Source organism: Pogona vitticeps, chromosome 6, assembly GCF_051106095.1.
Source record: "Pogona vitticeps strain Pit_001003342236 chromosome 6, PviZW2.1, whole genome shotgun sequence".
NCBI classification, from domain to species: Eukaryota; Metazoa; Chordata; class Lepidosauria; order Squamata; family Agamidae; genus Pogona; species Pogona vitticeps.
In genome coordinates, this window is record NC_135788.1 from 16,834,890 (window position 1) to 16,906,978 (window position 72,089).

The following is a 72,089-nucleotide window of genomic DNA, read 5'->3' on the forward strand; positions in this document are numbered from 1 at the left end:
CTATAACATTTGCTTAAAAAACATGCGATGTAGAATTCACAGATTCTCCATTCACAAATTCATCAATGGGGCTTGTAGTAAAGACATCCCTCAAGATTTGGGACCAAGATCATTCCATGCATGGCACAAAATAAGATTGATCCAACCACCCAGCATTTAGGGGGGGAAATGCAGCCTGAATCTCTCCATACATTGCATAAAGGAGATCTAATCCATCACTCCCTTTGAAATATACATTTATTTCTGTTCTGAGCAAGTGAAACTCTTGTCTGCTTTACATTGTATACATTTCAGAAACAATTAGTATTTACAGCTGCTTAGACCAATCTTGTCCTTCACGTGGAGGGTCTGTCCAAGCTGAAACACCAACATAAACAGTGTGCAATCCTGAAACAAGCCAGCAAACAAGGGGAAGGGGGTCCAGAGGCTCTCTGTCGCATTAGGCAGGAGCCCCAAATGTTTTATTAACATTATGTAGATGGGCAATCAGTTGACATTTTCCTTGTTTCTAAGTATATGTTGATAAAAGTGCTGTTGACTTTCAGAACGTATTATAAAATTCTGCAGTTCTGTTAAATGCAGCTTTTTATTACTTCTGTCTTTTGAACAAGGTGCTGCAGATTATGTTGCTGCAGATTACAGTGGACCCTCTACTTACAGAATTAATCCGTATTGGAACGGTGGCTGCAGGTCGAAAAGTCTGTAGGTCGAGTCTCCATTGACCTACAATGCATTGAAAACCGATTAATCCGTAACTGCCGTTTTTGCTCCATTTTTGTTCCATTTTGGTTTTTTTCTGGTCTGTAGGTCGATTCTCCGGCTGCAAGTCAAACCTAAATTTTGCAGCCAGAGAAGTCTGTAACTCTAAAAGCCTGTAAGTCGAGCTGTCTGTAAGTCGAGGGTCCACTGTACCTAGTAACTGTTCTTGCTGTTGTGTGCCACAAAGTCACTTCCAAGTTATGGTGAACTGAATAGCTCCGAGGTTTTGATATCTGGCTGCGGAGCCGGAGACCGAGAGTTCAATTCCCCAGCATGCCTTCAGTGAGTAAAGCCAGCCTGTGTGGCCTTGGGCAAACCGCACAGTCCCAAGATGCCACCAGAAGAAGGGAATGGTAGAACACTTCTGAGTATTCTCTACACGGAAAGCGTGGAAAAAGTTATCACAAATAATAATTGACTTGATGACTCATGATTATTATTAACAGGATTTTAAGGATATGTGAGATGTTGAGTAGTTTACCATTGCCACCACCGCAGAAGCTCCATGGTTGAGATTTGAACCCAGATCTCCTAAGTTCTAGTCCAACTGTCTTCCCCTACAACATTTTAGCTCTCAGATTAGTTAATAACAACAACATGTCATCAAACTGATTCCAACTTACCTGTATTTATCAGTACTGTATATTCATATTACAAGCTATCCTTGAGGATGATTTAGTCTTGAATAGGCAATTAAGAACCATGAGTTTTACAAAATAACTGCCTCCCATTTATTGTTATGGGCCAAACCAGCAGCCCATACTTCTAGACTCACCTTGCCGGAAGGGGCCTGATAACAGAGACTGTCATAATGAACTACTGAACCTTCAGATCTATCCCTACACCACTCCTGCTCTTCTGTAGCATGTTAAAGTGATTAGAGAGAGACCCGATGCCCATAGACTAGGAGTAACTAATCACAAGTGATATAGTTACTTCTAACTAGTGACGTTTTAGCTAATTTAAGGCAAAATGGAGTAACATTTCAAAAGTTACTTTTGCACAAAATTGGGTTTTAGGTATACCAAGTAATGTTCTCTAGCCAACAGTGGTTCGCCAGATGTATGTGAGCAGAATATAAAGGAAACAGCCCTTTTATGTAGCTTTTCTCCAGCATCCACTATTCAGAGGTATACTGCCTCTGATAAAGGAAGTTCAGTTTAACTAGCCACAGTGTAAGAATGGCTAGAATCGTGTGCTTTACACAATGGAGAAATTATGTTATTACTACCATCGTTTAACCATATGTAGCTGAGAATTCCACAGCCTTGGCTGAAACCTGTCAAGGCCCACATATCAGCACTGAGTGTGCCCAGAGCCAAAAGTAAGTTGAGCCACCACAAAATGACCTTTGTTTAGTATACAGTGTGATGAAAGACATTTGTATACAGGCATAGTCCTTTCCCAACTTGCAGAAAATTCTGTCCACCACTAGTTTTGAACCAAGGAAAAAGAGCAAGAAGGACAAAATAACATCAACAGCATTCTGAGCTGGAATTCAGGAAGTAGACAGGAAGGCTGCTGCCACTTCTCCTCCGTCATTCGTGGGAAGGTCTTCAGGGATGCAGAGGTGGTGGAAAACAGGCAGCTTGCCTGAGGCCAAGCGCACAGATTCTGGTTCACAGAGTGTGCCCGAACTGAGGGAGCCTCTCAGGAGAGAAAATCCAGGGGATGGTGAGGGTCATCCAGGACAGGCAATGTAGAGAAGCAGTGCCGTAGAAGCTCAGTAGCAGGGAGCACTGCTATTCCACTGTCTTTGTGACCAGATTCCCCTGCCGTCTCTGGTGGGAATTATGGTCCAATATATCTCAAGACTGTTTTCTTGGGGAAATCTGATCAAAGAGCAGCAATTTACAGGAATAAGTAGGTGACATTAATGATGATCAGAAGATGTTCGTTACCTCTGGAATCACACCATTCTTTTCAATAGGCTTACCTCCTTTCACTGGGATCTTTGTCTGGCCCTTTTTTTGCAGAAAGTAAGAAGGCATACTATAAGGGGTGAGGGAGATAAGGACAGGAACGCATGTAATGTAAATTCAACTGCCAATGTTTATGTTATGATTGCGAAGTACAAGACACTTGAGTGCTGGGTTATTTTATAATAACAGCAGCTTTCAAAGCAGGGAATACCCTCCGGTGACAGAACTTACACAGAAAGAGGATGCCTCACCAGCTATCTGAAGCATTAAAGAAGAATAGTTTTCCTGGCACCAATTCAAAAGATTATCCCATCTTGACAGGCAGTAAAATTGCACAAATATCAAACAATGCACAACAGGGAAAGGATACATATGATTGACAGAACTTTGTTCTTAAGTGTTTTGGTGGCTGTTTTCTTTTTCTCTTGAAAACCTGTACATCCTGTACTTGACAGAGACTCGGTTTCTGAATTTTAAAAAATGTCCTCTGTTTCCCTCCTCCTTCTCCTCTTAGCACTACGGAGCTGGAAGGGATTCTATGGATAACGGAATATGGCATTGCTTTAAATCTTCAGTTTCAGGTTTTTCCTGAGTGCCTGGGCCTTGAGGTTTAAATATTATAGCAAAACGTCTTCTTTTTTGAGCTTTGAGAAGTTACTTTTTTTGGCCTACTACTCCTTGGAGTTTGGGCAGTTGTAAAACAAAAATTAGCTTTCCAATTTTCTCTGGCTTCTTAAGAGTTTAAGTGCTCTGATTGTCCTCACAGCAAAACTTTGCACAACAGACTACTTGGAAGCAGTCTGATTCTCTTTTGCCCAAATAGATACTAGTTATTTCTAAATTTCCATTTATACAGTCAAATGGCTCTCTCTAAGCTGGCATCCTCATTGATGTTATGTAAATGCCAGATAACAAGCTTCCACCTCCCGTAAGCATTCACTCCCCAATTCTTATTTTATCCTTCAATTTAATGTTTCTGTCATATTAAGTTAAGACAGGCTGGTTTTTAACATTTTGACAGTTATTTGTTTCATTTTGTGAAATCCATGACTTTTTAAATGTTTCTTTTGTTTATGAGGTGATATAGAAGTCATCATCATCGTAATTGATATTGATAATATTATGAATAACAATATTTGTGGAGTGCACTGAGGACACTGTCCTAGTTCTGTAATAGCCAAACTTTTTCAGTCAGTCACTCAAAGAAGCAAGCAGCCAACCAACAAATCAGCAAGCAAGGACAAAGAAATTTGGAGGAAAACAAACTCTTCCTTCCTTCCTTCCTTCCTTCCTTCCTTCCTTCCTTCCTTCCTTCCTTCCTTCCTTCCTTCCTTCCTTCCTTCCTTCCTTCCTTCGTGGTGTTGCATCAATGGCTGTGCAACATTTAGGAAACCAAAGGATATTTTCACACAATATCAAAATAACATCAGGGAGGGAACACTTATAACTTCAGCAGGGGACACCCCCAAAATTCTGTCATTAGGCACACACACCCTTCCTGGCCCACAAGAGAGGAGCCAGGTGGAACTCTTGTGATAAGGAATTCCACATTGTTGCATACAGAAAAGGATGCAGTTTTTGAAAAATTCCTTTCTTAGAGCACAACTCAGACTCCACCTGACTCAGCCATCATGGCCAGTGCCCATGTTGAATGGGAGGGGTAATTCGGGAAGTTGGAGAGAAAAAACGGAGGGGCCAGCCACAGTTCTCACTTTTCTGGGAATCACATTAGACACAGTTCAACAATCTAGCAGGTTACCGGAAGACAAATTAGTGGACCTCAGGTTACGGTTAAGGGCCATGTTAGCTAGTCAAAAAGTTACGTTGAGGGATTTGCAAGTAGTGGTTGGCCATCTCAATTTCACGTGCAAAATAGTAGCATCAGGCAGGGCCTTCCTTAGACGACTTTGTGAGGCCATGGAAGGCCTTTCAAAGTCCCATCATTGGAGGCAACTTTCGGTTGGGATGAAGGAAGATTTGGTTGTATGGTTGCATTTTTTAGATAGCTTCAATGGAGTATCATTTTGAGGAGACACAGTTTGCCTTGGGGCAGACTTACAGGTGTATTCAGATGCGGCACGTTCCTTGGGCTGTGGAATTTATTTTAAAGGCAGGTGGTGTGCTGCATGGTCCCCAACCTTGGGCCTCCAGATGTTCTTGGATTTCAGCTCCCAGAAATCCTGGCCACCAGAGGTGGTGGTGAAGGCTTCTGGGAGTTGTGGTCCAAGAACATCTGGAGGCCCAAGGTTGGAGACCACTGTGCTGATGGAGCGGCATGATTTGGGAATTACAAGGGACCTTACTTTTTTTGGATTTTCTTCCGATAGTTGGGGCTCTTTGGTTTTGGGCAGACCTGTGGGCAAATTCCGTGGTAACCTTTTGGTGCAACAACATGGCAGTGATTCATATAGTAAATTATCTGTCCTCAGGATCTGGGAGGGTCATGGATTGGTTCAGGCCTTCATGTTGCGTTGTCTGCGTTATAATATAATTTTCCAGGCTTGACACGTGCCTGGTGTAGACAATATACTAGCTGCTGCCCTCTCTTGTCAACAGATCAACTGGTTCAGGGCGTTGGCTCCTGAGGTCCAGTCCTGGCCAGATGTCTTGCCAAAAGAGGTATGGAGCCTTGGTGAGTCGAGGCAAACAGGGCCATCCATTTAGCAGTGGCACCTCGCACCAGGCGCAGTGATGCTGTTGCTTGTAATGAGCTTTTCGTATTCTGCGAAAATGGGGTGGAGCACGATTTTGATTTAATCCCTCAGAAAGCAGCAGGAGTCTTGTGGAAGCCCTGAGACAATTTTCCACTCTGCCAGACTGAGGCTTGTAAAACGCACAGGCCATCACAAACAGCTTGGGTTTAATTTAAGGGGTGTGCTCCAGGACGAACTCTATCAGATCATAGATCATTTGCACCCGTTGGACTTCCCCTTCTGCTACATGGAAATACTCTGCTTTGTTAGACCATATTCATTTGTTGCTACAGTAGATGAATGTCTGCAGTGTCACCTGCAGAAGGCTGCTACCCTGTCAGGTCTCTTCTACCGCTCCCATTGTACTTAAGTTCCAACACCACCCCAATTTTATCCTGCCAGATGGGATCAGAGACGCAGTGCCTCTCCACACTCCCGTTACACCTTCCCCTCCCTGCAGGAGAAGGCTGTGCACCTCACACCTTTATGTTAAGCCATTGTGGTTATACACCTATCTCCCTGATCCAGATTTGCACACAGGCCTTTTGCTTTGCTGGCTTCAGATTGTGAGCCAGAATTTCTTGAAGGGAGTTGATGGTTTTTTCAGCAAGGGCCTTCCACTGACCTCCCGGTGACACTGGGCTCATGAATAACCAGGTCTGTTGCCGGCCCCCGTGCTTAATTTTCTCTGAGGAAATCTTCTGTTATGGGGCAACAGTTTTCCATTTCAGTCTGGCAGTACCAGCCAGCTGCTTGTTATTTCACTTGGCTGAGCCTGACAAGCTAATGGCATGTTTGCTTTGTGCTACAAGTTCCTAGTTGCTCCTGACACAGACGTCACAGCTTTTAGGGCAGACATGATTCTCCTGCCATTTATTAATTTAATATATTTGTACCTCTTCTTTTCTCAAACAAAAAGAACAAAAAAACCCAACCCAGATATCCTGAAGTGGCTTGCAGCAATTAATATGTGATGTATGATGTTGAATGTTAATGGAAAATGAGATAGAGGCCCTGCCTTCAATCGCACACACTGAAAAATGAGATGCATGAAACGATGGATGGGCAAGGCAGAATTTCAAAATGTTACCCTTTTTTAATGACATATCTCTGATCCAGGGGTGGGGCAATTAATTTCTATGGGGGGGCCACATGAAAAATCTGAACTGTGTTTGGGGACTGAACCAACTTTACTTAAAAATAAAATGAAACAGTGATGTTATGATTGTTTTTATTTTAAACTTGTTAATCTTCACAAATACTAAAGAGTTTTTTTTTTTTGCAGTATGTTAAAGATAAGCAACTGACCAACTTTAGACAAAAAGCTATAAATGGTTTTGATGTTCAAAACTGTCTGCAGGCCAGACAGGAGCAGCTCACGGGCCGTATGTGGCCCTCGGGCCGCACTTTGCCCAGGTCTGCTTTGACCCCTTTAGTCAGTTGTGACAGTGGCCATGCTAGCTGTGGGGATCTGGAAAAAAGTAACTTTGGGTGGTGGAAGAGGGAGGTTGATGGGGGAAACCCCAATTTCCTCTATTTTCAGTATTAAAAATTATTATTTATAATAATTTTATAGGAATCCAGGGTGGCTAATAGTCCACTAAAACAAATACATTAAAAACATAAACATGGTATTCTGTGGAAATCTAAAGTTAAACATTGCAAGCATTTAGAGTTATAAAGTCATAAATTATGTATGTCTGGCAAAATACAATAACGGCAAAGAAAACAGTAACAACAAATAGTTAAAATACTAGTTTCTGTCCTAAAGGTTTGTGCAAATAGTTTTCTAAATAGTACCTGAAAGATAAAAGTATAGCTGGAAGATAGCCGGATCTGTAATAGAAGTTGTTCTGCACTCAGGGTGTCACCCCCAGAAAGGCCCTGCCATCTATTATAATGGAGCCTCTACAAAAGAGTTGTCTGTATTTTATTTATTTATTTATTTATTTTATTTATATCCCGCCTATCTAGTCACGAAGGACTACTCTAGGCGGCTTACAACAGAGATAAAATACTATAAAAATAAAACAACAAATTACAAAACAATTAAAGGTAGAAAGACAATAAAAGATAAGAAAATCAAAAGTAATCTGGTGAGAAGGCCTGCCGAAACATCCAGGTCTTTAGTAGATTCTTAAAAGTGCCCAGCGAGGGAGCTCTGCGAATACCAGGAGGTAAATTATTCCACAGGCGAGGAGCCACCGCCGAGAAGGCCCTATTTCTTGTTTTCTCTTTTCGGGCCTCCCTCGGCGTTAGGCTCCTCAGCCTCACCTCCTGGCTCGCCCGTGTGACCCGGGTAGAACTTGGTGGGAGAAGGCGTTCCGCCAGGTATCGAGGCCCTAAACCGTTTTGCGGTTGGCAAAAAGGAGATGTAGAGCTGCGTGTCATCCGCATACTGGTGACACGAAGCACCACACCCCCTGATGACCCCACCCAGCGGCCTCATATAGATGTTAAATAGCATTGGGGAGATAATCGACCCCTGTGGAACCCCACAATTGAGGCTCCACGGGGCCGAGACTCTCTCCCCAAGCTGAACTCTCTGGGGACGGTCCTCCAAGAAGGAACGGAGCCAAGACAATGCCAGGCCACCTATTCCCAACTCGGAGAGCCTCCCCAGGAGGATACCGTGGTCAATGGTATCAAAGGCCGCTGAGATGTCGAGGAGGACCAACAGGGACACTTTGCCCCTATCGGCCTCCCTCAATAGGTCATCACACAGGGCGACCAAAGCCGTTTCTGTGCCGTGGCGCGGCCTGAAGCCCGACTGGAATGGATCCAGGGCATCTGTTTCTTCCAGGAGCGCCTGAAGCTGGTCGGCCACCACCCTCTCGACTACCTTGCTAAGGAAGGAAACATTGGCGACGGGCCTGTAGTTGCCAATTTCGTCCGCCGCCAAACTAGGTTTCTTCCTAATGGGCCTAATGAGTGTGTCCTTCAGGGCAGATGGAAATCTGCCCTCAAGGAGAGACCCATTTATAATAGCCATGGCCCACTCCGTTGTTAACGGCCTGGCTGCTTTGATTAGCCAGGCCGGGCAAGGGTCCAAAGAGGAGGTGGTGGCACGACAGCGATCAAGCGCCCTGGAGACAGTGTCAGGCGTAACAGGCTGAAAGGTGTCCAAAATCACCGGGCAAGACGGAGCGCTGGACATCTCAGCTCGACTCACTGTGCTCAAAAAAGGAGAGAGGTCCCGGCGGATGGCCTCCACTTTTGATTTAAAAAATGCTGCAAATTGGTCCGGCGAAAAACTAGGGGGAGGCCCGTCGCCCGGACCAACTCCGGAGAGGTCGCGTACCATACGGAATAACTCCGCCTGCTGGTTGGACGCCTAGCTTATCCGGTTAGCGAGGTATGATCTACTAGCAGCCTTTACCTTAGCTAGATAAAGGTTAGTAGCGACCCTGACAGCTATCCTATTAAAATCCGTCGGGGCCCTTCTCCATCTGCACTCTAGCCGTCTCCTGACCCGCTTCCTCGCCCGGAGGTCCTGGTTAAACCAGGGTGCCGGGCGGTCTCTGCGGCGGAGAGGGCGTTTAGGTGCGATCATGTCAACAGCCCTAGTCGCAGCAGCAAACCAGCCATCCACCAGAGCCTCGGCAGGAGCGCCAGCCAGGTCAGCCGTAACACCTCTCATGGCATCCTGGAATCCAACCGGATCCAGTAGCCTTCGAGGGCGGACCATAACAATAGATCCCTGCTCCCTGCGGGGGGGAGAGCCATTTTAATGATACACTTTATTAGGTGGTGATCCGACCATGACAAGGGTACCGACTCAAGGTCAGTCACCATCGGACCACTCTCACTCCCATTGGTAGAAAAAACCAGGTCAAGTGTATGACCCCCCACGTGAGGACTACAACACAAGGGAACTGCTTGTTGGTGATGGCCAAAGCCAAAGGACCACAGCATTAGAAACGATGGGAGCAAGATACAAGTACCCCTCTGCTTGGACCATGAATTCCTGGTGTTAATGGTAAGGCCAGTCCTGATGGAAGTTGAATGAGCAATCACAGTTCTGATAGTGGCCTTTGTTACCACAGTGATGAAAATTATGTAGCCTAACTGGCATTCATCTAATCTGAGATCCCTTAATTACATCTGTACCTATGAAAACACAATTATACTTTGTTCAATTATAGTCAATATTCTTTTATTTATTTCTTTGTTTTCTGTTGTTGTGAAACAATAAAGATTGACTAATTGATTAATCTATGAAAACAGCTGAGAGATTTATCAACTATATCTATCTAAGCCATTCTTAAAAGTTTTGAGAGATTTATTTTCAGGGCTGGTAAAAGGAACCCAATATCACTAAGCAAAAGACAGTTTTTGCTTATTTGTTCAGTAAGAGACACTTAATAAAATATTTAAAACATTTAACAAGTGTTAAGCCTTCAGAGTGTTTTTCCAACCTTCTAAACTTTCTAAAAAGAAAGGTTGAAAATATATTAGGAGAGCTAGTGCACTATTGTTAGAGTTAGCATCATTTTTTCCCCAGAAAGCAATTTATTGGCCATCTCCGTTATTCAGAAGTATCATTATTTGCTAGTACAGTGGTGCCTCGCAAGACGATTTTAATTCGTTCCGCGAAAATCGCTGTCTTGCGAAAAAGTCATCTTGTGAGGTTCCCCATGGGAACCTCGCAAGACGAATGAAATTTATTCATCTTGCAAAGCATCGGTCTTGGGAAAAAAAAGTCTTACGAAGCATGGTCATAGAAAAAAACATCTTGCGAGACACAATAGGAATTGCTAAAACCAATCGTCTTGCGGGTTTTTCATCCCCCAAGGCAATCGTCTTGCGAGGCACCACTGTAACACATTATTAATACATCCCTCTTGATCTTCACAAAGTAATACTTTGTAGTTATACGTAAACACTACTCATTATGAAAAAACATATTACTTTCATTTTACTTTGTTTACAGTGGACCCTCTACTTAAGGAATTAATCCGTATTGGAACGGTGGCTGTAAGTCGAAAAGTCTGTAGGTCGAATCTCCATTGACCTACAATGCATTGAAAACTGATTAATTCCACAACTGGCAGTTTTTATTCTATTTTTGTTCCATTCTGGTTTTTTTCTGGTCTGTAAGTCGATTCTCCGGCTGCAAGTCGAATCTAAATTTTGCAGCCAGAGAAGTCTGTAACGCGAAAAATCTGTAAGTCGAGCCGTCTGTAAGTCGAGGGTCCACTGTACCTTCTTTGCATTGGAACTTCTTAAAGAAGAGATGACTGGAAGATTTCCAACTCATTCCGTATCTGAACACAGAGCATATACATTGGGGCTGGCCCAGCCAATACCTTTTAGAAGAAACTCTAATCAACTCTGTCTTCTTGTCTGTGACATTATTTGTGTGCCTCTAGAGCACCATTAAAACAAATATACAGTCTTATGAATGGGAGGAAACACAAGTGGTTATCAGCTGGGGAAAGCTATACAGTGCCTAATTGGGTGGCCTTGCTGCTCAAAGCTTATTTAGCTATCATCCTTGCACAATCATGCACACACACAATCCTAATAGCGTAATAATATTTCAAAAAAGTTTGGTAAATTAAGTTGAGAGAGTGAGACAAAGAAAAATATTCAAAAGGCTATTTGAATGGTGATGCAAATATTTCTCATTGCCTAGTAGCTTCACAAAATGGCTGATTGCGTAGCTGCGGAGGATATATACCGTGTTTCCTGCAAAATAAGACAGGGTCTTATATTAATTTTTGCTCCAAAAAAGCATTCGGGCTTATTTTCAGGGAATGTTTTATTTTTTCTTCTACATGTATTCAAATAACGATCTACATTTATTCAAATACAGTCATGTTATCTTCTGGTTGCTGCACAGTGGTGGAGAGCGGAGTTTCACTTAACTGGGGTTTATTTTTGGGGTAGGGCTTATATTACAAGCATCCTGAAAAATCATACTAGGGCTTATTTTCAGGTTGGGTTTATTTTGGGGAAAAACAGGATATATTGTGTAACAATCTCGGTCTTAGTGCTCCATAATGCCTCAGTCAGCTTTATTGCCATGTTGAGCCGTCATTCCTTTTCTCCTTTGGCCTCAGAAGCAAAGTCTACAGAATAAATTTTCTCCATTCTCTTTTTCTCCATTCAGATTTTGAACCCTAGGAATGAAGCATGGGATATGAACAATCCATATTGATGATGCTTCATTGAGATGCTAATTTTGGCTCCTGGCTCCACCCTGTAGTGGCTCCGGAATTGCACAAACACCTCTGGCCTGGTCCTTTTTTGCACTTTTGTCCAAAGGCAGTGCACATGCCCATTTTAAAGTTATAATGTTGTTGTTGTTGTTGTTGTTGTTGTTGTTGTTGTTGTTGTTGTTGTTGTTGTTGTTGTTTATTGTATTTATACCCCGCCTATCTAGTCATTTCGGCCACTCTAGGCGGCTTACAACATAAAACATAACAAGTTCAAGAAAAATTTATAACAATTAATTAATTAAATGATTATGCAATGGGAAAAATACAAAATAAATCAAATAAAGAGAAAAAAATGTTGATTTTCATTACTCCAAAGCAATGAATATTCCATTTTATGCTTTATGAAAAGAGTGTATAAAAGCATAAGACTATCAGATACAATCATGGAAGAATTGTTCATGTCCAGAGAAGGGCACAAACTAAAAAAAAAAAAAAAAACAGGAAGTTTTTTTAAAAATTACTGGCTTGTTGGTTTGGATTCATCCAAGCTGAAGAACCTGATCGGAGCTGAAACAGGAACATTTTTTATGATTTAACTAACTCTCTGGTTCATGCCATCCCACCCACACAACCTGCCCCCATCCACTTCCTACTGTCCCCATCGCCTTCCTACCTGGCTCTGTTGCCTCCTCCTGCTCTTTGTTCTCTGCCTTCACTGCCATCATGAGACACTGTCTCTCAAGATGGAAGCGGTGGAGGAGGAGGAAGAGGCAACAAGACTAGATACGGAGGCAACAGGGGCAGTTGCAGGCTGTGGGGCTGCAACGCAGCACCATGGTACACTGGATCAGGGCCGCTTGGCACCGAATTGCCCATTTTCTACAATGCAGGAGGAAGAGGAGCTGGCAAGATCAAGCAGGGAGGTGATGGGGGACAATGGGAAAGGGACAGAGGAAGGTTGCAGGGTGGGTAGTTTTTCCTTACCCCCACAGGCACAAACTTTTAAATTAATGAACTGGTTTGTGGTTCGTTTTTTAAAACGTTTGGACGAACCACCATTTTTTGTGGTTGATGCCCATCTCTGTTTGTGTCTATGGGGTAAAGCAATGTGTCTTCATGCTCAGAAATCTTATCATTATTGAAAGCTCACAAGGCACTACTTCAGTCAAGTACAATGTTTTTGAAGAGGCTATGCGCATGATTGTGTCATATCCAGAGTGACTCAAAAAGATGCTTCTTTGGTTCACAGGCCGAAACCTACAGCCAATTCAGCAGGTAGAATTTATAGACATAAATTAAACACTGAGACTGTTTCAGTCCTGAAGACATCTGTTTTTGCAGATTTAATAAAATAGCTCGGTCCACTAAGATCGGTTGCTTTGAAGTCCTAAGGTTTCATAAAGGCTGAAGCCATTACTGTTCTTGTGATTGTTTTGTCTCAATATCTTTCTTGTTTACATTAGTGGCAGTCAGAAGAGGGCATTATTATTAGAGATCTGCTCCTGAGATCTGCCCCCCGCTTTGGAAGCTGGCCACCTTTATTTGCTCCCCGTGCTTTCAAGCAGAGAAGAAAGATTGTAAAAGGCTCACTCGCTCTTGTCCTGAGGGAATCACAGCTCACAAAAAGTCCTCGTAACTCTTTACGGCAGCTAGTTTACTTCTCAAAGAAGATGTTTACTGGGCTGCTTTCTTCCTGTAGCAGTTAACAGATGAAGTCCTCAGAGTTAATTTGGGTCTCGTGGTGAAGTTAAGAAACCAAGGAGAGTGGGACTGTGAGAACAAACTTCTGGCTCAGGTTTAGGGTCTCTGTGCACTTACTGGCACAGAGGATGAGCCACTGTTTGAAAAGCTATCTGGGGACAGTCTCCTTTTGTAAATTCCCATTGTTTCCATCTTGTCGACTGTGATGCCCTCTTAATGTCTGGGACGAAAACTCCTATCATTCTCCATCACTGGCCTAGAATTAAAGGACCAGTGCATCTGGATAATACTTGGGTCAGTTTGATGGGCAAAGCCGACATGGCAGCACTTTACCATGTATAGGACTAGAAATTACTGCTCAGCCCCAAAGCGGAGAAAGTTCTATTGGGCCAACGGTTAACATTTTTCCACTGCCTACTCTATATAGCGTTTAGTAAGAATAGGCAAAGCTGTGATACACCATGTATAGAGCTGTCCTTCACAGAGTCAGACCACCGTTAATGTCTGTAGTTTATACCATTCTTCTTCAATTTAATGTTTTCCATATGCACTGGAAGAATTACAATTCAGCTTCAGTTAGACAGACTTTCAAGTAAAGAGCTTTTTCCTAGTTTTTGTAAAGATACCAGGCAGGATGAATCCAATTTCTAAGCTTAGCTGGAGTAGACCCACTGGATGGATAGAGCTTGTTAAGTCAACATTGATTTTTCTGTTTGATCAGTTCCTACCCCACCCTTGTTCAGAAGAGTACAGGGCAGCTAGCAATACACTTTTTAAAAAGTTCATAAGCTCCAATCATATAAAATCACAAATAAGAAATATATAAACTCACCAGTCTAAAATCACACATTACACATTTTTAAACTTAGAAGTATTTAAAATCACAGATTAAAATGTCTGATTGGATGGATATAAGTCAAGGAGCAGTCAAAGTTAAATTGAACACCTGCTTCCTTCCTGTTTGTTTAAATGACTTCAATGTTTTTAACCAACATTTAAAAGACAACAGTATGGGAGACAAACAAATCTCTGATGGGAGGGAGTGGATACACCAAAAAAGCCCTGCCATGTGTGCTAGCTCTCTAGGCAACATTACCCTTGGATGTCGGAATGAGTGCTTCTCTAGTAAGTTGGCACTGGGCTATGTAAGCCCCTTTGATTAGGTGACTCTGCTGTAGTTGAAACTTTGATTAGGTGACTGTACTGTAGTTGAAACTAACAGTTGGATTTAAGCCCAACTGCACACCAAGGTAACATTAGATGATCTGCAAGCTCTGTCTTTGTGGCAATATATCTGTGATGGCAGCAAATCCCTCCATGCAAGCCATCACTTGATCCAGGCGTGACAATGTGCAAGCGTCAGCTGTCCCAGAGACCTGGCCTTCTCTTGTTCATGACTGGATGTCAACTCAGGCCAGCAATGAAACAACTAGCTTCCCATCTGGCCCTTCCTTGCCAAGCAGTATTTTTGCAGTTACGTTATAAATATTGTGCGATAGCATGGTAGTAGTTGAGCTGTCACGTTCAATTAATGCCATCTTAAGGATTTCCCAAGTTTTGCTATTAATTATTCTAATAGAGGAAATGCCAAGAAAAAGACTAAAACAAGTCTGAGCCCTTCTGTTGAAATAGTTCTCATTTTTAAAGTGAGATCAAGGAATTCCCTATTTTAAAAGGAGTGAGATCGGGGATTTTTCTTTAAAGTGACTCATGATGAACCTTCTTAACTACAATTTTATGTTTTTCTTTGACTTGCCCTCTGAATATTTTTATTACAACATTCAAAGTTTATGAGATCTGTAAGACTTGTAAAAGGGTTGAGTAACTGGAAGCCAAAAGCTAATACCTACCACAGAGACCGGGGAATTTTCCCTTGATTTAAGAATGAAACCAATTTATTCTATTAGTATTTGCAAAATAGGTTCTGCCGGCAGTCTCTAAAAAATTATAGTTTCCTCTCCACTTTTCATAATGTACCACTCAATGAATATTGAGGAGTGAAAACTATAAAACATGGATACAAACATATGTCAGAACAAAAACAAGTGGTCCAAATGCACAGGTAGATGTTGTCTTAGAACTCAGCACTCAAGCTGCAATTTAGTGGCCTTTGTCCGGGAGCAGAATTTCCAGAATTTAATTATTGTGGTGTCTAAGTATGAATCAGGTCCTTCGAACTGCCATGCCACTGAATCACAGAAATGAGTGATCCTAGTCAAGTTACTTGACTTGTATAGGTTTCAGTCAGCAATCAGAACTGTTTGATTTTTGGACTACAACTCACAGAATCCTGTAGAATTCTGGGAGTAGTAATCCAAAGCAAAAAGAAACAAACGACAACAACCCCAAACTCACATACGGTACTTCATTTTTGGTTTTCATCATCAGTTAGAATTTTTTGATTGGATCATCCATACATGAGATTGTTCATAGAGATCTGGACTCCCAACTAAACATCACAACAGAGCAGGGGATTGGAACCTGAATTGTGCCTTTGGTGTCACATGTAACATCAATAATAAGTAACAAATGATACAGAAAAGTTCCTTTTCAGACTAAAGGCTAAGTTTTATTTGGCACAAGGCTCTATGGCTTCAGTGCAGTTCATAAAAAATGTAGAGAATAACATGGAGGCTTCACTCATCTGATAAAGTAGGCTTCAGTCTACTATGGATTCTTTTGAAAAGGCATATGACTTGATGGCTTTGGTCCATTTATGGAGGAAAATTGGGCTGCAGGCCATGAAAGAAAATGTGTTGGTCCTTCAGGAGTGATGAAAGAAAATGTGTTGATTCTTTAGAAGCTCCAAGACTATTAGACTGTTGTAATTAAAGCAGCAAACACAGCTACCTTCTTCCACAAAAGATCACATAGTACCTGCGGCATAGAGCAGTGGGAATATCACATTCTAGGCAACTATCATTGTTTTCAGTAGACTTTCCTCTTTTTTAAAACATTGCCTTTTTAAAAAATTGAATATTATTGCATTTAATGAAAAGTGACATCTGGAGGGGTCAGACAGGTGTGAGTGAAAGCAAAGCTTTTCCCTGTGAATGTATGAATTCTCCGGTACCGTTCCAGATGTGAGATCAGTAACTTTTTTAATGCCAAACATAACAAGCTTAAGTGGACCTGATATTTTTTGTGTGCTTGTTGTACAGGAGCTATGGCACTGCTATGGGAAAATAATTCAACACAATGATACAGTTAAGATGGAAATATTGGCACTTCAAAACTCAGATTACTTGCCTGTCCAGCGAGCAAATTCTCAATGAAACACTCACGAAAGAAATCTGGGATCACTTCCTTGACCACAGACAAGATAACAAATGCTTTAAGAAATAAGAAAGCTACCGACTTTTAATCATCACTTGTCCTTTAACTAATACAATGGAGGTAATCTACCATTGTACACTAGGTTCAGTATACTAGAAAAGCAGCTGCATACATCCCAGAGAAGCATTATGATCTCAAACCTGAGGCCTAGTGTAGTCCAGTGGTTAGAACGTGAGAGGTCGCACTGAGCCATGAAATTCACTTTATTTTTGTCCCACCTTTCTTTTTAAAAAGGCCCCAAGAAAGCTTACAACAATGAAAGACAATATTTAAAAGTTGAAAACAATGAGTATACAATGGTGGTTAACAACATTAAAAGACAATGTTTTGAACAATGAACCATGAGTAAAGAGGCATCTTACAGGCAATATTAAGGCATAGATTAATAAGTAAACAATTTTTTTTTAAAAAAATGCCACTGAGAAATGGAAAACACAAAAATGGAAAACACGAGTAGTGCTAAAACTCCAATCAAAGCAGTAATGCATAGCAATCTATCTAAAAACCATACAGAGATAACTAGTTACTGAGGGAATGCTTGACTAAAGAGAAAGATCTTTGACTGTTTGAAGAAGGATAGCAAAGATGGGGCCACTCTGGCCTCCTGTGGGAGGGAATTCCAAAGTCTGGGAGCAGCCACAGAGAAGGCCCTCTCCGCTGTCCCCATCAGACACACCCATGAAGGCGGTGGGACAGAGAGAACAGCTCCCTGTTGATCTTAACACCAGAGCCGGCTCATGATGGGAGATATGGTCTTTGAGATAGCTTGGACTCAGGCCATTTATGGCTTAGGAGGTTAAAACAAGCACTTTGAATTGTGCCCGGTAACTCATTGTCAGCCAGTGGAGCTGCTGTTAACGGGTGGGTGGGTGGGTGTTATGTGATTCCTCTAACCAGCCCTAGCCAGCAATCTGGCTACTGCATTTTGGGACTCATTGAACTTTCCTGACACTTTCCATCGGCACTGCCGAGATCTGGGCTCAGGGACAAATCCAGGAGTATCCTGAAGCTACCCTCCTGTTTTTTTTTCAATGGGAGTGTAATCCCATCCAATATACAGCTTCATCCCTATTCCTTGATCTACCTTTCAACTGACCAGGAGCACCTCTGTCTTGTCTGGATTAAGTTTCAATTTATTCACCCTCATCCTGTCCCTTACAGATACCAAATACTTGGCTGGTCATTGTCTCTGAGCCTGACCTATCAGGCAAGGCTATTGTGAAGATAAAATGGAGAGAAGGAAAGCTGTATAAACCACTTTGGACCTACCAGAACAAAGGCAGGATATATATGCTAACAGCTCAATAAAATAAATAGTAATCATATTGTTTTACTGGGAAAGCTAGATCTCCTTTTTAAAAATTCCCTTCTACCTAAGCATTAAAAGGACAAGTGCACCATCCCACATCAGGTCCAGCATTCCTTAATGTAAATATATAGCGCAGACAAAAGTGAACTAAGTGTTGTTGACTTCTTGGCAACCTCTTTGATTGTTTGGCTTTTGTCTGATGTCAAATATCAAATGGCATAAGCTGCCAACCATCAAAATCTGTCAGATATTATTAGATATTTGACTATGATTGTCAAGCACCAAATACAATCACAAGTCAGCTATCAAATACTGTACTGTCACAAGATGTGTTTCCTGATTTATTGGAATAATCAACTCATGTGCAAGAATTCTTTTTTTAAAAAAATAATAAAACGTTTCAGGAGAAACTCTTTTACATTTAGCATAACCTCAGTGTGGGGCAATATCTTCATGTTGTATTTTTATTATGTAGGTAAAATTGTTAATTTTTTAAAAGGTCACATGACAGCTATCAAGTTTCCTTGAATGCTAAATATTATTGCATGTCAATTATTAACCTGCTGCATTTCAGCTATCAAATAAAAGCAGATCCTAACTAATATGTATGTCAACTGTCAAACATGGTCAAATGTTTCAAGAACAATCAACTTCAAAATTTGCAAAAAAAATTCAGAGGATAATGTTTAGAGAAATTTGCTTTGCTGTTCAAATACTCTTGGCTGTGCATCTCTCTCTCTCTCTCTCTCTCTCTCTCTCTCACACACACACACACACACACACACACACACACACACACACACACACACACACACACACACACACACACACGTTAAAAAAAGAAGTGCCCTAGTGCTACTGGCCACATCTCATCTTTGCTAACCTTTCTACTACTAAGGACTAGAAATGAATCTGAACCAATGGCAAATAAGCCTAGAGTTAAATACAGCTTGCCTGCCCATTGAAACAATCTCAGGTTTCAGCTTCAGAATCATCTTTGTTGTTCCACCTATTATAAGGAAACTTTTGTCTTTATAAGCCAGGATATCAAACGGTCTTTGAACATCTCTGAAAGCAGACTTCTGTTTTCTGTTGTCTTTGGGCGATAAGATCAGGCTCTGAACTTGGACACACTGGCGGATCAGGGAGCATGATGATTCTCTGCATAGGCTTTGTGGAGTGGTGGCAGAGGGAGAGGGAGCAAGAACAAGAGAGACAATAAGAAACCAGAGCAATAATTTGGTCTGCCTTGGCTTCCTCTGTGCCTCATTAGGCACTTAGCCAGGAAGGCACAAAGGAGCAAAGACCTTGAAATGGGCCTCAGAGGTCCCATATTCCATCTGTGGGGGCTAAGTGTGAACTGTAAGCCAAATTCATTTAGTTCCCTTTACATAATTGTCAGCTTCGCTCAAAGCAGTTTCTTCTCCTTGATTGCGAGGGGAGATAGTCCCATTGTTGCCTCTTGTTCACTTCATCACATGAAAACCCATTTGACGGGGGCTGACAGCAACTACTTGCTAATTACCGGGCCAAATCGGCAGTACAAGGTTTTGTTGTGTCAACGGCCCCTTCGAACACTCCGGTGATTGTTTTATGAGAAGATTGGGCAGTCGGGGGATTGAGCACTTTCACTTCAATTATCCCCATTTGCTGTCATGGTTTGGAGTCACTCTAGCGGAATGAGGAGAATGAAATAATGAGCTAGGCCGCACCCCCCTGGGAGCACCAGCTCAAGCCTGAAGAGTAGGCCTGCTGGCCTCTTTCCCCACTGGCTGCCACTCCAGTTTTTATGATCTGAAAGGTCCCCAGTAGCTGCTCTCAAAATTAAGGGCTCTCGCGAGGGCTTCCATGTTGTTTCCAAAGATTTATAGCTAAGCCACCAGAATTTGCTCTGTCATGAAATCTCTCAGATCTTGGCAAGCCATTTTGTTTGTTTGTTTTGTTTGTTTGTTCCACTCATTTTTCCAAAGGATCGGTTAATGCAGGAATACCCAAAGATGACCAGTTTCAGATGCTTTGCCAGCCCAGTAACTGTGTTTGTTTTTAACTTTCTGTGCCACTCCTTTCTTTAAGTAATTCTAGGGATCAATGAAGGTGAAATCTTAATTCAATGCTTAAAAAAAGAACTGAAATCCATCACACTGACTTTTCTTGATTTTATTCCATTGAAAATCTTTTTTTGCTACAGCACTATTTTCCTATGAACACAACCTTTGCTTTAAGGAAGAGATACGTATACAGGTTTGGGTGGGTGGGGGTAACCTTTTTTGGAGCTGTAGTCTGAAAACACAGATCTGCACATCTCTGCTTGATGGGATGTTAGAAAATAAATCTTCCTTTTGAAAATGCAAGCCTGTTAAATCTATTTCTATCACATTTATATGGAAAGCTGTTTTATTTTAAAAAATCCACTTTAAAAGCCAAACAAAATTCTCACCAATTCCTAGAGGTAAACCATCGCTGAGACATCTGGAGGTTGAATCATGGCAACTGGACTTCTTCCTTATTAAGTTGAAACATTTTGCTACTCATCCAGGTAGCTTCTTCAGTCTGAGGAGAGTGACTAAAGAAGCTACTTGTATGAGTAGTGAAATGTTTCAACTTAATAAGGAAGAAGTCCAGTTGCCATGATTCAACCTCCAGATAACCTCACCTGAGAATCTTCACAGATACATCACTGAGACAGTGACTGGATTCTCAGTTATTTTTGTCGACACACAATCCTATGCTTTGAGACATCTCACTGTAGTTGTCTGTTATGATACTACCCAATCTTGTGCACTCTGGTTGCACTTTTAATAAGCCTAGAAGATTAAATCTGCCATATGTTGGGACCCATTCTCAAGTTTGGGGTCCATGTGGATCATGATGACATAACATCTAAAAGTCCTATCAGAGTGGTAAAGAACCCAGAATGTGTGTTACTTGGAAAAGCATGCTACCTGCTGTATTCTGAGATGTACTCCTCAAAAGTAACTTTTCCAACCACTGTCTCTGTGCTTAGATGGGGTTATTTTGGATCACTATGACACAACTTCTAAAAGTCATGTTATACTACAGAATTATTGTTCTGTGCTGTCTAGTCAGAACCGACTTATAGCAACCCTAATAGGGCTTTCAAGGTAAGTGAGATATTTAAGGAGTGGTTTTACCCGTTTCACTCTCCTAGTGAGTTTCCATGGTCGAGTGGGGATTCGAACCCTGTTCTCCAGAGTTGTAGTCTGTCACTCTGTTCACTACACCAATACAGGTGTATTGGGAATCCAATACAGTATTAGGGCCAAAGTGACTTATTTTTGCTAGCTGGAAAATTCTGTGTTGTAGTTCAAAAAACGTAACCTGGCCAAGTTTTGGAAAAACTATGTGTGATTCCCAGTGGCTCAAGACAGTCTACTGAAGTAATAAGAGAGGATGCAAAATCAATCAGTTACTCCTTCTTCCCTATTTGCAGCTGTTGTCCAAAGGGGAGGCGAGGGATATATTGTGGTAAGACACATACTTATTACAGGAGACACATATACCTTCTGGCTTCTCCTCTTTACACTAGAAGTGGCAGCAAAAGCAACCTGAAAAAGCAACTAGAAAGCCCAAGTCATTCATCCTCAGGAAGGAAAGATGTGGGGACAAAAAGGCAATTTACATTCTACAACAGTACATGAAAAAGTGCTTCAGTTCAAAGCTCAAAAAAACAACAACTCTGAGCTGTTGTCCTTTATCAAAATATACCTTCACTTTACCTAAGAATGTTGACTAGAGACTGGAAAATGTGGTGTGCCTAATGGATATTATGATGGAGCATTTGGAAGTTGCACAACCGCCTACAAGTTGTATCATTAGTAGTTTCCTTTGTGGTCATTTTGAGGAAAAACAGATATTTTGCTTAAGCAACAAAAAAAAACCCTCCTTAAATAAATACATCATCCCCCAGTGGTCGAGGAGATCTCTGGGGAATTCCACAGGCTGCTTGCTACTTCCTCCCACTTAATTAAGAGGTCTTTTTGATTGGCTATGTGTAACTGTGGGCCAGCTGCTCAGGATTTCCACTCAGTCTACATACCTTCCTTTCTCCAATCAAGCTGAGAGGACAGATGTAGAGGGAACTGGATCTGAACCGGTATATATGCACGAGAAAAAGATAGAAAAGCATAAACATATTCGGGGTACAGTCCAGGCTTGGAAGAAAGATTATGTCAGCATTGGTAGTAGGGGTGAAAACGGTTAAGAGATATTGTGGCACCTTAAATATTGAGAAGTTTTATTTGACATAAGCTTTTGTGGACATGCTTCATCAGATGGTACGATGGGATGAGCATTAAATACGTTGCTGCAGCTAGAATATGCCTGTCGCAGCTTCCATAATTAAAAGACACTATTTAAAGCTAAAAACAATGCATATACAAAGGCAATTTACAGAATGAAGAGACGATATTTAAAGCTAAAAACAAGTATACAAATATTAAAAATGAACAAACAAATACCCCGTTTTCCCAAAAATAAGACTTAACCTGAAAATAAGCCCTAGTATGATTTTTCAGGATGCTCATAATATAAGCCCCACCCCAAAAAATAAGCCCTAGTTAAGTGAAACTCCGCCCTCCACCCTTGTGCAGCAACCAGAAGAGGACATGACTGCCTTTGAATGAATGTAGATGGTTGTACATGGGGAAAAAAATACGACATCCCCTGAAAATAATCCCTACTGCATTTTTGGAGCAAAAATTAATATAAGACCCTGTCTTATTTTCGTGGAAAAACACTGTACCACTCTGAGAAATTGTAAACAAAAGCAATACTGAAACACATTAAAAACAGCAATGCATAACAATCTATTTAAAAATCCCATTCAGCCATCTAGTCTCTAAGGGAAAGCTTGCTTGAAGCAAAAGGTCCTCGCCTGATTGTGAAAGAGCAACAAAGATGAGGCCTGTCTGGCCTCCTATGGGAAGGAGCTCCAAAGTCTGGGAGCAGTGACAGAGAAGGTCCTCTCTTGAGTCCCCACCAAATCCACCTGTGAAGTGGTGGGACCGAGGGGAAAGTATCTGAGATCTCTGATAGTCCAAGTTCTCAGCAGGTCTGATCCTGCTTAGTGTCTAAAATCAGGAACAATCATGCATTCAAGGGATGATGGTAGATATGGTAGATCATTCTCTCTCTCTTTTGCTCACACTTAATTTAAGCCTTCCTCCCCATTATCATCAGGTACTATATTTCATGGTAACTACTTGGTAGCTAAATTCCAATTTCAATAGAGGAGATGAAAAATAGAATGGATTTTCAAGTCTATTTCTGAAGTATGCAGGTGAACCTTTTTTTAAAAAAATTAGCCAATAAATCAAACAAACCACCATGGAGGTATGGCTGCATCCCACTCATGGTTAGGTGGGAGTTTCAAGACTAGTCTTTCCTAAGCAGCTCACAGTATAAAATTCCATATCAAATTATAAAAATTATTAGAAGTGGACTAATTTAAAATAAGCCACTAAAGAAGAGTAAAATACAAAAAAGAAAGGAAAGATGATACAATTAAAAATAGCTCTCTCTCTCTCGCTCTCTCTCTTTGTGTGTGTGTGTGTAGATCCAGAATATTGTGAGTCTTGGAAGTGACTGGGTGCAACCCACCTCACCCTTGAGAATATACCTGTCTATGCATGGGCATCTCATGAGAAGACTCCCTGGAAAAGACGCTGATGTTAGGAAAGTGTGAAGGCAGGAGGAGAAGGGGACGACAGAGGATGAGATGGTTGGACAGTGTCATTGAAGCTACCAACATGAATTTGACCAAACTCCGGGAGGCAGTGGAAGACAGGAGGGCCTGGCGTGCTCTGGTCCATGGGGTCACGAAGAGTTGGACACGACTAAACGACGAAACAACAACAAAACCTAAAGATGGCCCATTGTTTCAGCTTTCCCTGATTCAGTACTCGATTTTCCATCTGGTCACAACCATATATAGTGTTCCTGGCAAGCTTGCCTTTCGCACTGCAGCTTCCACAATACCTTATCGTTGGGCATGCTGAGTGGGGCAGGTGTAAGAGGGCCATGGGTTTGCCAGCCCTGTCCAAGAAATTGCTGATCATTCAATACTTTATACTACCTCTTTGTAAGGTTCAATGAGCACAGGGAAGGTTCATCAACACAGGTCAGCTCAATCATCATAGCTAATGATAAAATGTACCTCACAATAGCAAGTGTAACAGTGGTGTCCTTTTTCTAAGGAAAGCACTGCAGTCTCTATGCAACGCAGATATAATTACACTCCACTCACTCAGTACCTGTGGGTAGTGGAAAAATACCACCGACCCACTAATTACCTAAAGTGCTAGGTAGCAAAACCTTGACTTAAATATTTGCAGAAGGCAGACAGAAAGGTGCCACCCCATACTTCAGCAATTACTTTTATTTCTGGCAAACTTGGGATATAGTTATAATAATTACCGTGGGACTGCAGGATTTGCAGGAAGGAAAAGGGACGCTTATTTGCGGCTACAGCTGAGAGCAAATCTCAGGCAGCAGTATTTAGAAGACATGAAAAATGCACCAAACGGCCCGTATTAGCAAAGTAAAATGTGAAATCAGCCCAGAAATTCTCCTGCTAAAGTCCTGTTGACTTACTTGGGAGCTGTAAAAGAGCCCCACCGTGCACGTGGGCAACTCCAATTGGCCTGGCCCTGCCATTAGGCAAAGAGAGGCAGCCACCTTCAGCGGTGGATGGTGTCGCCATCTGTTTGTTCCTATGGAGCCCCTCTTCATGTTCCTTAATATGGCCATGTAGATCTCATGCAAAGGAAGATAAATGATAACTCATTTGCATAAAATTGCTTATGCTACTATATTTATACAGATGTAAAATTGGAATGATTCTTATAATTTAAATATCATACTTGGGTGGGGAAGATGGTGACTTCTGAGCAACTGATGGGGAGTTCGCTGTCTGCTAACTGCAGATGGGGGATTCTGGCATTATAGGCCAAAGTGATTCTTGTTTACCAGTCACTTCCCCGGCTTGCATTTCCAGTTTCCTTAATGAGACTTGCATGCATCTATTCAAGGTAAAGGTAAAGGTTCCCCTTGACAATTTTTGTCCAGTCGTGTTCGACTATAGGGGGCGGTGCTCATCCCTGTTTCCAAGCCATAGAGCCAGCGTTTGTCCGAAGACAATCTTCCGTGGCCACATGGCCAGTGCTACTTAGACACGGAACGCTGTTGCCTTCCCACCGAAGTGGTCCCTATTTATCTACTTGCATTTGCATGCTTTCGAACCGCTAGGTTGGCGGGGGCTGGGACAAGCAACGGCCGCTCACTTCATTGCGTGGATTCGATCTTACGACTCCTTGGTCTTCTGACCCTGCAGCACAGGCTTCTGCGGTTTAGCCCGCTGTGCCACCATGTCCCATCTATTTAAGGGTGGAATATAAGGGTGGATTTGCTTAGGCAGCTGAAAGCAGTAAGAGGTCCTAGATTTATCTATTGAAGGGTGGAATATAAATCTAGGACCTCTTACTGCTTTCAGCTGCCTAAGCAAATCCATGTATAAGCTGTACTTGGGACAACAGGTTGCCACCTCAGATGAAGCCGACAGGATGTTACTTTTCAATTTGCAGGCTTACAGTCCATTTCTCCCATATACGAAGCAGCTTACGCCACAGTCTCTGGCACTGAGGCCAGTCTTCTAAGAGCTTCTCTGTGCCACTGGTTCTCAGTGGCAAAGTTTTGCCCAGTTGAGGGAACAAGAGGGAGAAAATTAACCTTAGATGACATGTAGCAGAATTTGGTGTTGTTGTGGGTTTTTCGGGCTCTTTGGCTATGTTCTGAAGGTTGTTCTTCCTAACGTTTCTTCAATCTCTGTGGCCGGCATCTTCAGAGGACAGGAGTAGCATTCTGTGCTCTGGTGAGTTTAGCAAGAATTTAGAGAATTTGGTGTGTTTAGCAAGGTCAGGTGCCAGTTAGTTTCAACTAGTGAATAGGCCCATTGAATCAAATGGAGATAGATAAAAATTGATGTAGTACAGTAATCCCACTCATTGAATGGTTCAACTCTCACTGGAACTAGCAATTGGATTTAGCCCATAATGATCTCTGATCAGACCTTGGAAAAGCAACATTTGAGGAATGAGTCTCTCAGAGTCTCCTAGTTACATGGTTGGCGGTCATCCTCGTTGGAGGCTTCTGGACATGACAGTCCAAATCCTCAACTCTGTCCCTAACTGTGTTGTAGTTATTAATCTACTTTATAGAGGACAGTCCTCTTTTCAAAGGTCTGTTGAAAGAAGTAACTATGTCATTCAGTCTTGGCAGCTTGGCAAAATTAAAGGGGGAAAAGGTAGGTGAGAGGGTGGAAAATAAAACAAAAAAACCCACAAGGAGCAAAATATTGTGGCATTTTAAAGACTAACAGATTTCACAGATCAAAATTCACATCTTCAGACAATTTGTTGATGCTATTCTGTGCTTGAAAAGTTGTCTGCTCCAAGTCCAGTTTTAAAAATACAGAACTCTTAGAACTCAGGAGAGAGACAAGGATCTGGAAATCATCCATTAACACCAAGCAACCTTAGTATAGTCATATGTACAGTAGTTTGGGATTTACAGAAATCATTTCTTAATGTCTATGTTTATAGAAAGGCATTGGCAAATTTTGTGCAAGTCTGTGTCCTCTTGTGTCTGGAGTCTTGGGGAGAGGGGTTCCTCTTTTGGAGGGGGGGAATCCCAGTAGAGGTACGCCTGGAGTATATTTAGTCATGTTTTGGAGTTCTGGAAATGTACAACGCTGCACAGTCTCCCTAGCCTTGGAGGGAGGAATTAACAGTTCATTATCAGGACACCTGCTCAGAACTTAGGAAATTTGAGATGATGCCTCAGGGGTTTCCTGTTAAAAGGATCCAGTCACAAGGAGTGAGAAAGATCTGCTCTACCTGTGACTGTAGTGATCCACCACCAATTAGAGTGGTCAAGTCTAGGCTAGATAGACCTAATATGAAGCAGCTTCTTATGTTCTATACCTCTCAGAATGCACAGGTGAGAAGCTAATTGTACCACTACTAGATGTTTGTTCATGACACTCAGGAACAAAATTCTACAGTTTGGTTGTACAGAAGGAGATCACCCTTAAGAGTTTGCTTAATTGGAGTAAATTGACTTACATGGCCCATGCTGCTTTGAGGAAACATTTTCTAAGGCAACTGCCATCGGCTTCTCATCCTCTACAGCCTTAGACTGGGTATTTGGGGGCTACAAGCAGGCCATGGAAAAACATGCTAATAATTTGTAGTCTTCTTTTCATGTTGATGTGGTTCTCTCTTTAGAGAGCCCAGACGTCTCTAATATAATGTGTGAAATAACTGGAAGTTAGGGAGCAATATTAAGATATGGGAGAATACATGGTTTTAAAATCGAATTTTATAAAAACAGCTGACCCGTCATGTATTTTTATTTTAGCAATAGAGAGATTCTTCCTGGCTTCCAGCTCTCAAATCCAATTTCAGCCAGCTCACAAGCCCAAACTGTTTAATGAGCTCCTTTGACTGTGTCCTGACTAGCACAAAGATATAAACAGCTTTAATAGCTGTTTCATGGCAGTTTCGACCCCCTGCTTGGCGTCATTCTTCTCTTTTTTAGCCACGTCAAGGCATAACACTCCAACTGAATCATCCAAGCATTTTGTTGAAGGCTATGTTCAGTAATAAGATTATGACTTTTCTCTCTATCACCTTGTGTTTTTCTTTGTACTGCTATCAGTTGTTTTAGCTGAAAAGGAACAGAAATTGATTCACAAAGGCTAGCTCGGTGTGAGTATATGGTGAAAAAAATAATAAATTTCAGTTTTTATTTATGTGATTTATACAGAAAGCTGTATCCTGTCCTTCTTGTATTTACACATCAGTCAGAGTGACTTCCAGCAGTTAAAACAGCAGTAAAATAAAGTAAAATTCCAGAGTGTAATAAAAACAAACAATATATTGATTCATTTTGAGTAGGAGCATAGATTCAGCTAAATGGTGAAACACTAACTGAATATGGGCTAATAGTGCATTTCTCTCGCAACCATGGGATGAAGCAAAGAGACTTGCATCAATTACCTAAACCTTTCATTCTAAACATTCATTTGAATTTTTCTTTATGAACTTAGTATAAATTATTACACTATTAGGACTGAGTGTGCAGATGAATGTCCTGCATTCTTTTGTGGGCTTTGAATGGTTTGGTCAAAAGGCAGCTGGGATGTTATGATCGCTCTTTCTCCCCATCACCTCCACCTTGTTTTGCTTCTTTTTGGCCCGCTGGTGCTACAGCTACAGATCAAAGTTCTTGTCTGTCTCTATCAGTGGACAAAAGGGAGGGGTGCTTCCCAATTCATTATGATGTAGCTGTTTGAATTTCCCTTATTGTTTTTTTCACCGATATCCAGAAACATATAAATACCAGTATGGTCCTGGTCATTGATCAAATCAGGACATCTCCAAAAGAACTGGGATGAATTGGGTCCAAATCAGTGTGTCCTAATCTGGGAATAGATCAGATGGATGGACAGTGCGCTGTCCCACTTTTGAGAATGTGAACATAAATCAGTCTGAACATTTTGAAAAGAGATTTAAAAGACCCATAGTCATGCTAGTTGTTGGTTTTTTAAAATCCAGAAGTAGCAGTAGTGTTATTCTTCTTGTTAGGACAAACAGCCCAAGCATTAGGAAGAGTGAGACCTCAGAGACTAAATAAAACCAGGAGAGGCACTTTTCAGATTTGCTGCTTCATGTGTTGAAATAATCTGAGTACCTTTCGGTGCGATGCCATTGAATGTGATGGCTAAATAGAGCCGTTTGCTGCCTAGCCTCAGGTAGCAAAATCTATTGGTCTGGTCCTGAGAAGAAACTGTGTCAAAGGCATAAGCAATGTTTTGACCATGCTACCAAGGGAATTGTAATAAAGCAGCAAACAAACAAACAAATATTTCCAAGATCTGCTGCAGCGTTCAGTGAAGTCAAGGGCTCTGGTGAGAGAGTCATCCAGGATTCTATTATAACACACCTCTAGTGCAACTCCTAGACTTCAAAGTAGTTCTACGTTCTCTTTCCTTGTACAAGAAGGCCTCCTAGGCCTCCTCATGCAGGGGTATTTTTACACAAGTGAAAACCCACTTGGCAGTAGAATGGAGCTAGCAGGCATGCCAGTTGGGTGCTGATTGAGCGCCTGAGCGCATACATCCACAAGGAGCTGGCACTGGATCCTTCCACGTGGGTTTTTTTTTACTCTGCCATTGTTCTATGGCAGTGGTTCCCAACCTTGGGTAACCCAGATGTTCTTGGACTGCAATTCCCAGAAGCCTTCACCATTAGCTGTGCTGGCCAAGGTTCCCAGAAGTTGCATTCCAAGAATCCCAGATTATCCAAGGTTGGGAACTGCTGTTCTATAGCATCTCCGCCCTGGCCCTCAGAATCAAGTTATAACCCAGAGCTTGCAAAAGTCATTTCCTGGATAACAGCTCCCTGAATCCTCCAAGAACCATACTGGCTGGGAGATTCTGGGTGTTGTAAAAACACACACCAAAAACACACACGCAAAAAAACCTATCTCTGGTCCAGCCCTAGCTGTTTCATTGCTCTCTGTAGAAAAAGACAGAGTTGTGTAACTCAACAGCCTGCCCAGCTACTTGTTGGCATGAGATTGGACAGATCCTTTCTACAGCAGTCCAGCTGTGTAGTTGGGAAATGGCTAGTCCTAAAAGGCAGTGCTTTCCAATCAAGTCCATGAACACTTGATTAAGAAAAGGATTCTTTCCCCTCCTATTCAACTATATTTCAGGATTGGCACGTACGCTAATCATGCATTTTTGTGCTACCATTCTTGCTGGTTATGAAACTAAAGTGCCTCGTACAGCCAAAGAGCTGAAGCTTAAGGCAGCAGGAGTGTACTTGCTAAAGTTCATTGTTCAGGTTTAATCCATTAAATGCTAAAGTGCTTAATCAGGAGATTATTATGAATTCCAATGAAGAGATTTGCTAAACACCAGACTGTAGTTACAGAAGGTTTTGTTGTCTAAACTTCAAGAGAAACCCACAAATGTGTTAAGCATTTAATACTTAAACAATGTACAATGTTATTAGGATAATCCCATAGGATGGCACAAATATTAGCATCTTGGCATTCTCCTGGATGCCACTTAAAAAGAATTTTGACTGTTGTGAATTTGCAGCTAAGCAGCATGGAAACGGCACCATCAACACAGATGCCAGAATGAAATGAATCTGAGTTCTACGCCAACGTATATTATACTGTACCTTAGGGCATCTTTTCTCTATGCAGTGCCCTCCAGATATTTTGGCCTGCAACTCCCATGACCTCTAGCCAGCATGTTTTAGGAAAATCTGCTTTGGGGCATAAGAGATCTGAAGGCATTCACAGGACAAAATCAGATTAAGGGAGCAACGTTGTAGTCAGGCACGCAAGCCATTGAAGCTAACTATATGAAATCTGGTGGATGTTCTCTGGTCTTTAGGACCTACCCTGTGGCCAAATTCTGTGCAAAAGCAAAAAATCTATACTCATTTTGGTTTTGTACTGAGTTAATGGTAATCAGTAAAAAAGCAATTGATTAAATATATAATGCAGTTATACATCTGAAATGGAAATTTGGAACATGATGGCAAATTTATGTAACCTGGAATTTGGCGCAATGAACTGTGGGATCATAATCATGGCATTAAATTCATGCCATAAATGTATTGCCCACATCTTAACATCATAATTTAGTGCTACTACGTTCAAAATCATGATGACATCCAACATTCACTAGGGGACACACAAGAAGACATAGTCAAATGCATTATGACAGCAGATACCCCCATAAATAACTTCCTCTGAGATTCCAACAGTGATAAATGAAATATCTTATAGCTGTTAAAATGTGGGCTTCTAAATTGTCTGACATATTTAGGTCATTCACATGGTGGCGAATATTTGGCCCTCCAGAGACTGCCAAATCTCACCCTCAGCTGCCCCAGCCGTCATGGTCAATTGTCATGATATTTTGGGACTAATCCAGCAACATCTATAAGACTCTAGGCTTTCCACCCCTACACTGTCCCATGTCCAGAAAGCAAGGTTTGTGAGGATGCATTGCTCACCACTCACTAGACCAGTGATGGCGAACCTATGGCACATGTGCCAGAGCTGGCACACAGAGCCCTCTCTGTGGGCACACAAGCCATAAATCATCATAGAGAAATACTTACCCGTCCTCCAATCCCGGATTTCGGCACTCCCCTCTGCTGGTACAGTGGTCCAGCGGAGGTGTGCAATGGCGACCATGACCGGTCTAGTTCAATGGGGGATTGGAGGACCAGTAAGTATTTATTTGTTAATACCACCCATTGGGGGGGGGGGACCACAAGCATTTAACCCTTGCAGTACATGAGCAGTTGTTTTTTTTTTCTAAACTAAAACCTCAGCATTCGGGTTTTAATTGCAGTGTTGGCACTTTGAAAGTTGATTTTGTGTTGCAGTTTGGGCACTCGGGCTCCAAAAGGTTCACCATCACTGCACTAGACTTATAGCACTGGTTTCAAAACCAGAGGTTCTTGAATGACAACACCCAGAAATGCTGACCAGCACAGCTAACAGTGGAGGCTTCTGCAGGTTTTAGTCCAAGAACATCTGGGGACCCCAGACTGGGAGCCACTGCTCTATAGTATAATTACTACAAATTGACAGGAGAGGATGCGGAGATCACCAAGTAGTGGGAATGAAAATGTTTTATAGATTTCTATTGCACGGACAGTAATCCCACACCCTCCCAATATGATGATGATGGGACTATCAACTAGTCAGAGAAATCCACAGATAATAAATTTAGTAATTGTCTAATAAGACTATGCCTCTGCTCTGCTGGTAGAAGACTCTGACCATTTGAGTAGCTACTGTTATACACTGATGATGGACTAGAGCAGTGGTTCTTAACCTTGGTTACCCAGGTGTTTTTGGACTGCAACTCCCAGAAGCCTTCACCACCAGTTGTGCTGGCTGGGGTTTCTGGGAGTTGCAGTTCAAAAACACCTGAGTAACCCAAGGTTAAGAACCACTGGACTAGAGTAAGTCGCAGACAGAACATGTTTGATTTTTGGACTGCAGCTCTCAGGATCTCACTAACCATGTTGGCTGCTGACTATTGGGGGTTGTAGCCTAGAAAACAAACAAAACTGGGCTAAGATTTCTGAATGCAGGTCCCACTGAAATCACTGAACCAAGTTATCTTAGCTTAAATTTCATTGTGTTATGACCTGAATCAGGTGCAACTTCATTTAGTTTTGACCTAACTATTCCAGTGGGGACTAACACAAAGGTTACTACACTCCAATCGTTCCCATCTTTCTGAAAGCTTCTGCTGTTTAGGTGATGCAGTTATTTCTCTTAGCAGTGAAGTCGAAAATTTACTACTGTTAGAAATATGGATCAAACTAGTCCCCAGTGTTATGTCAGACTTTACCAATTGGGAGGAGGGGACACAACACACAACTATGGGGGGCTATAATTCTCATTGTTCCAACCAGATGGTTAAGGATTACAGAAGCCGTAACCCAACATATCTGCAAAGTGCCAAGTTGGGGGAGGCTGCGCTAAACTAACACTATGTGGTGTCAATTCACTCCCTCTTGGTGTGCGAACAGCAGTTCACTGATATACTATGTACTTAAATCACAGAGATCATCTTAGAAGCAAACCGAACCACGCTTCCTGAAAACACAAATAAATACATGAAAGGGTATGATTATAAGGCAGACTGTCTGATCTTTAATACGATCATTGTCAATTCACACTAGAGAGAGAAAGAGGAAACTCTTCCCAGCCATTGTTTGTTACCACTTTATTGTCTTGTTAATGGCAGATAATTTCATTTAATTGTCCCCAGGAAGGATCCCCATAGGCTTTTGATGGGAAATGTTCTTGACACAATGCACTGTCTCAACATGGGGCGGGAGGGGAAACAGAATGAGGAGCCTAGAAGCTCTCCTTTTTAGATGCAGGAGTGTTGTTTGGGAATGAGGAGGGCAATCTGCACCCAAATGTGAGGATGTTGGGGAAAGAGGCCACCTTGCCTTTTGTGGCAGCCTCCCCAAGGGCTAAAGCTGAGGAGCGCAAGAGGCGGAGGGCTACGGAGCCAATCAAGGTCTCCCAACTTTAGCACTGGAGGCCAGTCAAGCCTTCCCCACCAACAAGAACTCTTATGGGGAGAAACCATTGCTCACTGCTGGAGCACATGCTTTGAGTCAGGGTTGAGCCAGGTGCAGCCCTCCAGAGGTTGCTGGCAAGCAACTCCCATCAGCCCCAGACCACATAGCTGATGGTGAGGAATGCCGGCAGGATTGCACTTTGCACATTCCTGTTTCAGATGGGCAAAAGGTCCACATTCCATCCATTTGACATTTGGGAAAGTGGCATTTGCTGTTAGGAAAAGGATCGGGGCCAGGGAATGTGAAGGACCTCTAATATCCCTCTGATTCCCCACATCTAAGCAAGTGGATGGTGGATCTGATGGTCTCTCAAATCTAATGTCGTTTTTTTGGGGGGACGGGTATTGATTATTTGACCGCATTCCAGCCCAAGCCCACCAATGGGACAGTGAGTGGTTTTAGTTGCTCTGGTGCATGAACAGGGGGACTCTGAATGAGTTAAGTTTCCCATCTGTCAGCAACATTCAAAACCACTGTGACGGTAGCGATGATGTCATCTGCCTGTCATTGCTGTGGCTGGAGTTCATCTGCCTATAGCATGACGGGAGGTGGGACTTCAGAGGGTGGAGCCATGGTATTTAAGGGGGGAGTGAATGAGGTGTGAGTCAGATAGGGCTTAGATAGGGTCCAAGATAGGGACATGATATGAACCAGACAGGGTTTGGATAGGGTCTGGTAGGGACTTAGGGAGTTAGGGCTTGTATATGTTATAAAGTACTATGTTAGTGAAGGTCTGAGAGAGTGTGTGTATGAGGGGATACTTTATTATTACTGATTGCCTTTTTATTTTAGTTGATAAAGTGATTTACCATTCCTTCTGTTGTTATCAATAAAATACAAGTTTTTATTTTTAAAATCATACATTTGTCTGAAGAGTCTTATGAAGGAGTGGTTGGTGGCAGCGTGATTATAGTGTGTATGTGAGAGTGACGTGGCAGCTCCTCTGTGACGTGTGAGGAGGCTGTCACAACCACTGACCATAGTCTCCCCAGGCCAAGAGGGATCCTTACAGAGCCTCGGAAACTGTTTGTTTGTTTGTTTATATCCCTCCCATTTAGACCAAAGTCTACTCTGAGCAGCTAACAACAATATTAAAATTAAAAACAACAATATTAATACACCAGAAGATGGCAAAATGTTAGGTATCGACAGGAAGGAAGGCCTGTCTGCAGAGCCAGGTCTTAAGTTGGCTCTTAAAAACGTCCAGCGAGGGAGCCAGACAAATTTCGGGGGGGGGGGGGAGATTGTTCCAGAGCCAATGCCGAGAAGGCCCTCTTTCTTGTTCCTTCTCTTAGGGCCTCCCTCGGCGTTAGGCCCCTCAGCCGCCCCTCCTGGCTAGAGCGAGTGATATGGGTAGATCTAGGTGGGAGGAGGCGTTCCACTAGATATCGAGCTCCTAAACTGTTTAGGGCTTTATATGTCATCATCAACACTTTGAAATCAATACAGAAACAAATGGGCAGCCAATTGAGGGCAGCTAGAGTGGGGGGAGAGATATTGATGTTTTCTCACCTCAGTAAGAAGTCTGGCTGCCGCATTCTGCACCATTTGAAGCTTCCGCACCAGTCTCAAAGGTAGCCCCACGTAGAGCGCATTACAGTAGTCTAATCTCAAGACTACAAGCGCATGGACCAGAGTGGTGAGGGCCCCGACATCAAGATAGGGACACAGCTGGGCGATCCGCCAAAGATAGAAGTAGGTGGTGTGGACCACTGATGCTACCTAAGTTTCCATAGTAAGCGGCAGATCAAGATGTACCCCCAGGCTGCGAACCTCAGTCTTTGTGGTGTTTCTCAAACCACCAATCGTTTGGGAGCCACCCACTCTTAGGACCTCCGCCTTGCCTGGGTTCAACCTCAGACCGTTCGCCTGCATCCATCCCAGTACGGCATCCAGACAGCGCTGAAGGAATGGAACGGCATCCACTGTTGTAGGAAAAAAGGAGAAGTAGAGCTGGGTGTCATCAGCATACTGATGACACGAAGCCCCACACCCCTTGATGATCTGGCCCAGCAGCCTCATGTAGATATTAAACAGCACTGGGAAGATAATCGAGCCCTGCAGAACCCCACAATTGAGATTCCACAGAGCCGATACACTGTCACCAAGCTGTACTCTCTGGGAACGGCCCTCCAAGAAGGATCGGAGCCAAGCTAACGCCAGACCACCGATTCCCAGCTCGGAAATCCTCCTTAGGATAATACCATGGTCGACGAGGTGGCTGAGATATCGAGAAGGACCAACAGAGACATTTTGCCCCTGTTGGCCTCCCTTGGGAGGTCATCAAACAGGGCGACCAATGCCATTTCCATGCCATGGCACGGCCTGAAGCCAGACTGAAACGGATCCAGGGTGTTGGTTTCATCCAGAAGTGCCTGAAGCTGGTCAGCTGCCACCCTCTCTACCACTTTACTAAGGAAAGAAACATTAGCAATGAGCCTATAATTGCCAATATCGTCCGCCCCCAAATTTGAAAAAACTGAAAGATGGGTGGGAGCGGGAAGAATAGGAAATTTTAAATTAAATTAAAAAGTAATTTTATGGGCTGATGATGCCATCATCATTTTCACTTTTGGAATTACTCAATAGAATTTCAGCCAATGTATCTTGGATTGCATACTCAGGGAATACCTCTCTCTTTCTATGTATGCATATATACACATGCTTAGCCTTAGTTGAATGATGTCAGTTGACATTTCCATGTTTGATTAAGGAGTGTTATGTATATTTCAGCCCTTTTGCATAAAGATTTTATTAAAATATATAATGGTTTAGGCATTTGGCTGTGGAGCCAGAGATCGGGAGTTTGATTCTCGACTGCGCCTCCTACAAGTGGAGCCAGTCTGTGTGGCCTTGGGCAAGCTGGTAAACCCCTTCCGAGCATTCTCTACCTGGAAAAGCTTGGAAAGGGACACCAGAAGCCAGAATTGATTTCATGGCACATGATTATTATTATAGAGAAAGAAAGTTTGCAAGGTGATTATTTTGAAGGAGAAGAAACGCCCCCCCCAAATCCTTTCCCAATATCTCTGGCTAAAAGAAAAAAAACAATCTTTATCGCACTTTCCGGCAACACGTTGTCTTAGTGTGTGCACCAAACACTAGTTTTACTTACCTCAAAGGAGGTTGTATAACATCTTTATGGTTAGATATGGTATCCGTAATTAGCCCAGACTTATCTTCTATTTAATTTTCCTGTTTAAACTTCCAGCAGCATTTACATGTTAAACACCGTAAATAAAAAAGCACTGTAATAAGAAAATCTGGTAGTACTTTTGGAATCAAGATTTCAAAGTCTCGTTTTTAATGGGTATAAATGCTTTCCATGTGTTAGTTTGTCCCTGTTAGTATTTTACTATGTTGTACTGCTTATTCCTGCGGTTAAGTAAGCTATAAACAGCTGACCAAGAGAGAAACGTGTCATGTCATCAGATGTCCCATCTGTATGTATCACAATATCTTTTCCTGCATCTCCTTTTGTCCTTCCCAAGCAGATGTTCATAAACCATTAATTCAGAATGCTTTTATCTGCAGGAGAGGGGGAAACCCTAGGCCTGTAACTGAGGAGGTGGGGTGTGGGCAGAGGAACTATCAACTCTCCTAAGTGTTTAGACTACAAAACTATGGTTCCTACTAAGAAGTTTTGGAATGATATTTTATAAAACCAAGAAGGAAAGAATGGGTGACCAGGAGGAAGATTCAGGAGAGGAGTAGTAAACAAAGTTCAGTCTTACACTGGACTCCAGCTCCCATCAGCCCCAGCCACCATAGCCAATGGAGAGGATGCTGGGATCTTTTGTCTAATCATATCAGAAAGACCACAGTTTTGTCAGCTTTGCAGACAACAGAATACGATTTTTTTTAAGAGCAGACATATCTCCCTACTAGAGTTGGGGCAGAGTTTTGTTTGGTCCAAATTCGTATGTCAACCAAACTAATTCATGATTCAGGACTAACATGTGTTTCAGAATTCTGTTTTCCTACAGAATGTGTAAAGCCATATGTTTTGCAGTGCACCTCTCATTTTAAAAGTCATATAAAGAAGTGTGTGTATTGGGGAAATTATTATTGTATCAGTATTTGAAGAAATATTCCCAGTGTGATGTATTGGTTAGACTGACGGACTGGAACTCTGGAGAACAGGGTTTGAATTCCCACTCAGTCAGGGGAACTCACTGGGGGAATAGAACTGGCAAAACCACTCATTAAATATCTCAAAGCCCTTAAATACCTTCAAAGTCCTCTTAGGCTTGCTATGAGCTGGTTCCGACTTAATGGCACATAACAACAACATTTGAAGAAATGTGAAGATTTGTCCTTTTGGACAACCTTTTTTTTTTTTTTTTTTTTTTTTGTCTAAAAAGACAAATGTGCACACCTCTGATTTGAAGGAATATCCAAGAGATATTCTGATCCCAACTTATTTGGGGCTTTGCATGATACCGACAAAAGCTTAAACATGGCCTACTGGTGGGATGTTGGCAGCCAGTGCAGTTGTTTCTGCACAGAGTTTTGGTGAGGGGCCTCTTGTGTCAACAATGTAGCTCCTGCATTCAGGGCTAGCTGTATTTCCAGACCAATTTGAAATGTAGCCCTAGTCTTAATACTCAGCAGTGCCTGGTCCACTGTGATCAACTTATCCCATTCCAGGAATTGCCATAGCTGCTACACTGGTAAAAGGCAGCCCTAGCCAGGGAGGGTATGTTGCCCTGTGGGCCTCTTCTTCCATTAAGTAGACAGAGGCCGATGCCTTGGACAGATGATTTAGGGTATCATGAAAGGGCAGGAGACCGTTAATTATTTAACTTGTTATTTTGCTGCCACTATGACAAGAAATATTTGTGGGATTTTCTGCCCCCTGTGCCAAAATAACATGGTGACAGTGTGCATCCTGACTTGGGTAAGTGATGCAGATATTTAGGTGTGCTTGTGTGCGTCTGCTGTCTGCCTCAGGGAGCAAAGCATCTGGGGCTAGAGCAAAAGTGGTCCAAGTGACAGCATGAAAGATGGGTCCAGGAGCATCCCCTAGAGTGTGCACCTGTTCCTTCCAAGGAAGTGTGCAACCCCATCAAAAGCTGATATCTGGCCTACTACCTAAGTCAAAGGCATTGCTAACCTATAAAGCTTCCATCTTGCCAACATTTAAACTCACTTTATTGGCCTCCACTCACCCTACTACCACTTCCAAGCATCAGTCCATGGCTTGCACAATCAGGTTGTGTTCCAATGTGAGAGAAATAGCTATACAGTTACTGTACAACAGTGTGAGATCACTTTAACAGCCATGGGTCATCCCAGTAGAATCATGGGCTTTGCAGTTTGGAGAAGGACACAGAATTCTCTGCTGTTGTTCAGGGGCGGATGCTAGAAATCTTGAACAGAAAATTCTCAGGAATTTCTCAGTTTAGAACCGTGGAATTAAAAGCAGTTGTATCTCAAGAGTTGTGGTCACAAATTAGAACTGTCTTGACGGCACACCAAACATGCACAGATGCACACATTCATCAAAGGGGTCTAAGTAATGTAGATATGCTTCTACGCTTGGGCATCATCAGCATCATCACCTGGTGATACTTCATTCCTAATACATACCTGATTAATGCTGTTGACTTAATATATACGTGAAACCATTTTAATAGTGATGGTGGCAGAACAGCACTTTCCTGCCTCCCGTAGCAAAAGTACCATGAAGATAAAAAGCACTCACTTCAACATTCACCTCTCTGGCATTCTCATGTTTTCATACTCATTGTTTTCCACTTTAAATTTTGTCTTTCATTGCTATAAGCCACCTTGGGCTCTTTTCGGGGAGAAAGGCAGGTAAAAATATTTTAAATAAATAAATAAATTCCAGAAGGGCAGCAGAACTGATCGTAGCAAAAGCCACAAAGGCATCATAAGGCAAGACAAGGCCATAGCAGCTGCCAGATCCTGAAAGCTTCAGCTTGAAAAAAGTAACTTTACTGAATGGGACCTGGATCCTTTTCCTCTCTTTTCAGCTAGTTTTCCACCCCCACAATTCCAGCTACTTTCTTCCCTTTTTTTTCAAGCTCATAGAGAAAAAGAAACAGGGAGCCATTAATCTCCACCCCTTGTGGATGAAAAGCAATCTAGAGATGTGGGAAGGAACTGCATTGACCAAAGAAGAACATTCCCTGAAAGTAGACTCAATTTGCATGTTGTTTGAACTCCAACCCAGTGCATACAGATAACTGTGTCTCTGCATGTGCCATTATTTTCAATTTTCTTGAGTCTCTTCCTCCCCTCCACCCCCGCCTGCATTTCTTTCACCTCTTTCCCTTAATTCTGCTAGCTTCCTTTGCTTTTCTTTAAAGTCAATGTTGTCTCACATTCTGGGCCTTCTTTTATTTTCTTCCTTCCCTTTCCCACCCCCTTTTACTACATAGGGCGGAAAAGCTGCAGGCAGGCTGCCAGTTGTGCCTCTGGTATACGTAGAAAACCTGGGGCCACCAGCACAAAAATGCAAATTGCTTTTTTTGTAAAAGAAAAGGAGATTTCATTGGCTGTCACAACTATCTGAGACGTCAGGAAAATATCTCCATGTCAGACAGCGCCTTCATTCCAGTAGAAAGAATATGTTTTGTTTATTTAAAGCAACAATGTGGAGAAATTTGAAAATCCGGTTTATATCATTTGCACTCTGTATCTTGGAGAAAGGCCAAAACAACAATAATTTTTCTTTTATTTTTTCTTTTCCCCCAAACCTGTTTTCAGTCATGATTGTCTACTGTAGGATTGTTTCCTTGATCGTACTCAAGTAACTCCGGCCCTATCTCGACACGGGGGCCCTCACTACCTTAGTACATGCGCTCGTAATCTCAAGATTAGATCACTGCAACGCGCTCTACGTGGGGCTACCTTTGAGGCTGATACGGAAACTTCAGATGGTGCAGAATGCAGCAGCCAGACTCCTCACCGGAGGGAGGAAATATCATCACATCTCTCCCACCCTGGCTAGACTGCACTGGCTGCCCATTTGTTTCCGTATCGACTTCAAAGTCTTAATGCTCACTTATAAGGCCCTAAACGGTTTGGGACCTCGATACTTGGCGGAACGCCTTCACCCACCAAGTTCTACCCGAACCACCCGCGCGAGCCAGGAGGTGAGGCTGAGGGGCCTGACGCCGAGGGAGGCCCGGAGAGAGAGGACAAGAAACCGGGCCTTCTCGGCGGTGGCCCCTCGCCTTTGGAACAATCTCCCTCCTGAGATTCGCGCGGCCCCTTCGCTGGGTACATTCAAAACTCAATTAAAAACATGGCTTTATGTCAAGGCCTTCCCTCCTGCCAGCATCTAATTTAATTTAAATTACTTTTTTCTTCTTTTTCTATTTATTATTTATGACCTATTATGTTTTGTTAATTGATATTTTGATATTTTGGATTTATGCTATTATAACTGTATATTTTTATGTTAGCCGCTCAGAGTGGTACTGGGTTACCAGATGGGCGGGATACAAATCAAATAAATAAATAAATAAATAAATAAATAAGTCTGTGCTGCCCAGATCAGGACTCAGGCCATTATGCCTAGTGCGGAAGAATTAAACCTTTCCCCCAGCCTTTAAAATGCCCAAAGGGAGGGGGGAGATTCCTACATCTAGGCTTTAAAAAGTGGGGAAAGTTTCTCTGGAACCAGCAATGGTCCTCCATTTTTACTTCACGCCTCAGGGTCATGTGAGGAAGCTATACGGATACAGGAGTCACCCCTTCTTTAGGCAGTTGCTTTCATGGATCAAAGGTGACAGTAGAGGAGGTTGGACTAACATGCCCATATCACATGTGGTTTTCCAAAGACTTCGTTAACATCTAGATAGGACTGCAGTCTTCTGGTACTATGGGTATGACTTGTGGCAAAGTGGCAAAGAAGACTGGCTGGTGCCACCACCATGCTATAGCGATCATGGCACAGGTAGGAAGATACGAGGTTGATTTGTCAAGCTCAGTATTATCCAGAGCTGGGAAACCAGTAGCAGCTAGTGACTCCAATTGCAGGGGTGTTGTTCTTCCACTCCAAACTGTGGTCTGCACTTTACAGGAGTTATCCAAGGTGCTGACTTTTAGGGACAGGTTCAGCATCTTAGATAGCTCCTGTAAAGTACAGAGTAAAAACTGGAGTGGATTTATAGAACCCCTGAAAATGGATTCACCAGCTGCTACTGTTGGAAATACTGATTCTGGTTATGGTTACGACTATTATGTTTCCAAACTCTGGTATGGTCTACACAAGGGGTGAACACTGATGGTAGCAGGCCAGATCCCATGGTGTGTTACAGAAATGTGGTGGCACACCAAAACTGCACACTGAGTTGGCGGAACCACTTCCAGTTGCTCAGATCACCTTTTCACACCAATAAAAGACATACAATGGATGCACACTTTGTTTTAGAGAAAACCACACTTCCCAGACACTTCTGGTTGCACAAGTCTCCTCTAAAAGATTACTGTACAGTGGTGTTAGACAGTTACCCCGAATGACAGTTTTTTCACTAGACATTGACTTTTTACGATCGCTATAACAATTCACAAAACAGTGATTCCTATGGGGGAATTTCGCTGGACAGTGTTTGGTCCCTGCTTCGCAAATCGATTTTCGCTAGACGACGATTTTGACAGCTTCCTCTGCGCTCGCACAACAGGTGTTTTTGGGACCTAAGCTTTGCAAGACAGCGATTTAAACAGCTGATCAGCAGTTCTCAAAGCGGCTTTCCTATGGCCGATCTTCGTTAGACGACGATTCTTCCCCATTGGAACGCATTAAACAGGTTTCAATGCATTCCAGTGGGGAAATGCTTTTCGCTAGACAATGATTTCGCTGAACAGCGATTTCAGTGGAATGGATTATCATCATCTAACAAGGCACCACAGTATTGTGTTCTGCACATACTTAGTTTTCCAGTGGGGGGGGGAATCAGTGTTGACAGCTGAGTTCTATGCTCCAGAAAAAAATAGCTGGGAGTCAAGGCAAGCCATGGGTCTTATGCTGCTGACCTGCAATATATACCAACTGGCAGCGGCTTTTCCATGGCTTCTGAGAGGGATTTTTCAACTGAACCTGGAGAACCTCAGAAATTGTATGTTTTGATCAATCAACCCTCGGAGTTTCCTTCTTAAAATAAAAAACACTTTATGTTTTTATTTCTTTGCTCAGCTACTTTGTTCTGTTCTTTACTATTAGCCACTGAACTATGCTCTGATCATTATTTCATGTATCTCTGTCTGCAGTTTTGACAGAGGAATGCCAAGGTTTACACCTCTTGGTTCTTTCTCTCTCTCTATTTTTCTTTTTTAAGGGGAGAAAGTATTTTAAAGAACAATGTGTCCCTGCCACAATACCTGTCCCCCCAAATGATGAGAACAGCCCAACAGTCAATACACTGGAGAAGGAAGAATGTCAGCTTTTATGGCCTCAATCCTCAGAAATGTTTTCTTAAGCCAATTCCCTTTCAAAAGCACACAGTCAAGTCCAAGTGCAAAAGATGTATACACAAAAGATGCATGGAACAAGGTCATTCTCCTTGTGCCCCTTTTCTCTCTCTGGGGGCTGACTTAACTTGCTGCTTAAGTGTCTTGAGTGGAGTATTAGGCAATCATCATTCCCACACTGGCTCGTCTAACCTCTCAAAAGCAAAAGAACCTTTCAGAATGTAATAGATTAATAATGGTTGCCCTTTGTTTAAACTAAAGATGCAGACAAAGTGTCTCCGACTGTACAATGTTTTTGAGTGACACATCCCTCCTGAGTCCCAGCCAAGCCATTCTGACTGAAGAGTTCTTTTTTGTCATTTGTTTTTTTGAGGGTGGAGTCAATGCAAGGCCCGCATGCTGAGTGGGGAGTGGTTTCTGCAAGCGACCCGGTCTGGCTGGAGCTCGTCCCATCTGTCCTGCTGGAGTCATGACAGGACGCTCTGCTTTGTGCTTGTTCTATTGAGGCTTTCCTGGTTTGGGTGCAAACATATCGAGAGCTCTCACAGGGGATCTGTGTGTCCCTCTTGTGAACAAAAGAAGACTTGCGGATTTCTAGGAAGATGGCTAAGGAACATTGTGCCCTGTGCATAACCAGTGAGACTACAGGCACTGATCTGGGCCATTTTGCCAGTAGGCCAAATGATTTCCCCCTCACCGTTCTGCTCCAAGCATTATTCTGGGTTACAGAACAAAATGGTGACCTTCTCTGTAATTCCAGCTAGAGAAGCCACACATGTGACTGAATCTTACATTAACATGGGGGATGGCGTCAGGTCTTACATCACACCTTAGGGTGTACAGGACAGGTTGTGTTGCATACATTGCTTTGTACACCAAGAAAGAAATGCCCAGAAAACTCCAGAGAAATGCTGTGGATGGTCTGGCTAGTACAGCTGTCTCTACACCTGCCATCTCTCTCTCTCTCTCTCTCTCACACACACACACACACACACACACACACACACACACACATACACACACAGAGACAGAGAGAGGGGGGAAGGAGGGAGAGGGAGGGATAGACAGACAGACAGACAGACTTCAGATCTGCCATCTGAAGCAGTTGCCTCAGTCTAAATTATGGGTAGGGCATCCCTACACACACACACACACACACACACACACACACACACACACACACACACACACACACACACACACACACACACACACACACACACACACACGGGGGAGGGGAGAGGGATGGATGGATGGACAGACAGACTTCAGTAATGCATATCCAGTTTTCCCCCAAACTGTGCACTCCATATGCAAAACTATACATTGCTGTAGCTGTGATCAACAAGCGACAGCATAAACAAATCATTGCATTTGTTTGAGATGCTTTCCATCACGCTTTCTCTCTCCTCCCCCAGCTCTCTTTTTTAACATTAACAAGCCAAAAATCATTTTAATGACTTAACTCATTATATTTCACTGAAGAACTTATGAAAGTGCATACTTAGACAGCTTTCTAAGCTTTGTTGCAAAATAAAATAAAATAATGGACAACTTGACGCCTGGAGCTTGGGAATGTTATTTTGAAAGCTGATGTGTCAGCATTAGTGTTCCTTTTTAAAAAAAGACCCTTTGATTTACTGTTCATTGCTCATCAGTCATGAGTAATGAATAATGATAGTTAAAGTAACATGTTAGTAACATTTTAATTGTTAAATAAGAAAAAAATGGAAAAAAACATGTCATCAAATTCTATCAAAAGATTCCCCAATAATGTTTGGAAGCAATGAGTAGACGTTATTCTTTATACCAGAAAGCTGTAACTAGTTTTCCAAAGTTACTGTGTTGCTTCCTCATCACCTAGCTACAAGTAATATACCTAGTTATATAACATAAAACTAGTTATCTATTTCAGTAATCAGGGTGTGACTAAATTATATTCAAAAAGAACACGAAGACAGAAACTAGGTAGTAAGTCACAACTAGAGTAGACCCATTCAGTCAATGAGTTTTACATAAGTGCTGATTCACCAAATCCCCATGGATTCAATAGGCAAAATCTAGTACGACTTACTACTGGATTTCCACAAATGAGTGGTTACAAAGTTCTTACACAGTATAGAGAGTAACTTTTTCTTATTTGCATTTAAAGGCATTTAAAAAAAAAACCAAATCAAATCTCATCCCATTCTCTCACTTATCCTAACGGCAAGAAAAGTATTGTTTTGCTTCAACTTTTGTATTATTTGCAAATTCAAGGTACAATGTCAGAACTGGCCTAAAGAGGGAACCAGAAAATACAGCTATTATTTTGCCTATTCTGGTAATGGAAGTTACAGTAATTAGTTATGTGGTGTCAAGTAGGAAGTGGCTCATAGTGACCCTAATCCGACTTTCAAGTTACGTGAAATATTTAAGAAATGGCTTTACCAGTTCCACCACTGCAGTGAGTGGGGATTTGAAAACAGGTATCCAGAGTCGTAGTTTGTCACTCTATCAACTACAACACACTGCGCACAAGAAGAAGAAGAAGAAGAAGAAGAACAACAAGCCGACCCTTTTTAGGGTTTTCAAGGGAGAGAATAACCAGAAGTGGTTTGCCATTTCTTTCTTCTGGGCCTGTCCTGGGGCTGTGCAGCTTGCCCAAGACCACACAGGCTGGCATGAGTCCTAGGAGGCACTGGGGAATCAAATTCCCACCCTCTGGCTTTGCAGCGAGATACCTTGAACCCACTGAGCTATCCAGCCAGTCGTAATAACAATGCAACACATTCATAACAATGCAACAATGCAACACATTCAGAAGCCACTGGCAATGGTGCGGCTAAAAAATATTGTAAATAAATAAATAAATAAATAATGTAGAATATGATAAATGGCTTTTGCAGTCAAAGCAATGATCAGGAACACCTAGCTGCCCCTGAAGTGGTGAATAATGCAATGTTCCAAGTTTTAAATATAGGTTCTCTCTCTCTCTCTCTCTCTCTGAAGTTATAATGAAAAAACACAATTGAGCAAACATTGAACCATTATTGGATTAAAAAGTACTGTAATAGGAAAACCACGAATCTTTGTTGTTTAGGCTGTGGTTTTTCAGATGGTCATGGTCAACGGATCCAGAAACCTTTTTTATGCTGACACAGGATGGAGTGCAAGGCCCGCTGCTGTAAGGAAAATTAACGCAGCCTAGATGAGGCACGGAAGAGCCGTTCCTTCATGCCAGGCAGCCACAGTGGGCGGAGGGTGGCTGCACTTTGCATAACAGAACAGCATCGCGCAGTGCTGAACAATCTTGTTTGACAAGCATGATCCCATGAATCAATCAACACCTTGGCTTCATTAAAGCATTGTGGTATAAGAATCTTACCTTCCATGCAGGGAGTCAGCTAATTGCATCAGCCATTAGAGATCCTAATGTTGCTGCCAGTGTTGGTGCAGCTGCTGTCTTTGATTGCTCCGGTTTTCCTTTTCCGGGGACACTTTGCAAATGGCAAGTTTGTCTACTTACTCCTGAGCCCTTGTGCCAAGCATTAATGGGACACCACAGAGTGTATACATAGATGTCCAGAAGCTCTGCCTGTTGTATAGCAGCATTCAAGGAGGCTTATCATGTTCTTAAAAGAATAAAAACAAGTTTAACCCAATTTTAACCAAAATATCATAAAATTGAATTTAAAAGTCCATTGCAAAAACCGTTAAAAACAACCAAGTGCATTAAAACTATTAAAATCAACTAAATGTGTGTGAAGTTAAACACAGCAGGGCAAGTTAAACATCAAATGCCAGCTTTAAAAGATGTATTTTTACCCTCTTCTTAAAGGCAGTCTTGAGTGGAAAAGTGATCACTACCGTATTCTCAAACGAGTACACTCCCTAGTCTGGGAGCCACAGAAGAGAAAGCCCTATTCTGTGTCCTTGTAAGGTGGCCATCTGAAACTGTTGGTATTTTCAACAGCGTCTCTCTCTCTCTAAGAGATCTTACCATCTGGGCAGGTTCATAACAAGACAAGTGACATGTTAGACAGCCAGACCGAAAGCTGATGCCTATACCAGCACGGACAGGAAAGAAGGAAACCAGCCCTGTTATGTTCACAGAAGCATAAACCACTTACAGTAGTTATTTCTAACCCAAATTAGTTAAATAAGAGTCCACTATACAAAGACATATAGCGTATACATTTGCTAAAAAGGACAGCTTCAGTACAACACATACACAATTCATCTACTATAGATAGTTGAGATCTTTTGATGGTGATGCCCAAACTTGGGAATTACTTCACCTAATGTCTTCAACTTGCTCTCAAAGCCAAATCTAGAAGTTGCTGTTCAATCTGTGTTTGAGCTGAGTGGAAACATTACTTACATGTTTCATGCATCTCTCCTCTAGTTTTAGGGCTACACGCTGCTTGTGATTATTATCTACCATCAGGTAGAATGAGGTGCAAGCAGCAAGATGTTGGGGAACAGAGCAGTGTGTGACACATGGCTCACCCTACACTCCTTAAGCTCGCCCATTGCCCTCAAGTGCTGTGGAGAACGTGCCCAAACACCAATGCTTGGAAGAAGATTCAGCTAATCTGGCCAGCTGCTACATATAGGATCAAAAGGGTACCATCTGCTTTGGGCTGACCATGCAGGACTGCTGTTGTTATTGCCAGTCTTGTATTGAAACTGTGGCAGGTACCTAAAAGTTAGTAGCCTACAGCCACTGGCTAGCGTCAACGATACCTATCCCATTGGATCAGTTAGTGAATAATAAGACAATATCAATCGATACTGTCCCATTCATTCACTGAGTTTTTTCTAGTTGAACATACCAACTGGAATTCAGGTCAATGAATATTACACAGCTTGGGAAATTTACTTTTAGAGTATAACTCCTCCTTTTAGATTATGATCCAGCAAAGCTACCAGGATACTGGGAGAAGTAGGTATCCAATAACTTGGATAAGATCTGCAGTATTGATATCTACTTGTGAAATTATTAAAAGCAAATGTACTAGCTGGCTGGTTAGCTCAGTGGTTTAGGTATCTGGCTGTAGCGTCAGAGGCTGGGAGTTCAATTCCATATTGTGCCTCCTGGGAGGAAAGCCAGCCTATGTGGCCTTAGGCAAAATGCACAGCCTCCAGAAGAAGGGAATGGTAAACTGAGCATTGTCCTGAACATTGAAAAGGGTCACCATAAGTTAGAATTGACTTGACAGCACACAATTCTATTTTTATTTCTCCAGTTGTTTTAAAAGTAGGTCATATATTAAATATTACCAATAAAAAGGAATTGTGAATCTGGAAAAATCTTATAGCTATCAAATATTCACAAATCTGCAACATGTCTCTCATAAGTACCTAGACTAGGTGGCTATAAATGGCTTGCACTGTCTCTTTGCATAGACAGATGTCCTTAAACTAGGTGCACAAGTCTGTGCTGGAGGGGCAGGAACCAAATCTTCATGTAGACTTAGTAGCTGGTTCCCCTTTGAAGCTTTTGTTTGGAAGAGATGTGGTTATCAGTGATCTTGATAGAAAACATTTCAGTGTACACACAGAGACATTCAGGGTCTATGCATACAAGTTTGCCTTTAGTAACCTAAGAAATACAAGCAGAGCAGAATTACGGTAGATGTATAAACAAGGAGGTCACAAGGTTAATGTCTACTTATGCCATTCCTCAAACCACTCAGCAAGCAGGAGAGCTGAAAGGCCATGAAAAGCGTTCCCCTAATAGCAAAGTCAAGACAAACAGTGAAAGGATTCCATTCCCCAGCTTTGGAAAAACAGCCTTGAAACAGCACAACATTGTGCTTTAAGATGTCAAACCACCCATCCCTGGGTCAAGAAGTTGTGTTCCATTAGTATCCATTATATTTGCAATAAACTGCTCCAGTTTATATATATTTCAATGCCCTGGAGCTTGAAAAAGTTGCTTTGGGGGCAGGCTGGCAGGTTCAGGGAGATGTAACCCCAAAAAGTAACATTTTCCAAGCTCTAAATGATCCATGGGGTCATGAAGAGTCGGACATGACTTAACGACTAAACAACAACAAAAATGGTACAAGTGTTAGTGCTACTATTATCAATGTAAAAATATGTGGCTGGAGCATAATCTCCCAAGAGGGATAGAAAACTAGTATTGGCCATCCTTCAGCTTAGCTTGAGTCGGAATGAATTTGGTCATCCCATACCCTTTCAGAAGCTGACGAGCTGCCTGCATTAGCTGCTGTTGAGTTCCAATTTAATGCTCACATGCATGGCTGGCCATCTAGCACAGCCTTCAGTCAGTTGTTTGTTTCATGAGGCTGCTACAGCGCTGATGTCACGAGTGAATTTGGCCTTATGAGACTATACTCCAGCGGGAGAAAGAGAGCAAGAATCTAGAGCAGTGATTCCCCAGTTGTGTTGTGCCAGAACACAGGAATCGAGGTAGAAGGTCACAAGAGCCCTGAGCACAGAACACCAGTTAACTAACTGAAGGATCCAGTAAGACTGGGAATGAGAGAATGAACCTAATGAAGACATATATTCCAAGCCTTCAGTACTCTTGTGAACAGGTCTACCTATCGAGACAGAGAAAAAGTAGACAATCTAAACAGTCCTGGTATATGTAGTTTACAAAAGATTCAAATGCTGGTTTTAAAAAGCCCCAGTAATTCTTCCTGTTTCTTCTTCAGATAAGTATAAATCCTTATCAAAAAGCTGCAAGTGTCTAGCTGCTCAGCTTTTCCAGAACAGTTTACTTTGGCAGCTCCCTCGGTTTTCCCTGTGTAATTAAATGATGAGATCATAGGAAACACCATCTTATCTCGCTTGCCTTTTATTTACATTGTTCCTAATGCTTTGGCCTTCCCAGTGCACGTTTTCCCTCTTCTCCCGTGGAAGCGGGAGGGGAGGGGATAGATCAAACCCCTCCTGGACCTGACATTTTACTTGGGAATCTCTTAGCTCAGCACTTTCTCAGGATTCACACATGCAAAGGCTAAAGAAAGCTCATGGCCAAAGCTCGTCATGCAGATTCTGCTTCTCTGCGGTCAAGGAGCAAAGTCAGAGCTAGCTCCCGATTGCCAGAACAGAACTCTCTCCTGCTAAGCATTCCAGCTTAGAAGCACAGAAAGTGACCTTACACAAGGCCAGGTCACCTGTCTACTCGGCGCCTTCAATCCTTGGATCCCCAGATGTTCTTGAACTACAACTCCCAGAAATCCTAGCCAGGACAGCTCGTGGTGAAGGCTTCTGGGAATTTTAGCCCAAGAACATCTGGAGACTCGAGGTTGGGAACCAGAGGTCTAGCTCACTGTTATCTACTTTGGCCATCAAACAGTTCTGCAGGGCTTCAGGCAGAGAAAATCTATCCCAGAGTATGGAAAAATTATTATTTCTTTGATAGAATCATACGATTATAGGGATGGAAGGAAGCCAAATGGTAGCAAGTGGGTCTGCCACCTAGCCATCATTTTGCTTTTCCAAAATGCCTCACAACAAGGAAAATGCAAGGCACCAGTTAAAAATAATAATAAGCAGAGAATATCTGTAGAAAATTCTACCAATCAGTTTTCACTTTGAAGGTGGCAAGAAAATGAAAAAAAAAATTTGCAGAATAAAAAATCACCTAACAAATTTTCACCCACCTGAATTCCAGTTTATATATGTCTGGTGGAATTACACTGTTAAGCACTAATAAATTAACAATTTTCAGAAAGCAATACTAACAGCTTCATTTAGGACAATGATTGCCCATGCCAATAACTTTAAACAAAACCGGATTGGGCTACCATATTTGAGAACAAGCAGGAAAAATCAATCATCTGTTATACACGGATGACCTAAAACTATATGCAAAAAGTTCCATGAAGATAGAATCACTGCTAAACATAGCGCAAATATTTAGTGAAGATATCAAAATGAAATATGGAATTGACAGATGTGCATATACACCATGGCAAGATCCGAAAACTAAATGGAATAGTGTTAAAAATATTAAAAATAATATTAAACATATTATAAAATCACTATCAAGTGATGAAAACTATAAATACCCCAGAATGCTAGAAACAGATAACACCCTGCAGACAAAAATTAAAGAACTGACAGAAAATCAATGACCCTGTCATAGCCCCCAATATATATTTTTAAATCAGAATTAAATGGTGGAAATACAGTCAAAGCCCATGGGCAGTTCCACTAATTAGATACCCAGCTGGAATAACAGACTGGACCCAAAATGAGTTAGAAGAATTGAATTGAAAAATACGGAAACTAATGAACATGCATGATACACTACATCCAAAAAGTGATGTGGACGGATTATATTTATCACGAAAAATTGGAGACCATGGATTACTGCAAATACAGCAGTTAGTAGAGGAGGAAAAAAGAAGCCTACATGATTATATAAGTACAAGTAGAAAAACATTACTTAAGGAGGTAAAAATGGATAATATTCTGAAAACAACAGATACAAAGGTTCAATATAAGAAACAACCATTTGAAAATACAGTAAATTAAACAGTTGAAAAATAAATCACTACATAGACAACACCTGGGAAATATTAATGGTAATAATTCAACATGGTTATGGTTAAAACTGGGGACCCTTAAGAAAGAAAGGTTTGATTTTTGCTGCACAAGAACAGACACTTCAAACCAATGTGATAAAAGCTAAAATCCAAGGAATTAGTGCTAAGAGCAAATGTTGACTCTGCCAAGAAAAAGAAACTGTATCACACCTCATCAGTGAATGTTCAAAGATTGCACAAACATATTACAAATTTAGACATGACAGAGTGGCGAAATTTGTGCACTGGTCATTATGCAAAAACTATAACTTGTCAGCCTCCAAAAACCCATGGAAACATCAGGAAGAAAAGGTGTCAGAAAATGGTGACATCAAGGTCCAGATCCAAGCAGACACCTTGAACATAACACAAACCAGACATGGTTGTAATAGAATAAAGAAATGTCTGGATCATTGACATTGCAATTCCAAGAGATGCCAGAGTTGGAAATAAAGAACTGCCCTCCAGAAAGACACATAGCGGGATGGCTTTTCTAAGCAACAGGCAGGGTTGGGTGCTGTGACAGGGTCATTGATGGAGAAGGGGGGGCTTGCTTTATAGGGGCCAAGGGAAAAATACCTCTAAATTACCTACCCCACTACGCTGGGCAGCCAGATAGGTGGGTATAGGCTTGCCATCTTAATTAGAGTTAAAGTGGCTTTTTAAAGTGCCAGTTTTGACATACTAGCAGAGTTCATATTTCATTCCCATTTACCTACCCCCAAGTAAATAAATCTAACTGTTGTACCGAGCAAATTTTAAATGGTGAAATAATTATTCTAATACAAAATGTTATACAATCAGAATATAATATTGCAACCTGTAATCTTGCCATTAACTTGCATCCCATTTCCGGGGTCTTCCTATTCTGCATATCAATAGCATGGGGCAATATGGCCCTGCTCCTTCTTTAACAACTATGTTGAAGTAATCTGTAAATAATAGTTCAGTTGGCATAGAAGCAAAATGTGGCACTCTGGATTAGTTAAGTGATCTGGACCTTAGACTGATTTTCACCAGAGGAGTTGCAAGGCAGATACAGTTTGACCCATAAAGGTCTAATAATCAACTTCAGTCTTAAATGCCTACGCAAATACCTTTAGGCTGTATAAATAACTATAACAGCCAGCAGCAAGAATATGTTCTCAGCAATTGCAGTTGGCCTTCTAGGCTCACATGTTTACAGACAAAGACATTCCACAAGCATGGGATGGTCTAACTAGAGATAACTGGGAGAGAGAATTGCATTGAGGGGACTTGTTTACTCGAAAGACTTAACTCTACTTAACTGTGATCTCCCCCCTTCTATCCCTCTCTCTTCCTAAACTAGCACTTCTGTCTCCAGAGCAGCAGGGGCCCTTTTTGGTAGGATGAAACAGTGTGTTTCCCACTCCTGGCACTCTGCTACCTGAGGTAACATCTCTGCAATCAGAATTATTTTGTCTGCCACGCCTGCAGAAGAGTAGCCACATAGGCTTCCCCTCCCTTGCATATGCAACCAGTGGTTAGATGGTTGACACCACAGGGGTCTGTCAGAGTGAGGAAAAGTTCTGAACAGAACACCAGCCTCAGCCTCATAGCAGTCCTGGAAAAAACAAATAAGTAAATAAAGAAATGGTTAACTGTTTAGACATTGTGATGTTTACAGGGCCAGATCAACCCCTGGGCCAAGCGAGTTCTCAGGAGCAGTTGTTGAAGGATGGTGTGCTATGTAAGGAACTATACCAGGCCATTTTGGAGTCCAGGGCTTCACATTTGTTTGAGTATGGACCACGTGAGATCAACAAACACAGGGAAAGGAGAGAGGAATGGAGAAGACTGATTCTCAACAACAGCTATATTTGTTCTGTACCAAGCCCAACTGGTTTGTGTCTCCTTCTGTTGGTGGAAGAGCAGCTGCGGGTGATATATGTGGTGATCTATATGGAAGTGCAGGGACTCACAGAGTAAAATAGCTATTAGTTCCTCAGATAATTCACCCCTTTGTCATTAAGTGGCGTTTATAGCCTCAGTAACTCACTTTGAATCATTAGCAATAGAAAGATTTAAAATGTTTCATTTACTTACAGTTGTGAATCCTGTATATCAACAACAAACAAATAACATGACTGCTTTTAACAACTCTGCTTCAATAGACTTTTAACAGATATTTTCTATCAAACATCACCAACAGACATGAAACACAAACCTTTTGAGAAAACAGAACTCCCAGCAGAGAGTCAGGGCTCTCTTTTAATCCAGACACAGGAGAGAATTCTTAGTTCATGTTGGATAGATTAACAGTTATCCCACCCTAGAGAGGTTCTTCCCAATCAAACAAGCTAGATGGTCGTGAGGTTGTAAACTCCAACAACATGCATTCAGAGTAGGTGGGTTTGCACCCTTTAAGTAGCAAACACCAACATCTGGATTTGTGCCCGTATAGGTTCCCAAACTTTTTTGCCCCATAGACCACTTGCCAACTTATTTGTTTTCCATAGACCCTCCTGCCCCCTGCAAAGCTTTGATACAAGTCTAAACTTGCACCCCCAATTATTTTCTCTCTGATCTGGACCCCTTGCAAGTCGAAATTGACTCCTGGGAGTCCATATAAACCACTCTGGGAACCTATAAACCATACTCTAGTTGAAGTTCATTTATCTATGCCATGTGGTAACCTGTCCTACACTCCTGACAGCAACCTGTTACCTCCAGATGTGGTATACGGCACTGTCCTCTTGCCAGTGCTAAACCAAGAGCCATTTTGAGTCCCACCACCTGAGAGAAAGGGGAATCACAAGTGCAATCGATAAATAAAAATGAAATAAAACACGACTGCCGGAAGCGATTCGATAGGGTCCTATACTTGGAGCTGTGCCAGGCAGAGAAGGCTATTGATTTGGAAAAGGTGTGATTATATTCATTTTAAGAATCTTATTAAGAAAGAAAGAAAGAAAGAAAGAAAGAAAGAAAGAAAGAAAGAAAGAAAGAAAGAAAGAAAGAAAGAAAGAAAGAAAGAAAGAAAGAAAGAAAGAAAGAAAGAAAGAAAGAAAGAAAGAAAGAAAGAAAGAAAGAAAGAAATGGAATTGAAAATAATGAACATGCATTGTTTTCTTTGTCTTTACATCTGTCTTTCATTTTACCTGGCAAAGAAAGTTGTGGGGGGAGGAGGAAAAATTCTGGCCCAACCATTATAATACTGCCCCATTTGCGCCTCTAGCTGCTACTTCTGCTTCTGTTGCAGCTGCTAGAGCCTAAGTTTCTATGCCATTCCCTCAACATCTCCAGCATCTCATTACAATTTAGGCTTAACGAAGAGCCACATGGCGCGGTGGGAGCTTTCTCAGGGAAATGGCGGGTAATTAGGCTGTGCCTCTTGGCTGCCGTACCTTAGAATTAGACCACTATAAATATATGTGAACGTAGGCACTGCCCAACACAGCACTGCAGCGTTTCTTCATAAAACCTAATTCGAAAAGCATGGAGGATGGTTCAGGATCTTTTTTCCTCTCTCTCTCTCCTGCTCGCACCCCACACAACTCCACTCCCTCGTCTGCTGCCCCACCTCTCTCTCTCCCCCTTGGCAAGAGGAAGTTATTATCTGCGATAAAAGCGGTTGTTGACATTAGGAATACAGACTCAAGGACCCAGACGGGAAATTTAATAAAAAGAAAACAAATGTCGGAGGGAAAGGGGAGGTTAACAGTATGGCAAGGCAGTGCCAGATACCGCAGTAAATATCTGCCCAGAGGCAAAGAGAGGGACAGGCTCCTACCTTTCGGGACAGCTGCACAGCCCCCGAAGTGGGACAGGGATGACAGTCTGACACAAAATGGAGACGGGGTAGACCTGCCCTTCGGTTGGAGAAAAGCAGGGTGAATTGTGTACCTCATTTTGATGTCTCGGGCCAGCTCCGGAGAGGGACGGCCTGCTCCAAAGGGTGACAGGCATGGTTTTGCTCCCTGTGTGTTTACCCTCTTCCAGGCCTCTTGCCTGCTCACTCTGCCCACCATCTCCTCCCTAACCCCTTCTCCCAGTAGTATAATATCTGATTAAAACGACAGGGGCAAAACAGGACCACAGAAGAGTCTGTTTATTTTTGTTCTTATGGAGGAACTGCATTTGTGTCCCAACTTTCCTATAAGGACATACGAAGGCTGGGTCTCTGCCTGCCCCCCCTCCAATTTTAATTGCACATTTTCACAACAGCTTGGCCTGAGGTCACACAGTGCGCAGCTTGGGGGTGTGGAGATTTGAACCTGAGTCTTCGTGGTTCTAGGCTGTGGATTCACATCCAGGATTCACCTGAAAAAGGCTCGGGACAAGGCAGTAAAAGACACTCTCAGCCACCTGTTTCAAAATGCAAAGTAACCTGATCCAACTAAGTTATTGATCTAAACACATTTCTTCATCACTAGAATTAATTATATGGTAATAAACTAAACTAGTAACTGTTTGCTGCCATTTCCTGACACTCAAAATCTGCTACCTGAGGCAACCGTATTTTGCCTAATAGTAGGGCCAGCCTTGATTTGTATCAACAGTTAGCGTTTGCACAAGTATATGATGAAGTGTGAAAACAACATGCTGGAGGTGCCTCATTTTAAAGGAGGAATTGTGCATCTTGAGGCATAACTCTCCTTTTAAGAGAAAAAAAGAGTGGATGATGGATATCAGGCCTTCTGTAGGCTCCATGGTCATATATTTGCACATATGTGTCCCATGTGATCTGCACGCATCACATGCATGCTACCCCTCTCTTACACTATTGTCAAGGTTTAAGTGTACAACATGTCCAGCGCTTGAAGTGGTGATCATACAACTCTCCAATTAATAACTATAACTCTCACATAGGATGTATAGGTAGCTGGTGTCCTGCCATATGTTTATGGAGAAATTTTTCTGTGACTGTAGGTACCATGGAGTGAGAGTAGACATACTGGTTGTGGTATTCTGGAAGTCATAGCCCAAGAAAACCATGTTTCCCAGCTCTAAGCTCGCCTATACAGTGGTGCCTCGCTAGACGATGATAATCCGTTCCACTGAAATTGTTGTTTAGCGAAATCATTGTCTAGCGAAAAGCATTTCCCTATTGGAATGCATTGAAACCTGTTTAATGCATTCCAATGGGGAAGAATCGTCACTGTCTAGTGAAGATCGGCCATAGGAAAGCCGCTTTGCGAACCACCGATCAGCTGTTTAAATGGCTGTCTTGTGAAGCTTAGGTCCCGAAAACACCCATTTTGCGAGCACGGAGGAAGCTGTCAAAATCGTTGTCTAGTGAAAATCGGTTTGTGAAGCAGGGACCAAACCTTGTTCAGCGAAATTCCCACATAGGAATCACTGTTTTGCGAATCGTTATAGCGATTGCAAAAAGTCAATGTCTAGCGAAAAAACTGTCATGTGGGGTAACTGTCCAGCGAGGCACCACTGTATAGTCAAGCTACCTCTGCCTATAGGATCTGGGTGTTATGACTGAGTGAAGGGAGATACCTATCAGAAGAACAACTATGGCTGCTCAGTGTCCACCATTTTTGACACACACACCTCAACATGCCACCATTCCAGCTCGGTGCTTCAAAGCCATCTCAGAGCTGCCAGCTGCTCCTGACAAATGCTGAGATTTCCCTTTCCAGAATACATCCGTGATTTCCTCTAAAGAAAACCAGATTCCTCCTTGCATGTGAAAGTGCCAGGTTCCAGACACATAGAAAGGTTTGAATTATCCAGCATAAATTGCCCTACTCAGCTCCACCAGGGAGTTCCTCAGTTTTGCTCCGTACTTCAAACAAACCTTATGAGGAACAGATGTGGACTCAGGTAGTGCTGTTGTGACTAGATGGTATTCTGCAGCTCATGCAGATGTATTGGGGGGAGTGTGTTCATTGGCAAATAAGGACTTCATAGGTGGAGCAATGAGGCAGTGGAGGAGAACTTGGAAAAGTTACTTTTTTGAAGCACAATCTCCAAACCCACCCCACCAACCACGGGTGGGTGGCCATGCACAAATGCTTGATACATGTCTGGATTGATGGTTATCTGCTTCAAAACCTCCTTCCTCACATGGGTTTCCAAAATATATTTTGAGAGGGAAAGAATATGTTTTGAGCCATAAGAACAATGTGGAGTTCTTTAAAGAGCGCACGAGGACAAATGCCTTCCCCAAAGAACTTATAACAGAGTTGAAGGAGAGGTGCAAATAAGTAGAAGATACCCAGTCATGTCATCATCTTCAGCTTCTAATGCTTTCTTTGCCGCTTCTCTGCTTTGAATATACAAAGCGGAAGGACAGTGAGGTAATATGGTGTCTGCCAATTATCTACATATAATAAACCCTCCCTCAGTCAAGATCACATTCTTCTTGTGTAGTTCCAAACATGTTTCCCCAAAAAATATATGTCTGGAACCCCATGGAGAGTGAGGGGCATTTCAAGCAGATAAGCAGCGTGGAAGTAATGTGTCAAGCATTTGTGGGAAAGTGAGTCATATGCATAAATATGCAGGATTGTTTTCATTCAGCAGACTATAAGTCATTCACCTCAAGTGGTATACTGTATTCAGGAGGGGGCAGCAAGTTGCTAGAGGAGAGAACTGTGCTCCATGTACCTTGTTCAGCATCCCATAAGCCAACTTACTTTTTTTTCAGCTGACACTAAGATGACTGGGTCTGCTCAATATCTGGACAAGAAACCACATGGAAAGTTCTTTAATATCTATCTTACCTGTTTCTGCTTGTTTGTTCATGGATTGTTGTTATGTGCCATCAAGTCTCCTCCAACTCATGGTGATCCTATAAATGAGCACTCCCCAAAAATGTCTTGTCCTTAGCCACTCTGCTCATCTCTCATAGACTCAACCCTGTGGTCTTTTTAAGGGAGTCAAACCATTAAAATTCGCCTTCGCGAATACATTCAATCCATCTCATATTTGGTCTTCCTCTTTTCCTGCTGCTTTCCACCTTTCCCAGCATTATTGTCTTTTCCACAGAATCCTGTTTTCTCATGATGTGCTCAAAGTACTGTGTTTCCCAGAAAATAAGACAGTGTCTTATATTAATTTATGCTCCAAAAAAAAGCAGTAGGGCTTATTTTCAGGGGATATTTTATTTTTTTCATATACAACAATCTACATTTATTCAAATATAGTCACATCTCTTCTTCTGGCTGCTGCACAATGCTACACAATGGTGGAGGCCAGGGTTTCACTTAACTGGGGCTTATTTTTGTGGTAGGGCTTATATTACAAGCATCCTGAAAATCATACTAGGGCTGATTTTCAGGTTAGGTCTTATTTTCGGGGAAACAGGGTAGGGCAGCTTCAGTTTCCACATTTTTGCCTCCAAAATAAGTGGGTTCTGATTTGCTCCAGAACCCACTTATTTGTCTTTCTGACAGTCCAGGGTATCTGCAAAGCTCTCCTCTAGCAGCACATTTCAAACATGTTCATGGTACAGACATCGAAAACATGTTTACAAACATCTGTAAACATGCATTTGGTAAAAGTTCAGTATCACCATTACCATATTCACTATGGATACTTATTTAAAGAGTACAAGAGGACCAATGCCTCCCCCAAAGAGCTGACATGTAATACAGGTACAGTATATGACAAACTGTAGATAGGGGAGGAGAAATGGAGTCAAGATAAGCAGGTAAAGAATATGCTTGTGTTGCATATTTTTAAGCTTACCTATATATAGGCTGAGGGGAGTAAACATTTATCTAGCTATATCCTTCCTGCACTATTATTTAAAAGTAAAAATAAAACAATTATTTATAGATAAATTCTGAGGTGCATAACACTAGTGAAGATAGTAAGTTATGCAAGGTGAGCTAGGAAGGCAGTCTTCTAGCTACATGTTTCCACATGCTTCGAGGCAGACACTATGACCAGTGTGACCCTCACAAGTAAAAGAGGACTGATCCAAGGGGCAGATTTGGTCATAACATTAACCTCAATGAGGCAGAAGGGCACAGGAACTGCACATTTTCCACACATACCCTAAAAGCTTTTGCTTTACCAAGCTGCTGCTACTTTGGGCAACAGTTCAGAAGGGACTACCTCCTCCGTGCCTGATTCTGAGGGTCCTCAGAGCTAGTCCTTGTCAGAGAACTCGCTATTTGTTCTGTCCAGGAACAGAGAAACCAGTTACCTTGTTTCCCCAAAAATAAGACCGAACCTGAAAATAAGCCCTAGTATGATTTTTCAGGATGCTCGTAATATAAGCCCTACACCAAAAATAGTCCCCAGTTAAGTGAAACCTCGCCCTCCACCATTGTGCAGCCACCAAAAGAAGATGACAGGACTGTATTTGAATAAATGTAGATAGTTGTACGTGAGCAAAATAAAACATCCCCTGAAAATAAGCCCCAATGCATTTTTGGAGCAAAAATTAATCTAAGACCCTGTCTTATTTTCAGGAAAACACTGTAGTTTCATAGAAGGAAACCCTCCTTTTCCTCGCTCCTTCAGGCAGGGGGCACTGCCACTTCCTTCTGTTGGGGGTTTTACAACCTCGCATGCTGCCTGTAGTTTGTTTAGCTGGGAGGGACCATTCTGGGCTGGGGCGACTGTCAGGCTATCCAGCTCCGCCCAATCCTTTCTTCATGCCTGAGAATTCAAAGAGTTCCACCTCTCTGCTCTGTGCTCTCTTTGCTTCTTTTATCTGTTGGAAGACCGTTAGCAGGCTGGTTGTTAGCAATTTGCTGTTATCTGTTCCCAACTAAGTCATGAAAAGTTTTATTTTTTTCTACAACTATCTCAAATTGAGTCATTGAGACTTTAATGGTCAGTTAACAAGAAAGGGGTGGACTATCTGAGGACCTTCAAGCTATTCTCCTCTGTGAGTTTCTGTACTTCTGTTGTGTATCAAAAGGAGAATTTAAACCAGGAATTCAAAACTCTACGACATCGTCTTCCTTCCCCCCTTTTCTCGGACAGGAGGAATGCTGTTCCTATCACCTTCCTTCTCCTCTTCTTTCTTCAAGGGATTGTGTGCGCCCAGGTTTCCACAGCAATGATGGGGCATTGCTTTGTTTCCCACTCATGGCAGCAGGAGAGCTTGTGCAGGCCTTGCAGAGTAGGTGGGGGTTGTGCATGGAGACGAGGAGGACCACCGTTTGTTCTTCAGCTCTGGCAGAGAAATGATTTAATCCTGCCCAGTTGATGCTGCCTGTGAACTACACCATTAAGGAAATACAATAAGGCCTCCAACGACAGCACTTTCCCCAAATCTCTGTTGTCTACACACAGCCTCTGAAAGAAACGGTATTTTCTGCATGCAGCCCCCAAGCACATTTTGAGCTTCTTGTTTGCTTCCTAAATGAATATATGAACAGTGTTTATGCAGGAGGGAAAGCAGAAGGGAGACATTTTTAAAATCATATAGACAGTTTTGCCAGGGCAGATTGTACCCTTGAATTGCCAATGTGGGAAAATGCAGAAAAAGGCCTTGCTGTCATCTTTGAAGGAAGATTAGATGTGGAAAAGTCCCACAAGCTTGCTTTGAAAGTCAGCCAGCTAAATATTTATGGGCAACATTTCTGAACGTTTTCATTTGAAGAAATTCAGGCACCACAAAAGATGAGGCCAGACTTAACTCCGTGTAGCTGGGATTCAAATATTGACCATTTCTCAGCAGCCACAAAATCCATTTCATTCAACGGAAGCTGCGATCTCTCTCTCTCTCTCCCTCCCTCCCCCCTCATGTGACTGTTGTTTCCAGGATAAACTTGAGTGAAAACTTTATAAAAATGGCCTCTCCCATATTACCAAGCTTTCAATCCGGGCAATAGTCTTGCCGGCTGAGAATCTAAAGTGGATCCATTTAAGATGATCTGAGGAAACAGGCTGACAGTGAGCTGATTAGCAAGCACTTAGAGAGTCCTGAGCTGAAACTGGGCAAAGGAGTATTATTTGCTGTCTGTCGAAGACTTGGGGACACCACTAAGCTAGATTCGATATCCCTTCCCTGGAGAGTTTGTGTACATGTCCAGAAACACCCAATAGGACACTTTGAAAAGCAGGACAAAAACTAAACCAAGCAGCTGCCACTGCCCTTTGCCAACCTTCCTGTGTTTGTCAAGTTCTGCTTTGAGGGGGAGTATTTGAAGATAACAAGCAAGGCTGTAATGAAACAATACAGTCAAGAGGAGCAAAATTTGAAGAGACAGCTACAAGCTGTTTCCTTGATTCTCTCTTATCTGACCGCTCCCAGACCCTTGCCCTTCTGCTCTGAATTTTTTGATAACCAGAATACCAGCGATTTATTTCTAGTGCTGGAATGTTTTATAGTATTAAGATGTTTGCTTTACAAAAACAGTCTGTATTTACAACTCCATCTTACATATTTGCATGAGACAATGCTGTCTGGTGTTTTCGTCTCCTTAGTCTTTTGAAATGGCCCTGAAATACTGGTGGAGATATCATGTCTCTTAATAGTCATTCGTCCGTCCGTCTGTTCATTCATTCATTCATTCATTCATTTTACTAAGCCATTTTACTAAACATGTGGGGAAAGAAAAGAACAGAAACATGTTTTCTGAGATAGCAGTATTCAGAGACATCATGTCCTGATTTATTTGTTTCAACATTCCTTTAAAGTTCAAACAAATGAATTAAAGTTAAATTAATTTAGTTTTAATTTATTTTTCACACACCTACAAAGCTAGTCCTTTTATTGCAATGTCAGTGCACTAAGACCTGTACTTTTGATTTTTTTTAAAATAAAAAATGAAGGCCATCCGCCGGGATCTTGCACCCTATTTGAAAACAGTGGATCAAGCGGAGACATCTAGCACAGCACATTGTCCACTGAAAATTACTCAGTTTCAACCTGTGACATCCGTAGAGGTGGATGAGGTCTTTGGTCGCTGCCACGCCACCACCTCCTCCCTCGACCCTTGCCCAGCCTGGCTAATCAAAGCTGCCAGGCTGGTGATAACTGAATGGGCTACTGAAATAATAAACGGGTCTCTTCTTGCCCTTAAGGAAACTCTCATTCGGCCTATTAGAAAGTAACCGAGCTTGGCAGCGGACGAAATTGGCAATTATAGGCCCATCGCTAATGTTTCTTTCCTTAGCAAGGTAGTTGAGAGGGTGGTGGCCAATCAGCTTCAGGCCCTCTTGGATGAAACCGGCGCCCTGGATTCATTTCAGTTAGGCTTTGGTCACCCTGCTGGAGGCTGACAGGGGCAAAATGTCCTTGCTCATCCTCCTTGATATCTCAGCTGCCTTTGATACCGTTGACCACGGTATCCTTCTGGGGAGGCTCTCCAAGTTGGGGACTGGTAGACTTGCCCCCGCTTGGCTCTGGTCCTTCTTGGGGAACCGCCCTCAGAGAATCCAGCTTGGAGAGAATGTTTCGGCCCTGTGGTCCCTCAGTTGTGGGGTTCCTCAGGGTCCAATCATTTCCCCAGTGCTGTTTAATATCTATATGAGGCCGCTGGGGCGGGTCATCCAGGAATGTGGAGCTACGTGTCACCAATATGCTGATGACACCCAACTCTACATCTCCTTTTTTCCATCTCTGGATGCCGCTCCGTCCCTTGGGCACTGCCTGGAGGCCGTCCTACAATGGATGCATTCGAATGGACTGAGGTTGAACCCAGACAAGATGGAGGTCTTGCGGGTGGGCAGCACCCCAATGTCAGTGGTTTGGGGAACTCCCTCTCTTGAGGGGGTGACTCTCACCACAAATAATTTAGTTCGCAGTCTGGGGGTCCATCTTGACCCCGCACTTACCATGGAGACCCAGGTAGTGTCCGTGGTTCGATCCGCCCACTTACATCTTTGGCAGATCACCCAGCTGCATCCCTATCTAGATGCGGGGGCGCTCACCACACTGGTCCATGCACTCGTAGTCTCAAGAATAGACTACTATAACACTTTGTACATGGGGCTTCCTTTGAGATTGATGCAGAAGCTTCAGATGGCCAGGTTATTAACAGGGGTGAAAAGATTTCATCATATTTCCCCCACCCTGGCCGCCTTACACTGGTTACCTATCCACTTCTGCATCAATTTCAAGGTGTTAACTATCACATATAAAGCCCTAAACGGTTTAGGCCCTCAATACCTGGCAGAGTGCCTTCTTCCACGTAGTTCTACCCGTATTACCTATTCCAGTCAGACTGGGCGGCTAAGGGGCCTAACGCCAAGAGAGGTCCGAAGGGAAAAAACTAAAAATCAGCCCTTCTCGGCAGCGACCCCTCGTCTCTGGAATAACTTACTGTGAGGGTTCGTGTTTTCCCTCCCCGTTATTTAACTGAGACTCTGAAGACACTCTCGTTGCAAAATAATAACTGGTTTTTATTGGAACATGTAGCAATAAATCTTTTTGCCCAAACTCAGCTTCTGGGTTTTCTCTCGTCGCCAATGGGTCCGGCGAGGGCATCCAAACGTCTTTAACAAAGGGGTTGCAACTTAACTCGTCCCAAGGTCCTTTCAAAAATGGATTACTATTTTCCAACTCACAAGTCTCTATCTCTGGTTTCAGAAGCAGGGTGGTCTCATCCTCCCAAACCTCCATCCCGTGGTTGTCCTCTTCTCCTTGTAGAGGGATCCGTGGCCCGTTAAGTAGCCCCTCCTCTGGTCTTCCTCTAAACACCATACCCGGCGTTCTCTCTCTTCTTTTTACCGCTTCTTTCTCCTCCCTGGGGAGAGGAGAGGCATCTGCACCACTCACTGGCCTCAGACTCTCCCCAATAAGAAAGATGTTGTGGTAGCCCCTTTCTTCTCTGGTTATCTGCTTCCTCCTGGGGAACCTGTACTTTTTCCCATTTACCAGTTCAACGTCCTCTATCCATATCATCTTCTAACCGCCCGCCCCCCACCCCCGCTATCAGGTCTACCTCTCCATTTATATCTCCCATTCCCACCTCCACAACGGACCTCCCTCTTTCCTCCTTTCTCGCCAATTCACTCCCCATCTGTGTGGCCACTGTCATTTTCAACATTTCCCACTCCAACTCCCGGCTGTCAACTCCCCACTGTCTAGTCTCGATAGGCGGTGCAAGTGGGTTTGTCTGTGCCTGTTGTTCCTTTTTGAGGGAGGACGACACTCTCGCAAGAGCCTTTACACTCTCGCCTCATGTCTCACACTTACCTGCAGAAATCTGCACTGAGGGCCTTCAAGACCAACCTGAAGACATGGCTATACATGCTGGCCTTCCCTACAGCCATCACTTAGCCAATTTCTTTCCTTTTATCCTCTTTTTCTTTTTCCATCTTGGACTTTGAGATTAATTCAGATTTTACCTTTAGTTTGTTTTTTATGTTTTATGTAAACCACCCAGAGTAGACATGTTTGAGAAAATATTCCATATATGCTTATTTTGTTACATGCCCTCAGATCACATCTGGTTTATAGAGAACCTGATAGGGTCATCAAGGCATGTAAGATATTTAAGGATTCATTTTATAATTGCCATGTACCCCAATGAGTTTTCATGCTGAGTGGGGATTTGAATCTAGGCCTCTTGAGTCCTAGTCCATCACACTATGACATCACAGTGGCTCTCACCATATGCTTGCTGCTATGCTGCTAATGAACACATATCCATAAAGGCAGAAAACAACTCATACCAAATGCAACCTGAACTGGTGGTTCCAAAAGATGCTGCTGGCTATGATTCTCTGTGGATGGAGAATCATGATGCTCTTGATCACAGGGGAGTTCCAGATCCTGGAATTTCCCACTCTTGGGTGCATCACCTCACAAAGATGATGATGAGGAGGAAGAAACAGAAATAGCAGTGGCTGGAACTCCATGCCGAATTTTGCAAAACAAATATTTTGAAAGCTAGGGAGGCTACACCTTGTTAGAAGAATCACAATTGCTAGAAGCTTTGCAGTTCTTTTTTGCTATTATTTTTAGGGCCCAGAAGGGGTCTTGGAATGGCCCAGGGACCATAGAAATGAGTGTGGAGTCCTGAGAGTGCAGAATGGCCCAATGGGCTGCATAATTCTCGCCCCATACTAGATGTCTCTGTGGTACAAAACCCAATGTTTGTTTGTTTGTTTGTTTAACTTGTATACTACCCAAGTAGTGCTAGACACTGCTCTGGGGGGGGGTTACACTGAAGAGTCAATCAGTAAAATATAGTATAGCAAACAAGTTATTGAATCATCAAGTAGAAACAAAATTAAATAAAAAAAATCGAACTGAAACCAACACAACTATTCATAAGCTTAAATAAGCCTAAATAATAGCAAGACACTGGCAAAAACTAGAAAACCATTTAGCCAAGGATGGCCCTAAAGGCTTCTTGAAACATCCTAGTTTTTAGCATCCACTTAAAGCAGTGATCCCCAACCTTCGGACTCCAGATGTTCTTGTACTACAACTCCCAGAAGCCTTCACCACTACCTCTGCTGGCCAGAATTTCTGGGAGTTGAAGTCCAAGAACATCTGGAGGCCCAAGGTTGGGGACCACTGACTTAAAGGCAGGGAGGGAGGGAACCTGGCTCAGCTCCACTGGGAGTCCATTCCACAGGGATGGTGCCCCAGTTTCTTCTGGATGTCCCTCTGGTCTCTCTCGGAGTGGCAACCTGTAGGAGCATAACCTGTGTGGCTATAATGGTGTGGGCTTCTGTTCTTAGGGAAAGGTGCTCTGACACAGTGGTCCCCAACCTTGGGCCTCCAGATGTTCTTGGACTACAACTCCCAGAAGCCTTCACCACCACCTCTGCTGGCCAGGATTTCTGGGAGTTGAAATCCAAGAACATCTGGAGGTCCAAGGTTGGGGACCACTGCTCTGACAAGTAGTGAGGTGCCAAACAATGGAGGGCTTTATGGAAGCTAAAATGGAAACAGAGTTACATTTTAGACCAGAAGCTCCAATAAAGATTGTGATGGAGCGTCTGCTTCTCCATTCAGGGAAGAACCCTAGTCCATGTTTGTGACCTGTGCTGACAACAGAAATGCAATGCCAAAAATATTGTTCAGTGATATTCTTCATATCGATTCTTGATATTGGCTAGGGCTGCCTGATTTCAGGGCACAGGTTGGAATCTCAAGGGAATAGCTATGTTTCTTCGGATCTCCAGGCGAGGAGACAAATCTCAGCGTGAGAAGCACTGGAGGAGGAGGTAGTTTGATTTCCATGGGTGCTGTGGTTTCAAACCCTGGGCATCAATGTCCATACATTCCCAGCTGGTGTCAGTTCTCACTTGCTCAGTCTGAAGATGAATGTTTCTATCCGTGTTGCTCTGAAACAAGAGAGAGAGAGAGAGAGGGTTGTTGAATAAAGTACTGTATGTCAAATATCCAGAGTTTTCCATCTATGCTTCTTGTGCTCTGGAGTTGACTTCTCATAAAAATGCTGTAGTTCATCTTTGATCTCAGGATACATTTCCTTTATAAAAAGAGGTTAACATAACTGAGGTCAAGTGGAATATGTCATGTATCTAGTAAAACACTGATCAGGCCTTCAGGCAGTAGGCCAGAGGCTGTAAATTTATTCTCATGTATCTTGAGATACTTTAAAAATAAGCTAGAAAATAACAGGAAAATCCCTAAGTAAGTACTCATTAAGATTTGCATTCCGTTCCACTTCACCTGGGGAGGGGGAACCTTTCAAAAATTGTATTCTTGAAGGCTTTGACGGCTGGAATCCAATGATTGTTGTAGGTTTTCCAGGCTGTTTGGCCATGTTCTGAAGGTTTTTCTTCCTAACGTTTCGCCAGTCTCTGTGGCTGGCATCTTCAGAGGACAGGAGTTAGAACTCTGTCTGTGTTCTGGTGTAGTGTGCGCGATAGATTACAAAACCTACAACAACCATCTTTCAAAAACTGTTCCTAAAATTATGTGTCCATGCCTCTGTGTGTTGCAAAGCTAAGTAGCTTCATCACCCGTTCAGGACCAAGCTATGTCTACAAATAATATATTACAAGAAATTACATGCAACAATACACTTTCCAAGAAAATCTGTTTCTTCTCTAGTCCCTGTGAAGATGGAAACTAAGCTCAGAAGCTCCACAAAAGTCCTAGGGGTGGTAGACAATGGCATGATATTATCCTTGCAGCTAATTAAAAAGTCCTGATGCTCCAACTTGGTAGGCCCAGGCTTCCCTATTCCACTGGTTGCTCCTTTTAATTTTTTGGTACATCTTTTTGCATATCATTAACAGACATTTTTTTAAAAAAAATTATGTTATTTATACGCTGCCTGTCTCCCCATAGGGGACGCAAAGCAACTCATCACAACTGAAACGATGCTACAATTAAAGTTTTTAAAACGCCATTTAAACAATATCAAAAACCAATTAAACATCTATCAAGATTTTAAAAACCCAATTGAAAACAAATTTTAAAACATTTTTAAAACATTTGAAAATCTCGAAATAGAATAGCAACTGCATTCCTGAGACCCACGCTTATTCCTTGAAAGCCTGCCTGGAAAGGTCTCAACTGGGCTCTGTCCACAGTTTAGCAATGAGGAACGGCCAAGTTGAAACCATGTACTCCCAATTCATTCTGTTCTAAATTGGACAGTCCTGTGCCAAGCCAGGAAGAGTTGCTGGATGACAGTCTTTATTCCGAGAATTGTCCAGAGGAAATCCGCTTCAGCCATAGGAAGGGAAAACAACAGATGCCAGGAAGTTGCCCATCCGGACAGCAATGAACTCAAAGGCATGCAGTTCTTCTGGCCACATCTTGTTCCCTATTGTATTTCTTTCCAAATGATAATAATCATTTTCAAATTTGCAGCTATGCATATAAATTGGCACATGCAAAAAAAAATTATGTAAATCTGGAGCCTCTTTTGTCTTTTTTTGATCCATAAGTGTCAAGTGTCCACTCTATACATACTGTACTTTGCAAATAAGCACAGCTGCACATGCAACCTATTTAATTTCATGGTCTTTCTGTTACATACATGTCCACGTGTATATCTATCTGTGTGTATTTACTAGCAGACTAGAGAATACTAAATCTGCACAGAGGCCGTTGATGATGGAAAAGGATTGAGTTTTCCTCCCATCAGATTTCCTTGGCAAATGTTCCTTTGATTTATCCCATGTAAATTTTCTGAATGCAAACTTTACTATCTTTCACAGTAAAATACACATATACAGAGAGAGAGAATTTGAGAGGACACTCAGCCATTGGACACCTTCCAGCAGCAGTACTAAATAACTTATGAAAATGGTTCGTTATGTTTTCGCTGGAACTAAAACTAAATTTGGAGGTGAAAAGACAATCAACAAAGCCACAATGTTGAGACTCCTGAAATGGAAAACAGCTGTCTCCAGAGGAAGCACTGGCTGGCTTCGGATTGGGACACAGGAGCAGCTCCATTCTTGGTCTTTCAGGCAAAGAACACTGGACTTCAAGGAGCCGAGCCACTCAGAAAGGTAGCCAGGGGCAATTCACAGGGAATGAACCTATCTTTCTAGTTTCACCAGTAGTCTTTGGAGGTTCTTTTCTCCTAAGATTAAAAAAAGGGTAGTGTGTTAATGTTTTAATTCAGAAGAACTGAGGCTTAGCCAAATTACACAAAGATCCAGGATTTTTACATGCCTGGTGTATCGCCCAGAAGTCCACACTTCTTAGCTGGTTGGTTGGTTACTTACTTGGTTGGCTGTGGGGATAAGGAAGAAAACTTAATTTCTTACCCAGAGAGGTGGTCCTGCCAGGATGAGACTGTTTAGCAAGCCATGCAAGAGTTTTCCTGTCTGATGCACTTTTTTTCTTTCTTTCTTTCAAGAAAGAAAGTTGCTGTAAAGTTATGCCACAAAGTCAGATGATGTCACTGTATGGCATAAGTAATGTTTCATTTAAATGAATTGAAAGCTTCCAATGCCGTATTAGGTTTCGAGGCTCCCTTGGAAAGCCTTTAGAAGCCTTGGGACAGGAAGAGCCTTCAAGTTTAAAAAAAAAACACACCTGTTGCACGATCACCACCCCCAGGATCATGACCAACTGTGGCAATGTTTTCGTAGACAGAGAGATAAAATCCCCAATTTTGATTAAAGCCACAAAGTGGATTGGAGGGGAAAGAAGCTATAATATCTTGTACCATAATATTGTGGCCAGAATGGCGCTTTCATTCCCTTCGTACAAATGATTATGTGAATAATATACTGATATATTCATTAACTGCCTGGGCCTCTTGTGAAATGGAATAAATAATAATTTTAAACCATCTTTTGTTTTCATTGACTCAAATATGTTTATATGGATGTTTTTTCAAATAGTCACACTTTTTCATCAGACACAGTTTCTAAAGGGATATCATGGTTTGTACACATTATTTTCTGTATAGAAACAAATCACAAGCCTTGAAACTGCATGATTTTCCAAGGCAAGATTCATAATGAGTTTGGAGGCATGGAAAATGCCACTTTACTGGGCCATGCAAACTGCTTTCCCATCCATGAATTAAAAACAGAATCAAGTTCTACGTGCAACTAGAGATGACGAGAAGAGATAGTAGCTTCACAGATCTGGGAGGCATCAAGATGGAGAAGGTTAGCATATGCAGTTGTTCTCTCAACCGCATTCAAACAGATATTTCTCAAAACTAAGGAATGCCCTTGGCTTCTTTCTACCTACCTCTGGTAAGAAAGAGTCTCCTATGAAGCGAAATGAGGAAAGTGCCCTGGAATAAAATGGACTCCTTCTATGAAACAATGACTCCTTCCAGTTGCGTCTCATAAAATTATGCCAAATAAGATGTGTTTGTCTTGTGGAAACCATAGGAAGGGAGGGAAATGCAAGAAGATTATATGTTGCACAAAGAATAAGAGGCAGTCAAGATGAACACTAAAAAGAAAAAAAGCCTGAAAAAGACTGGAGAATGTCTAAATTACCCTTGGCCAAAATGTTTGGCTTACCACTAAAATAGTATAATTATAAAGCTAGCATGAAGTAGAACTATGGATCTAGTTACCAATCCCTTACTAGCAATAGAAGCAAAACCTCTTTTTCTTCTCCCTCCACCCACTTTTTGATTTTATATTTTTTTTTACCAGTAGCAGGGCTTTTGACAGAAACCTTGTGTCTTATGCATGATGTGACTTATGGGCAAAACTGGTTTTAATCAGGCAAATCTCTAACTGGTATGCAGTTTGCGGTCGCTCTCCTCGGATGTCAAGCGGAACTGAGGAAGGGAGTGGAATTAAAATTGGTGGCGTAAATTTTTCTTCTGAAACTTCCCTTTAAATGCCCCTTTATAATATCAGTGCAATTTGGAGAGCACTTTTTTAAAAAACCCTGCTTAATTAGGCAGTAGCATCATCCTGAAAGATGCATGGGTGGCACTGTAGAATGCAGCTTGTTTGTTTTTCTTAAGCAATGGGCTATCCTCCATCTCTTGTTCTCTCTCTCTCTCTTCTTGGCCTGCCTTGAGAAGCACAAATAACCCCACAACAAACACAAGAAGGTCTAATCTTTGTCTAGCCTAAGCTGATTAACTATATAGTTCTGAGCCAGGCTGTTTCCTCCAATAAGAGGAGTGTTTTGGCTTTGGAAGTTTATGGTGGATAATGGATTCTAAAAGGAAACTTGACTGTTCCTAGCATGAACAGTTGTGTATACCAACTCAAAAAGGGCAAAGGCTGGCTTCTTCGTGTAAGGAGAGAGATAGAACAGGTTTGAAAGCATGATTCGGAAGTAACACATTACAAGGAATACAGGTATCAGTTACAAATGACAGAGATACCTGCAATGTGTTATTGTGAGAAGAGAAGTTCCTGAGGATATAACCAAGTTACTTATATTCAAACTTACATAATGACTGGGGCCAAAGTTACTTTTCGGTGCAATGAGTAGCATTTTCTGACTACTGAGTTTTACACAGTAAAAGGATTGCGATACATCCTTCAAGGCCTTTTGACAGGGCTTTTTCAAAATCTACGGCATTCTCTGGTCAAGTTTTTATTTAAAATTAGCAAAAGGTAGCAAAAAAGCCACACAAGTGAGACAACAAATTGTTCAACTGTATAATGAGTAATGGCATTGTATATATTTGCAAACACTATAAAAAGCAACACAAATTACTTCCATCCAGTAATGTTTCACCCACTGACTGCAAGTCTCGGGAGAATAGGTAGTGCCAACATGCATGTTGATTGGGCTAAAAGCTGAAACTGCCATATTAACTGAAGATGCAGTCAGACAGGCATTTAGTCCCTTGTTCGGTCTGAGGCAGGGACGGGTTGGTTTGCTTCTTTTTCTGGCAATCACACTACATAGTCACTGGATCAAACCAACTTGTACCCAGAATGTTCCTACCCACACTTTTCTGGGGCCTGCACCCACTTTTTTTAATGCAGGTAAGATTGCTCTGTTTTGGTTCATTTCCAGTCTGTGTGACTGCTGGAGATGAACCAAAGACAGCCTTACAGCCATCAAGTTATCTCCTGACTTAAGTAGCTTATGAAGAGAGCTACTTCAGGATATCGGCAAATCCTTCTGGAGGCACAGAGGAAGTAAATTTTTACAAACTGTAATAGGGCATTGCTGATGCACTGCATATAAAGCTTTTAAAAATAGAATACTCATTCCTGGGAGTGGGCAGATATAACAGGAGGCAACAAGGGGCATTTTTTTCCTTTCCTTTGCTTGTCTTAAAGATCTCATCAACAACCTGCACACAATCAAATCTGCAGTGGATTTTCCTGTGGGCAAGTTCTTGACCAGAGATGTTTAAAATAAGTTGGGGGGGATGCCCCTCATTGCCCCTTCCTGTCTCTTCCTCTTTCCAGGAGGAAGTTTTCTATTTATTTTTAAAGTGATTCAGCACATCAGTGATGTCCTATTAAAGTCTATTTGGTAACAGTATGAAGTACGTAGCTCTCTTCTTAGTTCACTTCATGATATGGCAAATTGACAACAGAAGGAGCCAGACCAGATAGGGTTGCTTAAAGTGTATATGTCATTTGGATGCAAGGATCTGGGAAAGCTTTGTGGCACAGTGGTTAAACTGCTGTACTGCAGCTTAATTCTGCTCATGGCCCAGGGTTCAATCCCAGGTAGCCAGCTCAAGGTTCACTCAGCCTTCCATC

At 42.3% G+C, this 72,089-nt stretch overlaps 1 long non-coding RNA gene across 1 annotated transcript; it reads right to left on the reverse strand.

The window, feature by feature from the left end:
• Positions 1-12,472: 12,472 nt before the first annotated feature.
• Positions 12,473-23,408, reverse strand: LOC144583778 (uncharacterized). Its single transcript, XR_013537715.1, has 2 exons — positions 21,942-23,408; positions 12,473-19,054 (listed from the first exon to the last, which is right to left on the reverse strand). It is a non-coding gene; the product is annotated as an uncharacterized LOC144583778 (long non-coding RNA).
• Positions 23,409-72,089: the final 48,681 nt, after the last annotated feature.